Genomic DNA, 72,089 nt, shown 5'->3' with positions numbered 1-72,089 from the left:
GAAGCAATGGGGATTATCTGGAGCAAGTACGGAGTACCGAGTACAGTACTACAAAAGTGCTGTTCGTTGTTTTCGTAGTTCATTTTAGCGTAACGTCCAGGTTGTTGTCGAACCAGCTGTTAGATTTTGGGTAATTATTGTTAAGTTGCTGCTTCTTAATTAAAATTTATCAAAGTCATGTACTAGACTAGATCGATTTGTGAGAACATCCCAAAAGCTTCATTCATTTTAGAATGACTAAGAAGGATCCATTCTTACCTTTTCTTTTCATGTTTTAAACTTGTTTAAACCTTGGTCAAACCTAGGATTTGACCAAGATTTAAATGGGCATAAAAATTCAGAAAAAATCAAAAAATGAAAAACCAAAGCACATATATAGCCTTCTTATGTCATATAGTAAGCACTGGAGTTGATAAAAACTCTATCTTATGAAGTCAAACATATGAAGAGAACTGGTTTTGGGTTTCAAACATGGAAATTTCACAAACCTCCCAAAAGCTTCATTCTACAGTGACTAAGAAGGATCCAGGCTTACCTTTTTCATTTTCAATTTCTTAACTTGTTTAAATCTTGGTCAAACCTAGGATTTGACCAAGATTCAAATGGGTATAACAATTCAAAAAAAATGGAAAAAAACCAAAGAACATAGTCTTTTGATGTCATATAGTAAGCATTCAAGTTGATAAACAAGGTCTAGACATATTCAAACCAAACAAATCATGCATCTACCCCCTAACCCTAAACTCTGCCTTATGAAGTCAAGCATGAAGAGAAGTGATTTTGGTTTCAAACATGGAAATTTCAAAAACCTCCCAAAAGCTTCATTTTAGAGTGACTAAGAAGGATCCATGCTTACCTTTTCATTGCCATGTTTTAAACTTGTTTTAACCTTGGTCAAACCTAGGATTTGACCAAGATTCAAATGGGAGTAAAAATTCAGAAAAATTCAAAAAAAATGAAAAACCAAAGCACATATATAGCCTTCTTATGTCATATAGTAAGCATTCAAGTTGATAAACAAGGTCTAGACATATTCAAAGCAGAAATATCATGTATCATATCTACCCCTAACCCTAAACTCTGTCTTATGAAGTCAAACATATGAAGAGAACTGGGGTTTTGGGTTTCAAACATAAAATTTTCAAGTACCTTCATTTTAGAGTGAGTAAGGAACGATTCATGCTTACCGTTTCATTTTCATGTTTTAAACTTGTTTAAACCTAGGATTTGACCAAGATTTAAATAGGCATAAAAAAATCGAAAGAAATCAAAAAATAAAAAACCAAAGCACATATATATAGCCTTCTTATATCATATAGTAAAAAATTCAAGTTGATAAACAAGGTCTAGACATATTCAAACAAGAAAAATCATGTATCTACACCTAACCATAAACTCTGTCTTAAGTGGTTTTGGGTTTCAAACATGGAAATTTCACAAACCTCCCAAAAGCTTCATTTTACAGTGACTAAGGAGGATCCATGCTTACCTTTTGGATTAAACGTTTGAAACCAAAAACCACTTCTCTTCATGCATGCTTGACTTCATAAGACAGAGTTTAGCTAGGGTTATTGTGTAGATAAATGATATCATAGTTTTAATATGACAAGACCTTTTTTATCAACTTAATTGATTGCTTACTATATGACATAAGAAGACTACGTGCCTTGGTTTTCATTTTTTTTTGTTTTTTTTGAATTTTATGCTCATATATTTGAATCTTGGTCAAATCTTAGGTTTGACCAAGATTTAAACAAGTTTAAAACATGAAAATGAAAAGGGAAGCATGTATCCTTCTTAGTCACTCTAAAATGAAGCTTTTGGGATGTTCTTGAAATTTCCATGTTTGAAACCCAAAACGACTTCTCTTCATGCTAGACTTCATAAGATCAACACGGGGTAGATACATGATTTGTCTGGTTTGGATATACCTAGACCTCGTTTAACTTGAATGCATACGATATGACATAAGAAGACTACGTGCTTTTGTTTTTCATTATTCTGATTTTTTTGAATTTTGTGCCCACCCATTTGTATCTTGGTCAAATCCTAGGATTGATAATGATTTAAACAAGATTAAAATATGAAAATGCAAAGGTAAGCATGGATCCTTCTTAGTCACTCTAAAATGAAGCTTTTGGGAGCAAAACCACTTCTCTTCATATGCTTGACTTCATAAGACGGAGTTCAGGGGTTAGGGGGTATAGATACATGATTTGTCTAGTTTGAATATGTCTAGACCTTGTTTATCAACTTTAATGCATACTATATCACATAAGAAAACTATTTGCTTTGGTTTTCTTTTTTCTGACTTTTTTTTTCAATTTTGATGCCCATTTGAATCTTGTCAAATCCTAGGTTTGACCAAGATAATTTAAACAAGCTTAAAACATGAATATGAAAAGGGGAGCATGTATCCTTCTTAGTCACTCTAAAATGTAGTTTTTGGGAGGTTTTTGAAATTTCCATGTTTGAAACCCAAAACCACTTCTCTTCACATGCTTGACTTCATAAGACAGAGTTTAGGGGTTAGGGGTATAGATACATGATTTGTCTGGTTTAATATGTCTAGACCTTGTTTATCAACTTTAATGCTTACTATATGACATAAGAAGACTATGTGATTTGATTTTTCATTTTTCTGTTTTTTATTTTTCTGCCCATTTGAATCTTGGTCAAATCCTAGGTTTGACCAAGATTTAGACAAGTTTAACACGTAAATGAGTTAACTTGGATTTCCTACCCTTGAATCCATAGGAAACTTTGTTCTAATGCACTATTATAATCAATCGAGTTTTTACACCAACAGGTCTGTCACTTACGTGTGGTGCCCACGCTTGAGGTCCCACACTTCAGTGAGCACAAGTCACGTGCAATAGGTACGCAAACTCCCAGCCATCTTCTTTGTCAAGAGAAGACGCATCAGGATGCGTATTGGAAGTCTGTGGGTCCTTCTGGATCCTTCCGTTGTCCCTCTCACAAAAAAACAAATCTCTCTCATTCTCGGCCTCGCTCGACTCGCTCGCTCGCACCTCCTGCTCACTGACAAACCCTGCACAAAAGTCAACATCATCACCCGAAAAAGGGGAGACACCATAATGCTCTCCCTTCTTCTCTCCTTCCGAGTGATCCCTCTTCCTCCGAGTTTCACTCGACGGGCAAACACCCATGTCTGCTGCATAGTGGAGTAATAAAAAGGTAGTACTCGTAGAAAAATCGATATACGAATCTGTAATTAAATAGGTTAAACTAGGGTTTTGCCCAGTTCTACAGATCAAGGGTTCAAAAAAATCCAACTACGGGGTTCGAACAACACGATTCTAATCCAAGAATTTTTTCGACCTAGGTCACCCAAATGGCCTCAAACTATAGGGTTAGCATCTAGTGCAGTATGTGTGAAAATGTATGCACTATGTGTGCTATAACTTGTATGTCTTTCATATTTGAACCAAATTTGAATAAGTTTGAAATATTTGAAAAGGGGCTTTTGGTTTAAACGTTTGAAACCAAAAACCACTTCTCTTCATGCATGCTTGACTTCATAAGATAGAGTTTAGCTAGGGTTAGGGGGTAGATGCATGATTTTCCTGGTTTGAATATGTCTAGACCTTGTTTATCAACTTAATTGAATGCTTACTATATGACATAAGAATACTATGTGACTTGTTTTTTATTTTTTGATTTTTTTAAAATTTTATGCTCATTTGAATCTTGGTCAAATCCTAGGTTTGAACATGGTTTAAACAAGTTTAAATCATGAATATGAAAAATTAAGCATCTATATATCCTTCTTACTCACTCCAAAATGTAGCTCTTGGGAGGGTTTTTCGAAATTTCCATGTTTGAAACCAAAACCACTTCTCTTCATGCATGCTTGACTTCATAAGACAGAGTTTAGGGTTAGGGGTAGATATATACATGATTTTCTGGTTTGAATATGTCTAGGCCTTGTTTATCAACTTGAATGCTTACTATATATATATGACATAAGAATGTTATGTCCTTTGTTTTTTCATTCTTTTGATTTTTTATGAATTTCCATGCCCATTTGAATCTTTTGGTCAAATCCTAGAGGTTTGACCAAGATTGAAACAAGTTTAAAACATGAAAATGAAAAGGGAAGCTTGTATATCCTTCTTAGTCACTCTAAAATGAAGTTTTTGGGAGGTTTTTGAAATTTCCATGTTTGAAACCCAAAACCACTTCTCTTCATGCTAGACTTCATAAGACAATTTAATTAGGGGTTAGGGGGTAGATACATGATTTGTCTGGTTTGAATATGTCCAAACCTTGCTTGTTTATCAACTTTAATGCGTACTATATGACATAAGAATGCTTACCATATGTTTGAATTTTAAAAGCATATAGTCTTCTTATGTCATATAGTAAGCATTCAAAAGTTTTTCTTTGAGAGAGTAGCATGCATGCATTAAAAAGTTGATAAATAAGATTTGTACATATTCAAACCAGACAAATCACGTATCTACACCCCTAACCCTAAACTCTGTCTTATGAAGTCAAGCATGAAGAGAAGTGCTTTTGGGTTTCAAACATGGAAATTTCACAAACCTCCCAAAAGCTTCATTTTACAGTGACTAATTAAGAAGGATCCAGGCTTACCTTTTCATTTTCATTTTTTAAACTGCTTGTTTAAATCTTGATCAAACCTAGGATTTGACCAAGATTCAAATGGGCATAAAAAATCAGGAAAAAATGAAAAAATGAAAAAACAAAGCACATATATAGCCTTCTTATGTCATATATATAGTAAGAGCATTCAATTAAGTTGATAATTTTAAACAAGGTCTATACATATTCAAACCAGAAAAAAGCATGTATCTACCCATGCATATATATATAACCCTATACTTTTGTCTTATGAAGACGTCAAGGATGAAGAGAAGTGGATTTAGGTTTCAAACATGGAAATTTCAAAAACCTCCCAAAACATGTATATATCTACCCCTAAACCCTAATCTTTGTCTTATGAAGCCAAGCATATGAAGAGAAGTGATTTTGGGTTTCAAACATGGAAACTTCAAAAACCTCCCAAAAGCTTCATTTTAGAGAGACTAAGAATGATCCATGCTTGCCTTTTCATTGCCATGTTTTAAACTTGTTTTAACCTTGGTCAAACCTAGGATTTGACCAAGATTCAAATGGAAGTAAAAATTCAGAAAAATTCAAAAAAAAATTGAAAAACCAAAGCACATATATAGCCTTCTTATGTCATATAGTAAGCATTCAAGTTGATAAACAAGGTCTAGACATATTCAAAGCAGAAATATCATGTATCATATCTACCCCTAACCCTAAACTCTGTCTTATGAAGTCAAACATATGAAGAGAACTGGGGTTTTGGGTTTCAAACATAAAATTTTCAAGTACCTTCATTTTAGAGTGAGTAAGGAAGGATTCATGCTTACCGTTTCATTTTCATGTTTTAAACTTGTTTAAACCTAGGATTTGACCAAGATTTAAATAGGCATAAAAAATTCGAAAGAAATCAAAAAATGAAAAACCAAAGCACATATATATAGCCTTCTTATATCATATAGTAAAAAATTCAAGTTGATAAACAACGTCTAGACATATTCAAACAAGAAAAATCATGTATCTGCACCTAACCATAAACTCTGTCTTAAGTGATGGTTTTGGGTTTCAAACATGGAAATTTCACAAACCTCCCAAAAGCTTCATTTTACAGTGACTAAGGAGGATCCATGCTTACCTTTTGGATTAAACGTTTGAAACCAAAAACCACTTCTCTTCATGCATGCTTGTCTTCATAAGACAGAGTTTAGCTAGGGTTAGGGGGTAGATACATGATTTCCTGGTTTGAATATGTCTAGACCTTGTTTATCAACTTAATTGATTGCTTACTATATGACATAAGAAGACTACGTGCCTTGGTTTTCATTTTTTTTTGTTTTTTTTGAATTTTATGCTCATATATTTGAATCTTGGTCAAATCTTAGGTTTGACCAAGATTTAAACAAGTTTAAAACATGAAAATGAAAAGGGAAGCATGTATCCTTCTTAGTCACTCTAAAATGAAGCTTTTGGGATGTTCTTGAAATTTCCATGTTTGAAACCCAAAACGACTTCTCTTCATGCTAGACTTCATAAGATCAATAGGTGGTAGATACATGATTTGTCTGGTTTGGATATACCTAGACCTCGTTTAACTTGAATGCATACGATATGACATAAGAAGACTACGTGCTTTTGTTTTTCATTATTCTGATTTTTTTGAATTTTGTGCCCACCCATTTGTATCTTGGTCAAATCCTAGGCTTGATAATGATTTAAACAAGATTAAAATATGAAAATGCAAAGGTACGCATGGATCCTTCTTAGTCACTCTAAAATGAAGCTGTTGGGAGCAAAACCACTTCTCTTCATATGCTTGACTTCATAAGATGGAGTTTAGGGGTTAGGGTGTATAGATACATGATTTGTCTAGTTTGAATATGTCTAGACCTTGTTTATCAACTTAATTGGCTTACTATATGACATAAGAAAACTATTTGCTTTGGTTTTTCTTTTTCCTGATTTTTTTCAATTTTGATGCCCATTTGAATCTTGTCAAATCCTAGGTTTGACCGAGATAATTTAAACAAGCTTAAAACATGAATATGAAAAGGGAAGCATGTGTCCTTCTTTGTCACTCTAAAATGAAGTTTTTGGGAGGTTTTTCAAATTTCCATGTTTGAAACCGAAAACCACTTCTCTTCATATGCTTGACTTCATAAGACAGAGTTCAGGGGTTAGGGGGTATAGATACATGATTTGTCTAGTTTGAATATGTCTAGACCTTGTTTATCAACTTTAATGCATACTATATCACATAAGAAAACTATTTGCTTTGGTTTTCTTTTTTCTGACTTTTTTTCAATTTTGATGCCCATTTGAATCTTGTCAAATCCTAGGTTTGACCAAGATAATTTAAACAAGCTTAAAACATGAATATGAAAAGGGGAGCATGTATCCTTCTTAGTCACTCTAAAATGTAGTTTTTGGGAGGTTTTTGAAATTTCCATGTTTGAAACCCAAAACCACTTCTCTTCACATGCTTGACTTCATAAGACAGAGTTTAGGGATTAGGGGTATAGATACATGATTTGTCTGGTTTAATATGTCTAGACCTTGTTTATCAACTTTAATGCTTACTATATGACATAAGAAGACTATGTGATTTGATTTTTCATTTTTCTGTTTTTTATTTTTCTGCCCATTTGAATCTTGGTCAAATCCTAGGTTTGACCAAGATTTAGAAAAGTTTAACACGTAAATGAGTTAACTTGGATTTCCTACCCTTGAATCCATAGGAAACTTTGTTCTAATGCACTATTATAATCAACCGAGTTTTTACACCAACACGTAAGTCACTTACGTGTGGTGCCCACGCTTGAGGTCCCACACTTCAGTGAGCACAAGTCACGTGCAATAGGTACGCAAACTCCCAGCCATCTTCTTTGTCAAGAGAAGACGCATCAGGATGCGTATTGGAAGTCTGTGGGTCCTTCTGGATCCTTCCATTGTCCCTCTCACAAAAAAAACAAATCTCTCTCATTCTCGGCCTCGCTCGACTCGCTCGCACCTCCTGCTCACTGACAAACCCTGCACAAAAGTCAACATCATCACCCGAAAAAGGGGAGACACCATAATGCTCTCCCTTCTTCTCTCCTTCCGAGTGATCCCTCTTCCTCCGAGTTTCACTCGACGGGCAAACACCCATGTGCTGCATAGTGGAGTAATAAAAAGGTAGTACTCGTAGAAAAATCGATATACGAATCTGTAATTAAATAGGTTAAACTAGGGTTTTGCCCAGTTCTACGAGATCGTGGGTTCAAAAAATCCAACTACGGGGTTCGAACAACACGATTCTAATCCAAGAATTTTTTCGACCTAGGTCACCCAAATGGCCTCAAACTATAGGGTTAGCATCTAGTGCAGTATGTGTGAAAATGTATGCACTATGTGTGCTATAACTTGTATGTCTTTCATATTTGAACCAAATTTGAATAAGTTTGAAATATTTGAAAAGGGGCTTTTGGCTTAAACGTTTGAAACCAAAAACCACTTCTCTTCATGCATGCTTGACTTCATAAGACAGAGTTTAGCTAGGGTTAGGGGGTAGATGCATGATTTTCCTGGTTTGAATATGTCTAGACCTTGTTTATCAACTTAATTGAATGCTTACTATATGACATAAGAATACTATGTGCCTTGTTTTTTTATTTTTTGATTTTTTTAAAATTTTATGCCCATTTGAATCTTGGTCAAATCCTAGGTTTGAACATGGTTTAAACAAGTTTAAATCATGAATATGAAAAATTAAGCATCTATATATCCTTCTTACTCACTCCAAAATGTAGCTCTTGGGAGGGTTTTTCGAAATTTCCATGTTTGAAACCAAAACCACTTCTCTTCATGCATGCTTGACTTCATAAGACAGAGTTTAGGGTTAGGGGTAGATATATACATGATTTTCTGGTTTGAATATGTCTAGGCCTTGTTTATCAACTTGAATGCTTACTATATATATATGACATAAGAATGTTATGTCCTTTGTTTTTTCATTCTTTTGATTTTTTATGAATTTCCATGCCCATTTGAATCTTTTGGTCAAATCCTAGAGGTTTGACCAAGATTGAAACAAGTTTAAAACATGAAAATGAAAAGGGAAGCTTGTATATCCTTCTTAGTCACTCTAAAATGAAGTTTTTGGGAGGTTTTTGAAATTTCCATGTTTGAAACCCAAAACCACTTCTCTTCATGCTAGACTTCATAAGACAATTTAATTAGGGGTTAGGGGTAGATACATGATTTGTCTGGTTTGAATATGTCCAAACCTTGCTTGTTTATCAACTTTAATGCTTACTATATGACATAAGAATGCTTACCATATGTTTGAATTTTAAAAGCATATAGTCTTCTTATGTCATATAGTAAGCATTCAAAAGTTTTTCTTTGAGAGAGTAGCATGCATTCAAAAGTTGATAAATAAGATTTGTACATATTCAAACCAGACAAATCATGTATCTACACCCCTAACCCTAAACTCTGTCTTATGAAGTCAAGCATGAAGAGAAGTGCTTTTGGGTTTCAAACATGGAAATTTCACAAACCTCCCAAAAGCTTCATTTTACAGTGACTAATTAAGAAGGATCCAGGCTTACCTTTTCATTTTCATTTTTTAAACTGCTTGTTTAAATCTTGATCAAACCTAGGATTTGACCAAGGTTCAAATGGGCATAAAAAATCAGGAAAAAATGAAAAAATGAAAAAACAAAGCACATATATAGCCTTCTTATGTCATATATATAGTAAGCATTCAATTAAGTTGATAATTTTAAACAAGGTCTATACATATTTAAACCAGAAAAAAGCATGTATCTACCCATGCATATATATATAACCCTATACTTTTGTCTTATGAAGATGTCAAGGATGAAGAGAAGTGGATTTGGGTTTCAAACATGGAAATTTCAAAAACCTCCCAAAACATGTATATATCTACCCCTAAACCCTAATCTTTGTCTTGTGAAGCCAAGCATATGAAGAGAAGTGATTTTGGGTTTCAAACATGGAAACTTCAAAAACCTCCCAAAAGCTTCATTTTAGAGAGACTAAGAATGATCCATGCTTACCTTTTCATTGCCATGTTTTAAACTTGTTTTAACCTTGGTCAAACCTAGGATTTGACCAAGATTCAAATGGGAGTAAAAATTCAGAAAAATTAAAAAAAAATGAAAAACCAAAGCACATATATAGCCTTCTTATGTCATATAGTAAGCATTCAAGTTGATAAACAAGGTCTAGACATATTCAAAGCAGAAATATCATGTATCATATCTACCCCTAACCCTAAACTCTGTCTTATGAAGTCAAACATATGAAGAGAACTGGGGTTTTGGGTTTCAAACATAAAATTTTCAAGTACCTTCATTTTAGAGTGAGTAAGGAAGGATTCATGCTTACCGTTTCATTTTCATGTTTTAAACTTGTTTAAACCTAGGATTTGACCAAGATTTAAATAGGCATAAAAATTCGAAAGAAATCAAAAAATGAAAAACCAAAGCACATATATATAGCCTTCTTATATCATATAGTAAAAATTCAAGTTGATAAACAAGGTCTAGACATATTCAAACAAGAAAAATCATGTATCTACACCTAACCATAAACTCTGTCTTAAGTGGTTTTGGGTTTCAACCATGGAAATTTCATAAACCTCCCAAAAGCTTCATTTTACAGTGACTAAGGAGGATCCATGCTTACCTTTTGGCTTAAACATTTGAAACCAAAAACCACTTCTCTTCATGCATGCTTGACTTCATAAGACAGAGTTTAGCTAGGGTACGTTAGGGGGTGTAGATACATGATTTTCCTGGTTTGAATATGTCTAGACCTTGTTTATCAACTTAATTGATTGCTTACTATATGACATAAGAAGACTACGTGCCTTGGTTTTCATTTTTTTGTTTTTTTTTGAATTTTATGCTCATATATTTGAATCTTGGTCAAATCCTAGGTTTGACCAAGATTTAAACAAGTTTAAAACATGAAAATGAAAAGGGAAGCATGTATCCTTCTTAGTCACTCTAGAATGAAGCTTTTGGGATGTTCTTGAAATTTCCATGTTTGAAACCCAAAACGACTTCTCCTTCATGCTAGACTTCATAAGATCAACACGGGGTAGATACATGATTTGTCTGGTTTGGATATACCTAGACCTCGTTTAACTTGAATGCATATGATATGACATAAGAAGACTACGTGCTTTTGTTTTTCATTATTCTGATTTTTTTGAATTTTGTGCCCACCCATTTGTATCTTGGTCAAATCCTAGGCTTGATAATGATTTAAACAAGATTAAAATATGAAAATGCAAAGGTAAGCATGGATCCTTCTTAGTCACTCTAAAATGAATCTTTTGGGAGCAAAACCACTTCTCTTCATATGTTTGACTTCATAAGACGGAGTTTAGGGGTTAGGGTGCATAGATACATGATTTGTCTAGTTTGAATATGTCTAGACCTTGTTTATCAACTTAATTGGCTTACTATATGAAATAAGAAAACTATTTGCTTTGGTTTTTCTTTTTCCTGATTTTTTTCAATTTTGATGCCCATTTGAATCTTGTCAAATCCTAGGTTTGACCGAGATAATTTAAACAAGCTTAAAACATGAATATGAAAAGGGAAGCATGTATCCTTCTTTGTCACTCTAAAATGAAGTTTTTGGGAGGTTTTTCAAATTTCCATGTTTGAAACCCAAAACCACTTCTCTTCATATGCTTGACTTCATAAGACAGAGTTCAGGGGTTAGGGGGTATAGATACATGATTTGTCTAGTTTGAATATGTCTAGTCCTTGTTTATCAACTTTAATGCATACTATATCACATAAGAAAACTATTTGCTTTGGTTTTCTTTTTTCTGACTTTTTTTTTCAATTTTGATGCCCATTTGAATCTTGTCAAATCCTAGGTTTGACCAAGATAATTTAAACAAGCTTAAAACATGAATATGAAAAGGGGAGCATGTATCCTTCTTAGTCACTCTAAAATGTAGTTTTTGGGAGGTTTTTGAAATTTCCATGTTTGAAACCCAAAACCACTTCTCTTCACATGCTTGACTTCATAAGACAGAGTTTAGGGGTTAGGGGTATAGATACATGATTTGTCTGGTTTAATATGTCTAGACCTTGTTTATCAACTTTAATGCTTACTATATGACATAAGAAGACTATGTGATTTGATTTTTCATTTTTCTGTTTTTTATTTTTCTGCCCATTTGAATCTTGGTCAAATCCTAGGTTTGACCAAGATTTAGACAACTTTAACACGTAAATGAGTTAACTTGGATTTCCTACCCTTGAATCCATAGGAAACTTTGTTCTAATGCACTATTATAATCAATCGAGTTTTTACACCAACAGGTCTGTCACTTACGTGTGGTGCCCACGCTTGAGGTCCCACACTTCAGTGAGCACAAGTCACGTGCAATAGGTACGCAAACTCCCAGCCATCTTCTTTGTCAAGAGAAGACGCATCAGGATGCGTATTGGAAGTCTGTGGGTCCTTCTGGATCCTTCCGTTGTCCCTCTCACAAAAAAAACAAATCTCTCTCATTCTCGGCCTCGCTCGACTCGCTCGCTCGCTCGCTCGCTCGCACCTCCTGCTCACTGACAAACCCTGCACAAAAGTCAACATCATCACCCGAAAAAGGGGAGACACCATAATGCTCTCCCTTCTTCTCTCCTTCCGAGTGATCCCTCTTCCTCCGAGTTTCACTCGACGGGCAAACACCCATGTGCTGCATAGTGGAGTAATAAAAAGGTAGTACTCGTAGAAAAATCGATATACGAATCTGTAATTAAATAGGTTAAACTAGGGTTTTGCCCAGTTCTACAGATCAAGGGTTCAAAAAAATCCAACTACGGGGTTCGAACAACACGATTCTAATCCAAGAATTTTTTTGACCTAGGTCACCCAAATGGCCTCAAACTATAGGGTTAGCATCTAGTGCAGTATGTGTGAAAATGTATGCACTATGTGTGCTATAACTTGTATGTCTTTCATATTTGAACCAAATTTGAATAAGTTTGAAATATTTGAAAAGGGGCTTTTGGCTTAAACGTTTGAAACCAAAAACCACTTCTCTTCATGCATGCTTGACTTCATAAGATAGAGTTTAGCTAGGGTTAGGGGGTAGATGCATGATTTTCCTGGTTTGAATATGTCTAGACCTTGTTTATCAACTTAATTGAATGCTTACTATATGACATAAGAATACTATGTGCCTTGTTTTTTTATTTTTTGATTTTTTTAAAATTTTATGCCCATTTGAATCTTGGTCAAATCCTAGGTTTGAACATGGTTTAAACAAGTTTAAATCATGAATATGAAAAATTAAGCATCTATATATCCTTCTTAGTCACTCCAAAATGTAGCTCGATCTTGGGAGGGTTTTCGAAATTTCCATGTTTGAAACCAAAAACCACTTCCCTTCATGCATGCTTGACTTCATAAGACAGAATTTAGGGTTAGGGGTGGATATATACATTATTTTCTGGTTTGAATATGTCTAAACCTTGTTTATCAACTTGAATGCTTACTATATATATATGACATAATAATGTTATGTCCTTTGGTTTTTCATTCTTTTGATTTTTTATGAATTTCCATGCCCATTTGAATCTTTTGGTCAAATCCTAGAGGTTTGACCAAGATTTGAACAAGTTTAAAACATGAAAATGAAAAGGGAAGCTTGTATATCCTTCTTAGTCACTCTAAAATGAAGTTTTTGGGAGGTTTTTGAAATTTCCATGTTTGAAACCCAAAACCACTTCTCTTCATGCTAGACTTCATAAGACAATTTAATTAGGGGTTAGGGGGTAGATACATGATTTGTCTGGTTTGAATATGTCCAAACCTTGCTTGTTTATCAACTTGAATGCTTACTATATGACATAAGAATGCTTACCATATGTTTGAATTTTAAAAGCATATAGTCTTCTTATGTCATATAGTAAGCATTCAAAAGTTTTTCTTTGAGAGAGTAGCATGCATTCAAAAGTTGATAAATAAGATTTGGACATATTCAAACCAGACAAATCATGTATCTACACCCCCTAACCCGAAACTCTGTCTTATGAAGTCAAGCATGAAGAGAAGTGCTTTTGGGTTTCAAACATGGAAATTTCACAAACCTCCCAAAAGCTTCATTTTACAGTGACTAAGAAGGATCCAGGCATAGCTTTTCATTTTCATGTTTTAAACTTGTTTAAATCTTGGTCAAACCTAGGATTTGACCAAGATTTAAATGGGCATAAAAAATCAGAAAAAAACAGAAAAAATGAAAAACCAAAGAACATAGCCTTCTTATGTCATATAGTAAGCATTCAAGTTGATAAACAAGGTCTAGACATATTCAAACCAGAAAAAGCATGTATCTACCCCTAACCATAAACTCTGTCTTACGAAGTCAAGCATGAAGAGAAGTGGTTTTGGGTTTCAAACATGGAAATTTCAAAAACCTCGCGAAAGCTTCATTTTAGAGTGACTAAGAAGGATCCATGCTTACCTATTCATTTTCATGTTTTAAACTTGTTTAAACCTTGATAAAACCCAGAATTTTACCTATTTAATCATAGATTCATAGGTCGATTTTTTACTTTTTTATTATTACTATGCAGCACATGTGTGTTTGCCCGTCCAGTGAAACTCGGAGGAAGAGGGATCACACGGAAGGAGAAGAAGGGATAGCAGTCACGGGGCCCCTCTTATTATTTATGGTGTATATCTTTTTTCTGGTGATGTTGACTGTTGTGCAGCGTTTGTCAGTGCGCAGGAGGTGCGAGGCTGCGAGCGAGCGAGTCGAGCGAGGCCGAGAATGAGAGAGATGTTTTTTCTTTTTCTTTTCCGTGAGAGGGACAACAGAAGGATCCAGAGACGACTTCCACTACGCATCCTGGTGCGCGTCTTCTCTTGACAAAGAAGATGGCTGGGAGTTTGCGTACCTACTATAGTACTACTACACAAGAAACATATACATGTCAAACTTTTCAATCATGACCCACATGCATTTTATGTATATATTCACAACTTTTAATGCATGCATGAAAACTCAGCAAAATATGTGCATTTTGGGTTGTCGCACATAAATGTGATTTTACTTGTCTGCCACCAATCCAATTTTCATGTTAGGGGGAAACATGACACACGATGGACATTTCCAATGTTTCACGAATTAATTATCTCAATTTGCATCCATATATATATGCGCCTGGTTACTGAAAGATCGAACCAAAGGTGAACTTGAAACATTTTCATTTTCATGTTTTAAACTTGTTTAAATCTTGGTCAACCCTTGGATTTGACCAAGATTCATAAAAAATTCAAAAACATAGTCTTCTTATGTCATACAGTCAACATTCAAGTTGATAAAACAAGATCTAAACATATTAAAAGAAGAATCATGTATCTACCCCCTAACCCTAAACTCTGTCTTTTGAAGTCAAACATGAAGATACGTGGTTTTGGGTTTACAAGATGGAAATTTCAAAAACCTCCGAAAAGCTTAATTTTGGAGTGACTAAGAAGGATACATGCTTACTTTTTCATTTTCATGTATTAAACTTGTTTAAATCTTGGTCAAACCTAGCTAGCTAGGATTTGACCAAGATTCAAGTGCGCATAAAAAATTCGAAAAAACCCCCAAAAATGAAAAACCATAACACATAGTCTTCTTGCGTCACATATATTGTAAGCATTCAAGTGTTGATAAACAATATCTAGACATATCAAACAAGAAAGATCATGTATCTATACCCCTAACCCTAAATTTGTCTTATGTAGTCAAGCATGAAGAGAAGTGGTTTGGGTTTTCAAACATGGAAATTTCGAAAACCGCCCAAAAGCTTCATTTCGGACTGACTAAGAAGGATCCATGCTTACCTTTTCATTTTCATGTTTTAAACTTGTTTAAATTCTTGTTCAAACCTAGGATTTGACCAAGATTCAAATGGGCATAAAAACAATCGAAAAAATCAAAAATGAAAAACCAAAGCACATAGTCTTCTTATGTCACATAGTAAGCCATTCAACTTGATAACAAGGTCTAGACCTATTTAAACCAGAAAAATCATGTATCTACCCCTAACCCTAAACTCATCTGTCTTATGAAGTCAAGCATGAAGAGAAGTGGTTTTGGGTTTCAAACATAGACATTTCAAAAGCCTCCGAAAAGCTTAATTTTGGAGTGACTAAGAAGGATACATGCTTACTTTTTCATTTTCATGTATTAAACTTGTTTAAAGCTTGGTCAAACCTAGCTAGCTAGGATTTGACCAAGATTCAAAATCTTTGCATAAAAAATTCGAAAAAACCCCCAAAAATGAAAAACCATAACACATAGTCTTCTTGCGTCACATATATTGTAAGCATTCAAGTGTTGATAAACAATATCTAGACATATCAAACAAGAAAAATCATGTATCTATACCCCTAACCCTAAATTTGTCTTATGAAGTCAAGCATGAAGAGAAGTGGTTTGGGTTTTCAAACATGGAAATTTCGAAAACCGCCCAAAAGCTTCATTTCGGACTGACTAAGAAGGATCCATGCTTACCTTTTCATTTTCATGTTTTAAACTTGTTTAAATTCTTGTTCAAACCTAGGATTTGACCAAGATTCAAATGGGCATAAAAACAATCGAAAAAATCAAAAATGAAAAACCAAAGCACATAGTCTTCTTATGTCACATAGTAAGCCATTCAACTTGATAACAAGGTCTAGACCTATTTAAACCAGAAAAATTATGTATCTACCCCTAACCCTAAACTCATCTGTCTTATGAAGTCAAGCATGAAGAGAAGTGGTTTTGGGTTTCAAACATAGACATTTCAAAAGCCTCCCAAAAGCTTCATTTTGGAGTGACTAAGAAGGATCCATGCTTAATTTTTCATTTTAATGTTTTAAACTTGTTTAAATCTTGGTTAAACCTATGATTTGACCAAAATTTGATTCGGCATAAAAATTCAAAACAAATCAAATAAATGAAAAACCAATGCACATAGTACATCTTCTTATGTCATATACTAAGCATTCAAGTTGATAAGCCAGGTCTAGACATATTCAAACTAGAAAAATCATGTATCTACCGCTAACCCTAAACTCGATTTGTCTTATGAAGTCAATCATGAAGAGGTGTTTTGGGTTTCAGACATGGAAATTTCAAAAACCTTCCAAAAGCTTCATTTTGAAGTTACTAATTAAGAAGGATCACTACAAGAAAAGTTTGGCAACTTTTCTTGTAGTGGATCCAGGCTTAATTTTTCATTTTCATGTTTTAAATTTTGGTCAAACCTAGGATTTGACCAAGATACAAATGGGCATAAAAATTCAGGGTAGCATCATACCCCCTCCTTCCCGCGTAGAAAAAGTGTTAGGCGAGTAGTAGAATGGCATGACCAACAAGTTTCAAGTAAATTTTTTAATATGACCAAAATATACCAATTGATAGATGTGTTAACTTGGCTTCATGGGTGTGTGACCTAAGATTGAGCCATGGTACATTTTGCCAACAAAGTAGCAATTGAGTTGGCTTTCTACCTTAGTAGGCGTGCATTGGAAGGATGCATTATGCCGGCAAAGTTTTCAAACGTTCAAACTTTTCCGGTTTCTCATACAGGATTTGGCTCCTTGAGAAGCATTGATGTGATCATATAAGGTTATGCAAAACTTCGCCTTTCCCGTACTTACCCGAGCACTCGACACCCCTCGTCCCATGGCGACTCCTCCAGCCATAGCCCCGTGCACCCAGGCTCCACGACTCGGCCTCGGAGGGTGTGCGCTAAAAGCTCGCAAATGTCCGTGTGCCATTGGTGTGCGATGAAGCAGGCGGCTCGTGTCTTGCTGTGGCTAGACTCCTGGCGCCCTTTGATCTAGGAGAGGGAGAGGAGGGAGGGGGTCCCATGAAGCGGCGGTGGCCCGGGTATCGGCGGCAGCCCAGCGGCAGCGGCAAAGTGGGGTGGTCGGAGCATAGGCATGCGCCGGGGCGAACCTCGCCGGGTGAGGATGCTTCCATTGTGAAGAAGCACTTGCCATCCAGGGCTTCGGGTTCGCCAACAAACTCAGCGCCTCGGTCCATGGCGTTGCCGTCGTGGGGACGTCGGGGCGGCGGCGACGTCTGCAGCCCCAGCCTTTAGTGGGGACCAAAGTGCGACCGACCACATCACGGCGTCGGCAGCATTGGGGATGCGGATGGGCATCCAATGCCACACACAGATTTGGGAGGTTCTGGCCGGGCCGAGTTCCAAACTTCCATCATCGGAGCCGAGGGCTTGGTACTTCAAATTCCGAATCAGGCAATCCTTCGACCCCAATCAGCTTCTGCCTGTGGTCCAAATCCGAGATATCTTGGCGGCAGCTATGCTGGTTAAGCTTAGCCGGACAGCGGCAATCGACGATCTGCAAAACCTAGATGCCTTCCGAGGATTTGCAGCAGCCGTCAATGCACTCGTGGAGGCATCGCATGCGGGGTAGCGGCGAATGCGGGTATGTTGTTTTACTCCCTTTGTATGCTTTTGTCATAAAAATCAATTTGCTAATTCTCATTCGATTGAAAATTAGACCCATTCACCATCAACTCTCAAACAGTGGACACTAGTAATATGTAGAACTAGAAATTACACAAGATTTCTGTACTCCTAGTACTATTACTTCGACGCTACATGTTGTTTACACGAGGAAATTGCACAAACTACCCCTTATTGCTGCCTTCCTTGCGTAAAACACTTTTTTAAACTGTAATTTTTTTCCGCACAAACCACCAACTATCGTGTTCTGTTGCAGGGAGGTTCAAATTTAGGATTGAGCTGTTTAAGAGCAAATCAGATGATCGGGGACCACCAACTACTATAGTTTTAATTGCAAATAGAATCGATTTTGCAAAATTATGAAACGCACATAACGTTTGAATTAGTACAATTTTTTTGAAGGTTTGATATTTTCATCATTTTTGTGTGAATCTTACACAAAGTAACACAACTTTCAGACGGAATACAAAATATTTTCAAACTTCCTAGATTTGATAGCTCAAATATTTTTAATTACTAGTTTTTCAGTATTTTAAAAAGTCGAAACACTATATTTTGGCTGAATGTTAGAAAATATATTTCATGATTATCCCATATTAGTTAAGAAGTACATAAACTAGTAGTAGTAATAAAGAACAGAGGGAGTTTATGGAGATACATCCATTAAGGGCATGTTAGTGTGTGTTGGTGTATTACTTATGCCTTCTTTGGTTAATACACTTCTCAAGTGATCCCCGCAAACCCTCTATTCTTGCCTAGAATACAAAAACTCCCCATCAAAGTATTAGTGCATTTTTTGGATGAGTATCCGAGTGGATTGGGTGAACACCAAGGATTTGCATAGGAAATTGGTACAATTGAATCCTTGGCTGTTTGATTTGTAGGATTGTTTCGATAGGAATTTTTCCTAAGGATTTCTTTGCACAGATTCCATAGAAAATTAAACATCTACTCATGCCTCTTTTTAAGAATGCTTTACTTTTCCTATGGTGGAATCAAACAAAGTTTGGATTCTATGAATTCCTATAGGATTGGAGTGGACATGACATTGCAATCCTACATTTCCCTATTCCTACATCTTTCGGTAGGCATTTGCCTAGAATAAATAACCATGTGTATTACGGACTAGTACATGGCTTAAGAGACAATATTTTTACCATTTTTTTTGCGAGAAGACAATATTATTACCATAGTTACTAAGTACATTTTATTGGATGATGAAGTGATAGCCCTCATCAATGCATTGTGAATTATTAGGGCATGGGTCGCACGTGATTTACGAGTACACCGCACGATCGAGAGCCGCCGTCCCTCTTTGCTTTCTACCGATGCGGCGGAGCTCCTCCCCACACCCACGAATAACTGAAAGCCACAACTGCTGGGGAAAAGTCTTGCGCCGAGAAAATCTACAACCGTGGTTGAGTACATGTGTTTCTTAAGATACGAGTGCTCCAATGCATTTTTTCTTTCCTTTTACTAATTTACCTTGAAAATCCCGCACGTCCACTTATTTGTGGACGGAGGGAGTATCACGCCAAGAGGAAGTAGGACAATAGTGGGCGCTTATAGCCCGCCTACGTGGTACTTTTGCCAGCTGTTGGCTCTTCTATTGTTCTTGCTCTAAAGAAACCCCGATTGTGAAAGGCCAAGGCGTACTTCTTTTGGTCACGCAAAATTCAAAATATTGCCATGGACATTGAATTGACATGACAACACATAGCTTGGGATGTCCAAATTTGCACGTTAGACCAGTGACTTGTTCTTCACCTTTTCAGAGGGAACAGTGACTTTTTATTATGGGTCTATACACTTTCCAAGAAACAGGAGGAGATGCTGTAGAGTGTAGAGGAGCGAAGTCAAGCGCCCCGCCCACACCTGCCCTATTTCGGTTCACCTCCATCGTCTACCTCCGCCCCCGCCCGCACCAATCGACCACCTTCCATAGCACACGCCAGTGCCACCGCCATGCAGCTTTAGAATCAATTCCACCGCCCAATTTGAGAGCCTCCGTTCTTCATCTTCCCCGCCACCTGCCGCCATCGAACCCAAATTAAACTCCAATCAGTTGAACCCAAACCTCATAGACCCACCCCCTGCCCTGCGATGGCGGCATCGAACAAGGAAAATGATGACTCTGAACTGTTTCAGAAGGTCTTTTCCGAAGGTCCCCTTGAAGAACTCGTAACAAGATGCGACGTCATCACCGCCGCGAGCCTCGTCGGTTCGTCCAAACTATTTTTCGACTCTGCAAATGATAGTGCAACTCTATCTTTTTCTCTCCCGTTTGGCCTGCCATGTGTTCTTCATTCTCACCCGACGAAGGTAGCACGGGATTGCAAGCTGACGCCACTGGACAGGTTCTCCTCCGACGCTGTGATGCCAGACGGTACGGGTAAGCAGTGGGTAGGTGCCAATGGAGATTGGGTTGCCATGGTTGACACTGGCTTTCCTGCTTGCAAATGGAAACTTGTCAACGTCTACACTCGCTGTGAAATTCCTCTCCCTGTGCCGTTTGAAACCACCCACATTCCAAATATATACCACCACAACCTTCGTGCTATTATATTTCACAAGATATATATTTGCCAAGTTCCCACAGCTGCTGGGGGGTACAAAAATTTCTCTCTTGTTGCTGTTTTTGACATCAGAGTTGCCCTCCTTTGCGGCGAAGATTCTGGATGGACAGTTCTTACAGATCCCAAGTCCCACATCTTTTACAATTACAGCGATGCAATTCTCCACAATGGGCTTGTGTTTGCCACAACTCATACTGGCACTATTCATGCATGGAATCCTCAGCAAGCTGGTAATTTTCCTCCGGACGTAGTGTATGATGAGCTTCATTATTGATGGCTGTAAAGATAATTTTAATGCACAAACTTATTAATTTTCGAACCTGACTGATCTGACTTGGAGGCTTGGGGCATATTTGCTTCTGATGAAATTTCATTGGTATTTAGACTTTTTATTCGAGATGATTACCATAGAAAAATTTGAGGATTGTATAATTAGGAGTTTTATTCTCAGATTGAATTATGTTGGATTTTGACCTCTACTTGAACTTCTTGAAATGAATCCTTTGGTTTCCCATGTGATGTACTCAAATACACCAATATGCTGTATTATTGAATGGAAATGCCATTATATCATCCCATCTGAATCCTAATGCGTTTTCCCAATTCTTACGTTTTCAGATTTGTGCAAACCAAACATACCCTTCTTAACAGTAATTTCATTTTCAAGCAGGTCCTCCGCTGATCGTAGAGCCACCACCCATTGTGTTTGAATGGCGGTGTGCACTTGATGATGCTCTTGGACATGATCACGAGGTTGATTATGGCATGTGGTGGTTAGCAAGATCTATAGATGGTTCTAGACTTCTTCTGATCCATACACTGGGCATTGCTGATGAAAGGGAATATTCCTGTAAAGTTTGCCATACTGCTTCTGATCGTCGTGTTCATCATGGTCGCACTGTTGGCAACTATGCTTCTGGGTTTGGTTGCCTGGTGTTCACGAAGGACACTAGTAAGTTAAATGAAGGTATTCCATGGGAAAAGATTGATGACCTTGGAGAATATTCTCTTTTCCTTGGAGTGAAATATCCGATTATGCTGCCATTAGGCGGTGCAGATGTTGTCCCAGGATGTCTGACGAGAAGAAATTGTGTGTACTCCTTGCCGAATGAAGCATGGCTTCGCAATTCGCAGCTGCCTGAAATATGCCGATTCAGTCTGAATCGTGAAGATTGCGCCGTTGGTTTCCAAACCAACGCCTTGGAGAAAACATGCAAAACAAAAAAAGATAGGTACCTGGTAAAGACACCGCTTTGGTTCATCCCAAACTTCGCCAACGCCCCGGATTGGAACAAGTGTGATGTTTAATTCTGAAACAGGGCCTGCAGCCATTGTAGCTACTGATAGTATGTAATTTCATAGCTAATGAACGAGGCAATTGTGGTCTACTAATTACAACTATTTTGTAAAGAGGTGGTCTATAAGTATACCCCTCTCTTCATTGATGCATTTGTGGTCTACATGATGGTACTCTTAAATATATTGGTGTGGCTCCTCAACACATAATGTGGGGGTATTATTGTGTTAAAGTTGAAGGCTTGATCAACTATAGGTTCACTTCTCTAGTTACATTACTAGGTACTCCGGTTGGCTATGTTGTGATGAACACATTGTGTTCTGTTGTTCGGTGAAGACAAAAGTAGAACTATGGTATGCTTATGTTTAAGAGCAAGCGAGGGTTTAGCTTGAGATGTTAAAATTCAGATTTGACCTATTTTTTGATATGGAAATTTGAAATATATATGGTACTGTATATGATTATGTATAACAACAAGCGACGAAAGGGCTGATGCTCCTATTCCTTGTCGGCGGGAGGACTATGTGTGCGGCGACTTGAGCCAAATTAGAAGGCCATAGCTATGTTGATTGGTCCTTGAAGTTGGAGGGGCTAGGATTTCGGATGAGCGGAGTGGGGGAAGTTGTTGCTCATGGAACAAAAGTCCTTAAAATAGTAATGTTAGTATATAGGAGTACAAGGTATATACTTGTACTATTTTAGTACTATAATAAGTATATCGGGTTCATCAAAAAGAATTATCTCGTGTTCACAACCACGTGGGGTCAAGGTGAGGGAAAGTTGGTCAATACCTCTTACCGCTATATCCCCGCCCCAAGTTCTAATGCGCAAGTGCTGTTATTTTTTTAAAGGGAAATAGTGGTTCCTCTCCCCCGGAAACATGCCCCGCATCTCCACCTCCTAGTATCGTAGTACTACTACTGCATCTTCTCCAAAAAAAAACCCTCTTCTGTCTCTTTCTCCCATTCACCCCTCTCTCCCTTGCATTAGATTACCGACTCCAATGAAGCAGAAGCGTAAGGTTGAGGAGATTCCTGATTGCTACCACCAGTCCATGGGGTGGGGCAACCTCCACTACCCACTGGTGGAGAACATAGCCGAGCGGGCGGATATCCTCAGCACTGGTCGCCTCGCTCGAGGCATGATCGGCATGCGGCATGCCATCCGCGGAGCGCATAAGGTTCCGTTCGGTTTACCGAGCCTGCTCCACTGCGACCCCGAGACATGGCCAGACGACCGCGATAATACTGTAAGAGTATTTATTTATTTACTCATCTCGTTTCAGCTTGTGTTTTTTCAATCAACTTTTCTTATTGCCAAACATCATGCATGAATTTAGACTCAACATCATCACCTGATTTGGGAGTACTGTAAGGTTTGCTGCCTTCACTATGCACATGTACTCTTCGGAATTGCTTTATTTATCCATTACATCTGTGCTTCAGTTCTGCACAATCCGCTCTTCATTATGTCGAATACCTTGCATGCATAGACAATTTTGAAACAAATCCTATTTGCAGGGCATTCACGCGTTGCTGATGCCATTAGACAAGCCGACAGTTCCAGCATTTATCCATACCAAGGAGGAACTGGATGGACATGGACCCATGCACTGGGTGGGTTGCAACGGCGACTGGGTGGCATTTGTCCAGCAGGACGGGCACTTGATGATCCGCAACATATACATATCAGATACTATTATACCTCTTCCATCTCTGCAAGATGCAGGAATTTCTTTGGGCCCTACTAGTGAATGGTGGCATGGCAGCCCACCATTCCTGTTCAAATACAAAATAGATAAAAGTTTGGAACTGCTCAAAGTACGGATCGTCAAGAGGCCGTACAAAGATGATCTAGCAGGGCCATGGCATTACGAGGTAATCGTTGTATTTGACGAATTGATCGCTATCCTACAAGCGCCCCTAGAAAAGGAGTGGAATATCCTGAGAAACCCTGAATTCTTTGATAGAAACAGCTATGTCGATGCCATGGGCATTCCTGGATATGGTACAAGTTCACACCTACATCGTGTATACGCAGTTACATATCCGTATGGTTTGGGAACCATATACCTGTGGTGAGTCTTTTTTTTATGTCTTAACTAGTAAATGGCATGCTGCACATGTTGGACCAATTACGATTCGCAATACTGATGTATAAAGGTTGCGTTCTAAATGTTGTTCAAACTTTCAATACAACTAATAATTTGGTTATACCATCAAAATAAGTGTGAGCATACAGTTTATAAATATGAACAAAAATTTGGAACCTTTCTTAATCACTATCAAGTGGGACGTGTGATATCGGTGTGAGACTGCTCTGATTTTTCTTCACAATGGAAACATGACGGTTCTAGAAACAGTGGACACTGGTGTGGTATTTTTTTCACGCGAATACCTCTAATCCCAACCGTTAGATTTTGGACACCAACAGTTGGAATTGCTGCTACATGTCTTGTTAAAAACTGGTGCCTTATAGTAGTAGAAAATAGAAGATAGAAGAGAAGAGATAATTTTTAGTGTAGTTCCTACTTGCTGCATTGTGGTTGATCTTTGTGCATTGCAGGGACACATGCAGCCCCGCGTCTCATTGACGCCCCTGTCATTGAAGATGAAGAAGCAGAAGTGGCTGCAATTTTTGCTCAAATCGAGGGAGATGCTGTCATGGAAGATGATGAAGCAAATGTGGCTCAAGGCGATGGAGGTGCCGATGAAGATAATGATGCTGATGAAGAAGAATTAGAAGAAGAAGAATTAGAAGAAGACGAATTCGATGATGAAGAATTAGATGATGAAGAATTAGATGATGATGGTGATAATCATAATTATGAAGATGAAGATGTATTTCTTGGATTTTCTGACCAGCGCACTTGGTTCCTGGCACCAATGAGAGCGAGAGTCCATTACGGTGAATCTGATCTCGCGTGGATTCAGGTTAAAGGTTATCGGCCCATCCTCGGTCCTTCAATATTACATATGGGTAACAAGCTGAGGTCTTATCCTTTGGTACGGTGCTACGTTTTCTTGAGATCTGCCCATACCTTGGACCCTGTAGAAGAGGCAAGGTGGGAAAGATTGAACAATTTGAAGGGGCGTTCTTTATTTCTTGGACTCAATCACCCAATTTTCATGCTACCCCCGCCAATCGACGCAGAGGCTGCAGAACCAGATTTCCAATTGTTCAAACCTGACTGTGTCTTTGCTACCCACAATCGCGCCCGTGATACATGGATACGTCCAAGGCCAAATTGGTGCAGAATGCACGTCAATGGAGGTCCTGCCATTGGCTCAAGATTGCAGTACAAAAAAGAGAAGATTGAACATAGAGCCGAAGCACCCATGTGGTTCGTCCCAACACTTCCACCTATTTTTCCTTGAGAAATAAGAGACAGATGGTGACCTTATTTTATAGAGAAAACATAGTGTTCGTGAACTTAACCTCATGAACATTCGCTGTTCGGTTTTTGCTGAAATCAAAATTTTGCAGAGATGAAGTCTTTGTTTGAATCCCGTGCTGAACATATTTTTCACAAATTAGCTACCCGTATTGTGATGAATACATGCTGGTTTGTTGTTTGGTGCGATGCAGACATGAAGATCTTTGTCCTGAATACCACAATGGACATCTTTTTTCTTCAAAAATTAGCTAAGCTCACGCTATTAGGCGCAAATGCCTATTAAGAGATTTGGTGCTCTTGGGCACCGGTGCTCCTGCTATTTTAGAAAAAATAAAAAATATATTTATTTGTTCAAAAAATTAGAAAAAAAATCATGGAGTAGCTAATGAATTGTCCCATAAACGTGCAAAATTTCAGTTTCAAATACAAAAAATTCTGGGCTACACAAAAGTAACAAACGTGTGGATCTGGGTATGCATATTTCAAATCTCCAAATTTCAACAGATTTTGTCTTTTTTGTGTAGTCTACAATATAAAGAATGTCATATTAAAATTTTACACGCTTGTAGGTTACTTTATTTATTATGTCTACATTGATTTTCAGATTTTTTGAAACAAATATGTATGATATTTGATTTTTTTAAAACAATGAGGAACCTTTGGTGCCCATTAGCCAAAGACACTTTTCGCAAATGCCTTCAATAAAGGAACGGATGGTGACCTTATTTTATAGAGAAACCATAGTGTTTGTGAACTTAAAGTCATGAACACACACTGTTCGGTTTTTGGTGAAATCAAAATTTAGCAGAGATGAAGATCTTTGTTTGAATCCCGTGATGAACACATTTTTCCTAAATTAGCTACCAGTATTGTGATGAATACATGCCGGTCTATTTTTTGGTGGAGTAGCAGACATGCAGGGGATCGAAAGAAACGGCAAAGTAGCCAGAAATCAGGGGTCAAATATAAATTCGAGAAAGGAAACATTTATTCAACAGTCAGGCTGACATGTGGGACGTATCTTGCAGCCGCGGCCTCAACATTTATCATTCAGAGAGGATGACATGTGGGACCCACGAACCAGCATCGTTCTCGACGTTTCTCAAAGGGGGCAGGAGATCGAAAGAAAAAAGCAAGTAGCTCGAAATCAGGTGTCCAAAAAATCCAAGAAAGGAAAGGTTTATCGCACAAAGAGGCTGACATATTGTACCCAGTTTGCAGCAGCGTCATCAACGTTTCAAAGGCGGTGGAGTTCGAAAGAAAAAGGCAAATAGCCAGAAATTAGGGGTCAAAAATAAATCCAGCAAAGGAAACTTTTATCGTACAAAGAGGCTGACATGTGGGACCCAGCCAGCAGCGTCCTCAACGTTTCTAAGGTGGCAGGCAATGGAAAAAAGGCAAATAGCCAGAAATTAGGGGTCAAAAATAAATGCAACAATAGAAACTCTTATTGTTCATAGAGGCTGACATGTTGGACCCATGAGCCAGCAGGGCCCTCAACGTTTCAAAGGCGTCACGGGATCAAAAGAAAAGAACCAAGTAGTCATTAATTAGGTGTCAAAAATAAATCAAAGAAAGTAAATGTTTTACTTTTCATAGAGGCTGCCATATGGGACCCATGAGCCAGCAGCGTCCTCAACGTTTCTAAGGCGGCTGGGGATCGAAAAAAAAAGCGAAGTAGCCATTAATTAGGGGTCAACAATAAATCCATGAAAAGAAATGTTTATTGTTCTTAGAGGCTGACATGTGGGAGCTATGCGCCAGCAGCGTCCTCATCGTTTCAAAGGCGGTCGGGGATCCAAAGAAAAAGGCAAATAGCCAGAAATCAGGGGTAAAAAAAATCCAAGAAAAGAAATATTATTGTTCATAGAGGCTGGCATGTGGGACCCATGAGCCAGCAGCGTCCACAATTTCAAAGGCGGCACAGGATCGAAAGAAAAAGGCAAGTGACCAAAAATCAGGGGGTAAAAAATCCAAGAAAAAAACTTTATTGTACATAGAGGATGACATGCGGGTCCCATGAGCCAACAACTTACTCGACGTTTCAGAGGGCCGAGGCGGAATGAGATCGAAAGAAAAAGGAAAGTGACCAAATATCAGGAGCAAAAAATAATCCATGAAAAGAAACTTTCATTGTACATAGAGGATGACATAGGGTCCCATGTTGTAGCAGCGGTCTGAACAGTTCAAAGACGGCATGAGATCGAAAGAAAAAGGCAAGTGACCAAATATCAGGAGCCAAAAATAATCCAAGAAAAGAAACTTTTATTGTACCTTTGAGAGTCGGCATGAGATTGAAAGAAAAAGGCAAGTGACCAAATATCAGGAGCCAAAAACCTAGAAAAGAAACTTTTATTGTACATAGAGTATGACATGCGGGTCCCATGACGCTGCAGCATCCTCAACGTTTCCAAGGCGGCAGGGGATCAAATGAAAAGGAAATAGCCAAAAAGCAGAGGGTGAAAAAAATCGAAGAAAAGAAACTTTTATTGTTCATAGTGGATGACATGTGGGACCCATGAGGCAGCAGCATCCTCAACGTTTCCAAGTAGCAGGGGATCGAAAGAAAAAGGAAATAGCCAAAAATCAGAGCGTGAAAAATAATCCAAGAAAAGAAACTTTTATTTTACATAGAGGATGACATGTGGGTCCCATTTTGCAGCAGCGGTCTCAACGTTTCAAATGCGGCTTGAGATCAAAAGAAATCGAAAGTAGCCCGAAATTAGGGGGAATAAAACTCCAAGAAAAGAAAGTTTTTTGCACATAGAGGATGACATACGGGTCCCAAGGCGGCAGGGGAACAAAAGAAAAAGGAAATAGCCAAAAATCAGAGGGGTGAAAAAAAATCCAAGAAAAAAGAAACTTTTAGAGTTCATAGTTCATAGAGGATGACATGCGGGTCCCATGAGGCAGCAGCGTCCTCAACGTTTCCAAGGCGGCACACAGGACCAAAAGAAAAAGGATGTACCCCTGCTGGGCCTTTTGATCAAAAAATAATCCAAGATAAGGAACATATAAATTGGGGCTGCCTGGCCATCTGGGCCTTCTAACCTCTTTGGACGTCTTTTGACTCGTACAATTTCAGCCCACTCCAAAACAAGAAAGTCCTATGCTTCGCAAAAACAAAACAAAAACAAGGAGATTCATATTAGTTCGTTTATGTAAAAATAAAGATTTAATTTATCCGTTTTCAATAGCTCAGAGCGAAATACACTTTTTATTGTCTGAAAAATAATCAAGATATCACATGTTTCTTGTACGGGGAGGCTGACATCGGGACCCATGAGCCAGCAGCATCGTCAAAGTTTTAAAGGCGGCAGGGGATCGAAAGAAAAAATAAATCAAAAATCATTTGGTAAAAAAATCGAAGAAAAGAAACATTTATCGTTCTGAGAGGATGACATGCGGGACCCATGTGGCAGCAGCATCCTCAACGTTTCCAAGGGAGCACGGGATCCAAAAAAAAGGCAAAATAGCCAGAAATTAGGGGTCAAAATAACTCCAAGAAAAGAAAGGTTTATCGTCCATAGAGGCTGACATGTGGGACCCATTAGCGAGCAGCGTCGTCAACGTTCAAAGGCGGCGGGGATCAAAAGAAAAACGAACTAGCCAGAAAATAGGGGTAAAAAATAACTCCAACAATGGAAACTTTTATTGTTCATAGAGGATGACATGCGGGACCCATGAGCCAGCAGCTTCCTCAACGTTTCAAAGGCGGCATGGGATCGAAAGAAAAAGGCAAGTGACCAAATATCAGGAGCCAAAAAAAATCCAAGAAAAGAAAGTTTTATAGTACATAGAGGATGACATGCGGGTCCCATTTTGCAGAAATGTATCACCGTTTGAGAGGCGGCGGGGGATCGAAAGAAAAAGGCATGTGACCAAATATGAGGTGCCAAAAATAATCAAAGAAAAGAAAGTTTTCAACGTTTCAAAGGCGGCAGGGGATCAAAAGAAAAAGGAAGTAGCCAGAAATTAGGGGTCAAAAATAACTCCAAGAAAGGAAACTTTTATTGTTCATAGAGGATGACATGCGGGACCCAAGCGCCGCAGCCTTCCTCAACGTTTCAAAGGCGGCATGAGATCGAAAGAAAAAGGCGGGTGACCAAATATCGGGACCCAAAAATAATCCAAGAAAAGAAATTTACTGTACATAGAGGATGACATGTGGGACCCATTTTGCACGGGACCAAAAGAAAAATGAAGTAGCCGAGAAATCGGGGTGAAAAAATCCAAGAAAAGAAAGATTTCAATTGGGCTGCATACGGACATCTGGGCCTTTGAACTATCCTGCTGGGCCTTTTGACTCGTACAATTTCAGCCCACTCCAAAACAGGAAAGTTCGGTTTTTCTCAAAAAAAACAGGAAAGTCCTATGCTTTGCAAAAACAAAAAACAAGGACACTCAACATATAAGTTTGTTTATGTAAAAATGAAGATTTAATTTATCCGTTTGCAATAGCTCAGAGCGAAATACACTGTTTATTGTCTGGAAAATAATCAAGATATCACATGTTTCTTGTACGGGGAGGCTGACATCGGGGACCCATGAGCCAACAGCTTACTCAACGTTTCAAAGGCGGCAAAGCGATCGAAAATAAAATAAAAAACTAAAAATCAGTTGGTAAAAAAATCCAAGAAAATAAAACATTTATCGTTACGAGAGGATGACATGCGGGACCCATGAAGCAGCAGCATCCTAACGTTTCCAAGGCGCCAGAGCAACAAAAGAAAAAAAACCTAATAGACCCAAATAAATTAGGGGTCAAAAAAAAATCCACCAAAGGAAACTATTATTGTTCATAGAGGATGACATGTGGGACCGACACATAACAGCGTCCTCATCGTTTCAAAGGGGCAGGGATCAAAAGAACAAGGCAAATAGCCAGAAATTAGGGGTCAAAAATAACTCCAAGAAAGGAAACGTTTATTGTTCGTAGAGGATGACATGGGGGACCCATGAGCCAGCAGCTTACTCAACGTTTCAAAGGCGGCATGAGATCGAAAGAAAAAAACGCAAGTGACCAAATATGAGGTGCCAAAAATAATCCAAGATTTATTGTACATAGAGGATGACATGCGGGTCCCATTTTGCAGCAGCGGTCTCAATGTTTGAAATGCGGCTTGAGATCAAAAGAAAAAGAAAGTAGCTAGAAATTAGGGGGTCAAAAAAAAATCGAAGAAAAGAAAGTTGATGGACATAGAGGTTGACATGCGGGTCCCATGTGCCAGCAGCTTACTCAACGTTTCAAAGGGGCCAGGGGATCAAAAGTAAAAGGCAAATAGCCAAAAATCAGAGGGTGAAAAAAATCCAAGAAAACAAACTTTTATAGAACATAGAGGTTGACATGCGGGTCCCATGAGCCGGGTTCCTCAACGTTTCAAACGTGGCATGATATCGAAAGAAAAAGGCAAGTGACGAAATATCAGGAGCCAAAAATAATTCAAGAAAAGAAACTTGATTGTACATAGAGGATGACATGCGGGTCCCATGTGTAAGCAGCTTACTCAACGTTTCCAAGGCGCCAGGGCATCAAAAGAAAAAAGGAAATAGACAAAAATCAGAGAGTGAAAAAAAACCATAGAAAATAAACTTTTATAGCACATAGAGGATGACATGCGGGTCCCATGAGCACAGGTTCCTCAAAGTTTCAAACGTGGCATGAGATCGAAAGAAAAAAACGCAAGTGACCAAATATCAGGAGCCAAAAATAATCCAAGAAAAGAAAGTTTTATAGTACATAGAGGATGACATGCGGGTCCCATTTAGCACCAGGTTCCTCAACATTTCAAACGTGGCATGAGATCGAAAGAAAAAGGCAAGTGACCAAATATCAGGAGCCAAAAATAATTCAAGAAAAGAAACTTGATTGTACATAGAGGATGACATGCGGGTCCCAATTAGCAGCAGCGGTATCACCGTTTGAGAGGCTGCACGGGATCGAAAGAAAAAGGCAAGTGACCAAATATCAGGAGCCAAAAATAATCCAAGAAAAGAAATTTTATTGTACGTAGAGGATGACATGCGGGTCCCATTTTGCAGCAGCGGTCTCAATGTTTCCAAGGCGAGAACCAAAAGAAAAATGAAGTAGCCAGAAATCAGGGGGTGAAAAAAATCCAAGAAGAAAGATTTCAATTGGGCTGCATCTGGACATCTGGGCTTTCGAACTATCCTGCTTGGCCTTTTGACTCGTACAATTTCAGCCCACTCCAAAACAGGAAAGTTCAGAATTTTCTAAAAAAACAGGAAAGTCATATGCTTCACAAAGACAAAAAAACAAGGAGATTCAACATATAAGTTTGTTTATGTAAAAATAAATATTTAATTATCCGTTTGAAATAGTTCAGAGCGCAATACATTGTTTATTGTCTGCAAAATAATCAAGATATCATATGTTTCTTGTACGGGGAGGCTGACATCGGGGACCCATGAGCCAACAGCGTCATCAACGTTTTAAAGGCGGCAGGGGATGGAAAGAAAAAATAAACCAAAAATCTGTTGGTAAAAAATCCAAGAAAAGAAACATTTTCGTTCTGAGAGGATGACATGCGGGACCCATGAGGCAGCAGCATCCTCAGCGTTTATTGTTCATAGAGGTTGACATGTGGGACCCGTGAGCCAGTGGCGTCCTCAACGTTTTAAAGGCTGCAGGTGATTGAAAGAAAAAATAAGTCAAAAATCGTTTGGTCAACAAAATCCAAGAAAAATAAACATTTACCGTTCTGAGAGGATGACATGCGGGACCCATGAGGCAGCAGCATCCTCAACGATTCCAAGGCGGCAGGGGAAATATCCAGAAATTAATTAGGGGTTCAAAATAAATCCATCAAAGGAAACATTTATTGTTCATAGAGGATGACATGTGGGACTGACACAACAGCGTCCTCATCGTTTCGGAGGGGCAGGAGATCAAAAGAAAAAGGCAAATAGCCAGAAATTAGGGGTAAAAAATAACTCCAAGAAAGGAAACTTTTATTGTTCGTAGAGGATGACATGCGGGACCCATGAGCCAGCAGCTTACTCAACGTTTCAAAGGCGGCATGAGATCGAAAGAAAAAGGCAAGTGACAAAATATCAGGAGCAAAAGATAATCCAAGAAAAGAAACTTTATTGTACATAGAGGATGACATGTGGGTCCCATTTTGCAGCAGCGGTCTCAATGTTTGTAATGCGGCTTGAGATCAAAAGAAAAAGAAAGTAGCTAGTAATTAGGGGGTGAAAAAAAATCCAAGAAAAGAAAGTTGATGGACATAGAGGATGACATGCGGGTCCCTTGAGCCAACAGCTTACTCAATGTTTCAAAGGGGCAGGGGATTAAAAGAAAAAGGCAAGCCAAAAATCAGAGGGTGAAAAAATCCAACAAAGGAAACTTTTATAGCACATAGAGGATGATATGCGGGTCCCATGAGCCAGCAGGTTCCTCAACGTTTCAAACGTGGCATGAGATCGAAAGAAAAAGGCAAGTGCCCAAATATGAGGTGCCAAAAAAACTCCAAGAAAAGAAAGTTGATTGCTCATAGAGGATGACATGCGGGTCCCATTTAGCTGCAGCGGTCTCACTGTTTGAGCGGTGGCAGGGGATCGAAAGAAAAAGGCAAGTGAACGAATATGAGGTGCCAAAAATAATCCAAGAAAAGAAAGTTTTATAGTACATAGAGGATGACATGCGGGTCCCATTTAGCAGCAGCGGTATCACCGTTTGAGAGGCGGCAGGGGATCAAAAGAAAAAAGAAATTGCCAAAAATCAGAGGGTGAAAAAAACCAAGAAAATGAACTTTTATAGTACATAGAGGATGACATGCGGGTCCCATGTTCCAGCAGCTTACTCAACGTTTCAGACGAGGCAGGGGATCGAAAGAAAAAGGCAAGTGACCAAATATGAGGTGCCAAAAAAAACTCCAAGAAAAGAAAGTTGATTGCTCATAGAGGATGACATGCGGGTCCCATTTAGCTGCAGCGGTCTCACTGTTTGAGAGGCGACAGGGGATCGAAAGAAAAAGGCAAGTGACCAAATATCAGGAGCCAAAAATAATTCAAGAAAAGAAAGTTTTATAGTCCATAGAGGATGACATGCGGGTCCCATTTAGCAGCAGCGGTATCACCGTTTGAGAGGCGGCAGGGGATCGAAAGAAAAAGGCAAGTGACCAAATATGAGGTGCCAAAAAAAATCCAAGAAAAGAAAGTTTTATAGTACATAGAGGATGACATGCGGGTCCCATTTAGCAGCAGCGGTATCACCGTTTGAGAGGCGGCAGGGGATCGAAAGAAAAAGGCAAGTGACCAAATATGAGGTGCCAAAAAAATCCAAGAAAAGAAAGTTTTATAGTACATAGAGGATGACATGCGGGTCCCATTTAGCAGCAGCGGTATCACCGTTTGAGAGGCGGCAGGGGATCAAAAAAAAAAGGCAAGTGACCAAATATGAGGTGCCAAAAAAAACTCCAAGAAAAGAAAGTTGATTGCACATAGAGTATGACATGCGGGTCCCATTTAGCAGCAGCGGTCTCAACGTTTCCAAGGCGGCAAGGGATCAAAAGAAAAAGGAAGTAGCCAGAAATCAGGGGGTCAAAAAAATCCAAGAATAGAAAGAATTTTGGTTCATAGAGGATGACATGCGGGACCCATGATCCTGCATCGTAAACGGCTCGATCGGAGAACGTTGAACGAGATGGCGCGATCGAGAAAAAAAACAATGCCAGAGAGGCTGCCATCTGGGCCCTACATCCCTCGGCGGTGCGGATTTGCGTTGACTCGGCTGGCGAACCCGAGATTTCGAGATGCACCACGTCCCGGGCCACCATACGCGACGTTTTGGCCGCTTTCGTCGGGCTAGGTGGCCTCAAAAACGAGAAAAAAAAAGTTTTGACATGCACCACGGAGGGACCCAAAATCGTCGGCCATGGTACACGAGCAACCACGGCGCGAATTCAACTTCGTCGGCCATGGCAACTTTTCTTGTAGTGTTGCATGATACGTCTCAAACGTATCTATAATTTCTTATGTTCCATGCTACTTTTATGATGATACTCACATGTTTTATACACATTATATGTCATTATTATGCATTTTCCGGCACTAACCTATTAACGAGATGCCGAAGAGCCGATTCTTTGTTTTCTGCTGTTTTTGGTTTCAGAAATCCTAGTAAGGAAATATTCTCGGAATTGGACGAAATCAACGCCCAGGGTCCTATTTTTCCACGAAGCTTCCAGAAGACCGGGGGAGAGACGAAGTGGGGCCACGAGGCGCCGCCACACCAGGGCGGCGCGGCCCAGGCCCTGGCCGCGCCACCCTATGGTGTGGGGCCCCCGTGAGGCCCCCTGACCTACCCTTCCGCCTACCTAAGCCTTCGTCGAAGATAGTTCCAGTACCGAGAGCCACGATACGGAAAACCTTCAGAGACGCCGCCGCCGCCAATCCCATCTCGGGGGATTCAGGAGATCGCCTCCGGCACCCTGCCGGAGAGGGGAATCATCTCCCGGAGGACTCTACACCGCCATGTCACCTCCGGATTGATGTGTGAGTAGTTCACCCCTGGACTATGGGTCCATAGCAGTAGCTAGATGGTCGTCTTCTCCTCATTGTGCTATCATTGTTGGATCTTATGAGCTGCCTAACATGATCAAGATCATCTATCTGTAATGCTACATGTTGCGTTTGTTGGGATCTGATGAATAATGAATACTATGCTATGTTGATTATCAATCTATTATCTATGTGTTGTTTATGATCTTGCATGCTCTCTGTTGCTAGTAGAGGCTCTGGTCAAGTCATTGCTTGTAACTCCAAGAGGGAGTACTTATGCTCGATAGTGGGTTCATGCCTCCATTAAATCTGGGGGAGTGACAGCAACCTCTAAGGTTGTGGATGTGCTGTTGCCACTAGCGATAAAACATCAATTCTATATCTAAGGATGTATTTGTTGATTACATTACGCACCATACTTAATGCAATTGTCTGTTGTTTGCAACTTAATACTGGAGGGGGTTCGGATGATAACCTGAAGGTGGACTTTTTAGGCATAGATGCATGCTAGATAGCGGTCTATGTACTTTGTCGTAATGCCCAATTAAATCTCACACTACTCATCATAACATGTATGTGCATTGTTATGCTCTCTTTATTTGTCAATTGCCCAACTGTAATTTGTTCACCCAACATGCTATTTATCTTATGGGAGAGACACCACTAGTGAACTGTGGACCCCGGTCCATTCTTTTACATCAAATACAATCTACTGCAATACTCGCTTTACTGTTTTCTGCAAACAATCATCTTCCACACTATACATCTAATCCTTTGTTACAGCAAGCCGGTGAGATTGACAACCTCACTGTCACGTTGGGGGCAAAGTAATTTGGTTGTGTTGTGCAGGTTCCACATTGGCGCCAGAATCCCTGGTGTTGCGCCGCACTACACTCCGCCACCATCAACCTTCAACGTGCTTCTTGGCTCCTACTGGTTCGATAACCTTGGTTTCTTACTGAGGGAAAACTTGCTGCTGTACGCATCACACCTTCCTCTTGGGGTTCCTAACGGACGCGTGTTGTACGCGTATCAAGCTCTTTTTCTGGCGCCGTTGCCGGGGAGATCAAGACACGCTGCAAGGGGAGTCTCCACCTCCAATCTCTTTACTTTGTTTTTGTCTTGCTTTACTTTTTTGTTTGCTGCACTAAAACAAAACACAAAAAAATTAGTTGCTAGTTTTACTTTATTTACTATCTTGTTTGCCATATTAAAAACACAAAAAAATTAGTTACTTGCATTTACTTTATCTAGTTTGCTTTATTTACTACTGCTAAAATGAGTAATCCTGAAGTTGAAGTTCGTTCGTTTAAACAACAAGGGGGAGAATGTTTAAAAGATGCTTGGTATAGAATTAGTGATGCTCATAATAGGTGCACTAAGAAACACTCCACTATTATCCTACTCAGGAATTTCTATGTTGGTATCTCTAGCTGGAATAGGTATGTTCTTGATTGTCTCGCGGGAGGTAATTTCCTAGGCACCCCTGCTTTAGAAGCTAGTTGCATTATTGAGAGTCTATTTGGAAAACCACCTGTTAATGAAGTTAAAATTGAAATCTCTCTTGAAGATGTCATGAAAAAGATGGGGACCATAGAGCAAAATCTTCCGAGCATTGAGACTAAATTGGAAATACTATTTAATAGCACTGATAAACTTGATGAATCTCTAGGAGGAATTAATGAGAGAATTTCCGTCTTAGAAACTTGTGCTACTCATGGTAATCAAACCCATAGGATTAGTAAACTTGAAGAAGCCATGGGAATTTTGGGTTCAACTTTTTCTTCTCTTAATTATAGGGAGAAAGCTTATGTAGGTAAGGAGCAAAAGTTCATGTATGTCTCTAAGGTGCCTAAGCCAAAAAAATATTATAGGCCTAAAATTGACAAAGCTCTTAATACCACTATAGATAATGGAGCATCCAATGCTTCATCTCTTGATAACACTTGATACACACTTTCTGCGCCTAGCTGAAAGGCGTTAAAGAAAAGCGCTTATGGGAGACAACCCATCATTTTACTACAGTACTTTGTTTTATATTTGAGTCTTGGAAGTTGTTACTACTGTAGCAACCTCTCCTTATCTTAGTTTTATTGCATTGTTGTGCCAAGTAAAGTCTCTAATCGAAGGTTCATACTAGATTTGGATTACTGCGCAGAAACAGATTTTCTTTCTGTCACGAATTTGGGTTGAATTCTCTGTAGGTAACTCAGAAAATTATGCCAATTTATGTGCGTGATCCTCAGATATGTACGCAACTTTCATTAGTTTTGAGTTTTCTCATTTGAGCAAGTCTGGTGCCTCTAAAAAATACGTCTTTACGTACTGTTCTGTTTTGATAGATTCTGCCTTTTATTTCGCATTGCCTGTTTTGCTATGTTTGATGGATTTCTTTGTTCCATTAACTTTCAGTAGCTTTGTGCAATGTCCAGAAGTGTTAAGAATGATTATGTCACCTTTGAACATGTGAATTTTTGATTAGGCACTAACCCTCTAATGAGTTTGTTTTGAGTTTGGTGTGGAGGAAGTTTTCAAGGATCAAGAGAGGAGGATGATACAATATGATCAAGGAGAGTGAAAGCTCTAAGCTTGGGGATGCCCCGGTGGTTCACCCCTGCATATTTCAAGAAGACTCAAGCGTCTAAGCTTGGGGATGCCCAAGGCATCCCCTTCTTCATCGACAACATTATCAGGTTCCTCTAGTGAGACTATATTTTTATTCCATCACATCTTATGTGCTTTACTTGGAGCGTCTTTATGTTCTTGTTTTTGTTTTGTTTGAATAAAGTTGGATCCTAGCATTCATTGTGTGGGAGAGAGACACGCTCCGCTGTTGCATATGGACACATATGTCCTTAGGCTTTACTCATAATATTCGTGGCGAAGGTTGAACTGCTTCGTTAAATTGTATATGGTTGGAAACGGAAAATGTTACATGTGGTAATTGGTATAATATCTTGAATAATGTGATACTTGGCAATTGTTGTGCTCATGTTTAAGCTCTTGCATCATATACTTTGCACAAATTAATGAAGAAATACATAGAGCTTGCTAAAATTTGGTTTGCATCATTGGTCTCTCCAAGGTCTAGATATTTTTCTAGTAAGGGTCGAACAACAAGGAAGACGGTATAGAGTCTTATAATGCTTACAATATGTTTTTTATGTGAGTTTTGCTGTACCGGTTCATACTTGTGTTTGCTTTAAACAACCTTGCTAGCCTAAACCTTGTATCGAGAGGGAATACTTCTCATGCATCCAAAATACTTAAGCCAAACACTATGCCACTTGTGTCCACCATACCTACCTACTACATGGTATTTCTCCGCCATTCCAAAGTAAATTGCTTGAGTGCTACCTTTAAAATTTCTATTCTTTATCTTTGCAACACATAGCTCATGGGACAAATAGCCTAAAAACTATTGTGGTATTGAATATGTACTTATGCATCTTATCTCTTATAAGTTGCTTGTTCAGCGATAACCATGTTCCTGGGGACGCCATCAACTATTTCTTTGTTGAATATCATTTGAGTTGCTATGCATGTTCGTCTTGTCTGAAGTAAGGGCGATTTACCATGAGTTGAATGGTTTGAGTATGCATATTGTTAGAGAAGAACATTGGGCCGCTAACTAAAGCCATGATTCATGGTGGAAGTTTCAGTTTTGGACAAATATCCTCAACCTCATATGTGAATATTATTTGTTGCTTTAATGCTTATGCATTAAAGAGGAGTCCATTATCTGTTGTCTATGTTGTCCCGGTATGGATGTCTAAGTTGAGAATAATCAAAAGCGAGAAATCCAATGCGAGCTTTCTCCTTAGACCTTTGTACAGGCGGCATAGAGGTACCCCATTGTGACACTTGGTTAAAACATATGTAGTGCGATGATAATCCAGGTAATCCGAGCTAATTAGGACAAGGTGCGGGCACTATTGGTATACTATGCATGAGGCTTGCAACTTGTAGGATATAATTTACATGATACATATGCTTTATTCTACCGTTGACAAAATTGTTTCTTGTTTTCAAAATAAAAGCTCTAGCACAAATATAGCAATCAATGCTTCCCTCTGCGAAGGGCCTTTCTTCTACTTTTATTGTTGAGTCAGTTTACCCATTTCCTTCTATCTCAAGAAGCAAACACTTTTGTTAACTGTGCATTGATTCTTACATACTTGCATATTGCACTTGTTATATTACTTTATGTTGACAATATCCATGAGATATACATGTTACAAGTTGAAAGCAACCGCTGAAACTTAATCTTCCTTTGTGTTGCTTCAATGCCTTTACTTTGAATCTATTGCTTTATGAGTTAACTCTTATGCAAGACTTATTGATGCTTGTCTTGAAAGTACTATTCATGAAAAGTCTTTGCTATATGATTCAGTTGTTTACTCATTACATTTACCATTGCTTCGAATCGTTGCATTCATTACATGTACTTACAATAGTATTATCAAGATTATGATAGCATGTCACTTAAGAAATTATCTTTGTTATCGTTTACCTACTCGGGATGAGTAGGAACTAATCTTGGGGATGCTTGATACGTCTCAAACGTATCTATAATTTCTTATGTTCCATGCTACTTTTATGATGACACTCACATGTTTTATACACATTATATGTCATTATTATGCATTTTCCGGCACTAACTTATTAACGAGATCTTTGAAGAGCCGATTCTTTGTTTCTGCTGTTTTTGGTTTCAGAAATCCTAGTAAGGAAATATTCTCAGAATTGGACGAAATCAACGCCCAGGGTCCTATTTTTCCACGAAGCTTCCTTAAGACCGGGGGAGAGACGAAGTGGGGCCACAAGGCGCCGCCACACCAGGGCGGCGCGGCCCAGGCCCTGGCCGCGCCACCCTATGGTGTGGGGCCCCCGTGAGGCCCCCTGACCTACCCTTCCACCTACTTAAGCCTTCGTCGAAGATAGTTCCAGTACCGAGAGCCACGATACGGAAAACCTTCCAGAGACGCCGCCGCCGCCAATCCCATCTCGGGGGATTTAGGAGATCGCGTCCGGCACCCTGCCGGAGAGGGGAATCATCTCCCGGAGGACTCTACACCGCCATGGTCACCTCTGAATTGATGTGTGAGTAGTTCACCCCTGGACTATGGGTCCATAGCAGTAGCTAGATGGTCGTCTTCTCCTCATTGTGCTATCATTGTTGGATCTTGTGAGCTGCCTAACATGATCAAGATCATCTATCTGTAATGCTACATGTTGCGTTTGTTGGGATCTGATGAATAATGAATACTATGCTATGTTGATTATCAATCTATTATCTATGTGTTGTTTATGATCTTGCATGCTCTCCGTTGCTAGTAGAGGCTCTAGCCAAGTCATTGCTTGTAACTCCAAGAGGGAGTACTTATGCTCGATAGTGGGTTCATGCCTCCATTAAATCTGGGGGAGTGACAGCAACCTCTAAGGTTGTGGATGTGTTGCTGCCACTAGCGATAAAACATCAATTCTATATCTAAGGATGTATTTGTTGATTACATTACGCACCATACTTAATGCAATTGTCTGTTGTTTGCAACTTAATACTGGAGGCGGTTCGGATGATAACCTGAAGGTGGACTTTTTAGGCATAGATGCATGCTGGATAGCGGTCTATGTACTTTGTCGTAATGCCCAATTAAATCTCACACTACTCATCATAACATGTATGTGCATTGTTATGATCTCTTTATTTGTCAATTGCCCAACTGTAATTTGTTCACCCAACATGCTATTTATCTTATGGGAGAGACACCACTAGTGAACTGTGGACCCCGGTCCATTCTTTTACATCGAATACAATCTACTGCAATACTCGCTTTACTATTTTCTACAAACAATCATCTTCCACACTATACATCTAATCCTTTGTTACAGTAAGCCGGTTAGATTGACAACCTCACTGTCACGTTGGGGCAAAGTAATTTGTTTGTGTTGTGCAGGTTCCACGTTGTCGCCGGAATCCCTGGTGTTGCGCCGCACTACACTCCGCCGCCATCAACCTTCAACGTGCTTCTTGGCTCCTACTGGTTCGATAACCTTGGTTTCTTACTGAGGGAAAACTTGCTGCTGTACGCATCACACCTTCCTCTTGGGGTTCCCAACGGACGCGTGCTGTACGCGTATCATTGCACATGCTCACAACACCCGCAAGCCCAACCTCGCTTTGAAGATGAGGAGCATGAAGCTAGTGGAAGTGATGAGGATCCCATTGAGTGGAGTCCAGATGATCTCAAGACCAACTATCATGAACACATGGCTCTCGCCGCGAAGAGCTTTTGGGATGGGAACAAGACTAGAAGCTCAAGACCAAGAAGATACTCACCTCGTGGCTCTCCAAGAAATTTCTCCAAGAGCCCAAGGGAGGGGCAAATGGGGAGAACATGCTACAATTGCAGCAACAAAAGTCATTTTGTTGCGGATTGTGTCTATAAGAGAAGGGAAGACAATGGTGGAAGGCTCGTCCACAAGGACAAGTTCAAATACCTCTCCAAAGGATTCTCCAAGTTCTCCTCCAATCCCGGTGACTCCAAGGTCTCCTTCACCAAGAAGCCTAGAGCTTTCATTATCCGTGAGGAGTATTCCTCTGATGAAGGTGAAGAGCGTGAAGACAAGAGCTCGAAAAAGGAAGAAGAGGGAGTGGCTGCCATCGCCATTTCCACTCCCTCCATCTCCCTCTTCAAGTCTCCTAATGAGAACCTTGTCTCCAACAACTCCCATTGCCTCATGGCAAAGGTATCGTCGGAGGTAGAATCTCCTTCCAAATCTACATCTTCTTCTAATGCCATATCTATTGATGATGCCACTAGTCTTACCATTAAGCGTGAGATTGTGGGTTTGGATGCTTTTCTCACTAACATGCAAGGGGATACCAAGACCCATGTTGAGGCCCTCATGGCTCAACTTGGTGCGGCTCAAGATCTTATAGAGGAGAAGGAGAGGCTTGAGAGGGAGGCGGCAAATGAGATTTCCTCTCTCACTCAAGCTCATGAGGAGGAGCAAAACTTGCGCATGCCTCTTGAAGCAACCCTTGAAGACTCCAACAATGCTATCATCCCCCAACTCACCAAGGACCGAGATCATGCTCTTGGCTTGGTGGGTGAGCTCAAGAAGAAGAAGCTTTTTCTTGAGGATGACCACGAATTGTTGCTCGAGGAAGTTTCAACCCTCACCAAGGACTTCAAATCCTTGGAGAGTAAGTTTGTGCTTCTCTCCGAGATGTGTGATCATCCTCAAGAGGAAGCTCGCAAGGAGAAAGAAGATGAAGGCCCTAACTCTTGTTGTGACGAGCTTGTTGATCAAGTTGCTTCTTTGAAGAGGCATAATGCATTGCTCTTGGAGGTCAATTCCCTTCAAGAAGAAGCCTTGGATGAGTATTATCGATTGAGCAAGGAGAAGACATCGTGTTGCAATCATGAAGAAGAGATTGCCGCCCTTGAGAATACCAAGGCCAACCTCTTGGAGTTGAGTGGCATGCAAGAAGAGTCCTTGATGGAGTGCCTCCGCATGAGGAAAGAGAAGGTCACTTGTTGTGATCATGAGGAAGAAATTGCCTCTTTGAAGAGGAGCAAGGCCAAGCTCATCGAGATCAATCCCATGGCAAGACGAAGCACATCGAGATAAGGAATCACTTCATCCGGGATCACAATGCTCGAGGAGATATTGTCCTATACTCACCAAGGAGCAATTGGCAGACATCTTCACAAAGCCCTTAGATGAGAAGTGTTTCGTTGAGTTGAGTCCTGAGCTAAATATCATAGTTCCATCGAACTTCCCTTGACCGTCATGCGCACATACCACTCTTTAGCTAATGTCTTGATGGAAAGCACGCATGAACATATGGGGAGTGCGGTTTAAACTTATTGATCTATCCCTCCCCCCATAATGCATAAAGTAATCCAAAACATACTCTATTTGTCAAATAAGTGACTAATGAGCTTCATGTTGAGTCTTAGTTGTGAGTCATAGATACATCTACACGACCTCACGCTATTATACTCTTAGACGATGGGCTCGGCCACCAACCTCCTCTTTGAGGAGTTTTTGGTTCTCTTTGGTTTTTTTACTTTCTTTGACCTTCTTTTGCTTTCTTTCCCATTTGCTTTTGGTTTTCGTTTCTCCATGTTCTTTGTGGGAGATTCACCCAAGCTTGGCTTTTCATGTTGATTCTTGCAAGCTTGGTTGAGTAGCACCTTAACAGTTTCTCCATCTAATCCTAAGCCAATACCCACCTCTTGAGCCATTTCCGTCTAAAAGCACAATCCTACACTAAAATCTGGGTTTCGTGAGCTTTGGTGATCGGTACTACCTGTGGTCGGACCGGTACTACCACCCCTGTGCACTGTCCTGACGGCTGTCAGGATTTTGCTCGGGAGCGGTACTACCGCCCGAGATACCGGTTAAGTACCAAAAAGCGGTACTACCGCTCTTGCGACCGGTACTACCGCTCTTGCGATCGGTACTACCGCTCTTGCGACCGGTACTACCGCTTTCGTATTTGACTTAAGGTATCGGGTGGGGACGGATCTACCCAATCCATCACTTTCCCCCACCCACCTGAAGTCAAAGGCAGCGCCCAAGCTCACGAGACTCGAGGAGACCGGCCCCGATCTCCTCCTCCGGCTATCCCCAGTCAAATCTCCTCCGTGGAGAAGCTTCCCCACCTCCTTCCTCACCATGTCCTCCGGTATGAACTCGAACCTCTCTCTCTAGGGTTTGTTGGATTCCCTAGATGTATAGGTTAGGATTTGTTGGAGTTCTTTGTGGAGAATCATCCTAGAAAGCTTTTCCATGTAGAGGGGTACTAGCTAGCAACACCATGTGAAATTTTGTGCCTCAATGCTATGAATCACGGCCTAGATCTAGTGGTGCTGTGCTCGAACGGTAGTACCGGTCATTCGTGGCCGGTACTACCGGTTCAAGCGGTACCACCGAGCTGGGTTGCGGTACTACCGCTCTGTGCAATTTAACTTTTGTTTCTTGTTAGTGTCCTATTGCGCTACGATTCTGAGGCTTGTGCACTTAACCCCTATCCCCCCTACAACCTATACTATTCACAGGATTATCCAAGCCCCGTGGTGGCGCCTAGCTAGGTCAACTACTTTCAGATTCATCTCCAACACAAGCCAATGAGCAAGGACAAGATGGCCAATCTCTACCTCCCCGAGAGAGTACTTTGTGGAAGTGCCTATGACCTCATTACAACCTACGACATCATAAACCGGATCTACCGCAACACCATCAACCCCAAGCACACCAACCACGATGAAGTGCATGGTTTTCTTGTGAACCTCATTGTGCGTACTTAAGAGAACAAGGGCCGAGGCAAGCAATTGGACGTCATGGACTACATATGGCATGAGATGCAAGATTGTGCCTTCCTCCGCAATTCCTCGATATGCACCATACATCATGAGGCTCATTTGCCTCAAGTGGGAGGAAGCCAATCGTGGAGACCTCCTTGAACAATGCTACCCAATCACTATCCACAAAGAGCGCTGCCCCGTCGTCAAGAATCATTCTCTTCCAAGGTATGGCAAGAATGCTCCCAAGGACAAGGAGGAGGAGGAGGAGGAGGCCGATAGTGACGACTCCGACTTTGTGCCCAACTCTGTCAAGACCAAAGGCCTCTTTGCCAAGCTCACCGCTCGTCTCAAGAAGTCCTTTTGCTTCAATGAGGACCTCCAAGACAAGATGTACCAAGCCCACGTCGACAACAAGAAGATCCTTCAACGCCAAAAGGCGATGATGGATCAAATGGGTCTCCCCATCTCCGATGCCTCCGAGAACAACATCACCCCTCCTGGAGAATAGAAGTCCAAGCACACATGGTCAAGCTCCGAGGACTCCATCCCCGAGCACATCGTGCTCCCCTCTCCACCACCTCATGGAAAGGGCCACGTTGAAGATGAAGACGAAGAGGAGGAGGAGGAGGAGGACGAGCACATGTATGGTGAGGATGAAGACGAGGAGGACAAGGAGGAGGAAGACGAGGACGAGGATGACGAGTGATCCCCTTGGGGCACTAGCATGCTTCCTCTCCCTTTTTGGTGCTCCGATGCCAAAGGGGGAGAAGTTGCTCTATTAGGGGGATGCCAAGGGCTTGGTGCTTCATTTTGGACTTTTCGGTCTTGGCATCGCTTTTTTATCCCTAGTTATTTGAGAAACTTTTTCGTATGGTTGCTAGTTTGCTACTCTATTTCGTGGATCTCCCTGTTTGTAATAAGACCTATTCGTGGTAGCCTATATTGGTATTCGGTATTCATCTATTGTGGCTACACCATTTCTATGGAGGCATTATTATTGGAAGTTTGGGTTTTCTCAAGGCAAAGGTATGACACATTCACCCAAAGCTCCTTGTATTGTCATATGTTGCCTCCATAGTGTGCATATGCTATATAAACATGTTAAATATCCTTGTTGCATATGCGATTGGTTTGTAGAATCTAGGGGGAGTTATATCTCTAGGATGTGTGTATTTGTATTCAAATGCATATTCTAACTATGCACACATCTAGGGGGAGCTCCGTCTAGTTTTTGAAAATCTAGAACCTTATCATAATATATTATGCTATGTTGCAAATTCTTGTGTTGTCATCAAACACCAAAAAGGGGGAGATTGAAAGAGCAAGGTCTATACCTCGTGTTTTTGTGTGTTTGATAACAACACTTGAATGAATTTAACCGTGTGCATAGATTGTCTTTGATAGATTTGCAGGTGCACGGTGCCCTCGCTGAACGCATCATGATTGGAAGACTCAAGCGTAGCTTACAGGTTTTCTAGTTTTGTGTGTGTGTGTCGTGAGATGACGTGGTTGGAGAGGGAAAGAGGAATTGCAGAATCTGCCTGACCGGTACTACCGGTACCAGTAGCGGTAGTACCGCTACCCTACTGGTACCGGCCTGAGATACCGCTCTGGGATTGCACACAGAAATGCCCACAAAACAAAGTATGGTACCTTGACGGTACCTCTAGCGGAAGTACCGCTCTCAAGCGGTAGTTCCGACACGGTACCTCTTTGGTAGCGTAACTTTGAGTTACGGAACTTCCGCCCTGGTACCGCCAAGGCACCGGGTTGAGTCTGGGGCTAGCAGAGGCCATGAAGGTACCTCAGCGGTACCGGCAGCGGTACTACCGCTTCGAGCCCACGTGGCAGATCTGTGGGTAGAATTCGAACCCAGAGCGGTACTACCGCTTGCCCAAGCGGTAGTACCGGTTGTGCGGGATTTGCACATAACGGTTGGATTTGGGGGAGCCTATAAAAGGGCCCCTTCTTCTCCAGCTCGATTTATCTATTCTCTCTCTCTCTCCTCCATTGTTTCTGAGCTCAAACCTTGAGGATCTCCCCACCTACCCAACCAATCTTGCCCAAACTTTGAGGAGTGGTGGAGGAGGCCCTGATCTATAGTTCTACCAAGAGAGATTTCACCAATATCATCTAGTCTTTAGTGGATCTTGGAGTTAGGGTTCCTATGGTGGGATCTTGGAGGAAGTGCTCCTATGGAGGCTAGCTTGGAGTTGTGCTAGCCCCATAGGGTGTTGGGAGCCTCCGGTGTTGTGGAGCTCGCCCCAACCTTGTGAAGGAACCGCCGCCTCGACCGGCTACTTAGTGGAGAAGGGGAAGCTCTGATACGCGTACAGCACGCGTCCGTTGGGAACCCCAAGAGGAAGGTGTGATGCGTACAGCGGCAAGTTTTCCCTCAGTAAGAAACCAAGGTTTATCGAACCAGTAGGAGCCAAGAAGCACGTTGAAGGTTGATGGCGGCGAGATGTAGTGCGGCGCAACACCAGGGATTCCGGCGCCAACGTGGAACCTGCACAACACAACCAAAGTACTTTGCCCCAACGAAATAGTGAGGTTGTCAATCTCACCGGCTTGCTGTAACAAAGGATTAGATGTATAGTGTGGATGATGATTGTTTGCAGAGAACAGTAGAACAAGTATTGCAGTAGATTGTATTCGATTAAAAGAATGGACCGGGGTCCACAGTTCACTAGAGGTGTCTCTCCCATAAGATAAATAGCATGTTGGGTGAATAAATTACAGTTGGGCAATTGACAAATAGAGAGGGCATGACAATGCACATACATGATATGATGAGTATAGTGAGATTTAATTGGGCATTACGACAAAGTACATAGACCGCTATCCAGCATGCATTTATGCCTAAAAAGTCCACCTTCAGGTTATCATCCGAACCCCTTCCAGTATTAAGTTGCAAACAACAGACAATTGCATTAAGTATGGTGCGTAATGTAATCAATAACTACATCCTCGGACATAGCATCAATGTTTTATCCCTAGTGGCAACAGCACATCCACAACCTTAGAACTTTCTGTCACTGTCCCAGATTTAATGGAGGCATGAACCCACTATCGAGCATAAATACTCCCTCTTGGAGTTAAGAGTAAAAACTTGGCCAGAGCCTCTACTAATAACGGAGAGCATGCAAGATCATAAACAACACATAGGTAATAGATTGATAATCAACATAACATAGTATTCTCTATCCATCAGATACCAACAAACACAACATATAGCATTACAGATAGATGATCTTGATCATGTTAGGCAGCTCACAAGATCCGACAATGAAGCACATAAGGAGAAGACGACCATCTAGCTACTGCTATGGACCCATAGTCCAGGGGTGAACTACTCACTCATCACTCCGAAGGCGACCATGGCGGTGAAGAGTCCTCCGGGAGATGATTCCCCTCTCCGGCAGGGTGCCGGAGGCGATCTCCTGAATCCCCCGAGATGGGATTGGCGGCGGCGCCGCCTCAGTAAGGTTTTCCGTATCGTGGCTCTCGGTACTGGGGGTTTCACGACGAAGGCTATTTGTAGGCGGAAGGGTAGGTAAAGGGGCGTCACGAGGGGCCCAGACACTAGGCCGGTGCGGCCAGGGCTTGGGTCGCGCCGCCCTAGTGTTTGGCCACCTCGTGGCCCCACTTCGTTAGTCCTCCGGTCTTCTGGAAGCTTCGTGTGAAAATAGGACCCTGGGCGTTGATTTCGTCCAATTCCGAGAATATTTCCTTACTAGGATTTCTGAAACCAAAAACAGCAGAAAACAGCAACTGGCTCTTCGGCATCTCGTTAATAGGTTAGTGCCGGAAAATGCATAAATATGACATAAAGTATGCATAAAACATGTAGATATCATCAATAATGTGGCATGGAACATAAGAAATTATCGATACGTCGGAGACGTATCAGCATCCCCAAGCTTAGTTCCTGCTCGTCCCGAGCAGGTAAACGATAACAAAGATAATTTCTGGAGTGACATGCCATCATAACCTTGATCATACTATTGTAAGCATATGTAATGAATGTAGCGATCAAAACAATGGTAAATGACATGAGTAAACAAATGAATCATAAAGCAAAGACTTTTCATGAATAGTACTTCAAGACAAGCATCAATAAGTCTTGCATAAGAGTTAACTCATAAAGCAATAATTCAAAGTAAAGGTATTGAAGCAACACAAAGGAAGATGAAGTTTCAGCGGTTGCTTTCAACTTGTAACATGTATATCTCATGGATATTGTCAACATAGAGTAATATAACAAGTGCAATATGCAAGTATGTAGGAATCAATGCACAGTTCACACAAGTGTTTGCTTCTTGAGGTGGAGAGAGATAGGTGAACTGACTCAACATAAAAGTAAAAGAAAGGTCCTTCAAAGAGGAAAGCATCGATTGCTATATTTGTGCTAGAGCTTTGGTTTTGAAAACAAGAACAATTTTGTCAACGGTAGTAATAAAGCATATGTGTTATGTAAATTATATCCTACAAGTTGCAAGCCTCATGCATAGTATACTAATAGTGCCCGCACCTTGTCCTAATTAGCTCGGATTACCGGGATTATCATCGCAATACACATGTTTTAACCAAGTGTCACAAAGGGGTACCTCTATGCCGCCTGTACAAAGGTCTAAGGAGAAAGCTCGCATTGGATTTCTCGCTTTTGATTATTCTCAACTTAGACATCCATACCGGGACAACATAGACAATAGATAATGGACTCCTCTTTAATTTATAAGCATTCAACAACAATTAATTTTCTCATATGAGATTGAGGATATTTGACCAAAACTGAAACTTCCACCATGGATCATGGCTTTAGTTAGCGGCCCAATGTTCTTCTCTAACATTATGCATGCTCTAACCATTTTAGTGTTAAATCTCCCTTACTTCAGACAAGACGAACATGCATAACAACTCACATGATATTCAACAAAGAGTAGTTGATGGCGTCCCCAGGAACATGGTTATCGCACAACAAGCAACTTAATAAGAGATAAAGTGCATAAGTACATATTCAATACCACAATAGTTTTTAAGCTATTTGTCCCATGAGCTATATATTGTAAAGGTGAAGAATGGAAATTTTAAAGGTAGCACTCAAGCAATTTACTTTGGAATGGCGGAGAAATACCATGTAGTAGGTAGGTATGGTGGACACAAATGGCATAGTGGTTGGCTCAAGTATTTTGGATGCATGAGAAGTATTCCCTCTCGATACAAGGTTGAGGCTAGCAAGGTTATTTTGAAACAAACACAAGGATGAAGCGGTGCAGCAAAACTCACATAAAAGACATATTGTAAACATTATAAGACTTTACACCGTCTTCCTTGTTGTTCAAACTCAATACTAGAAATTATCTAGACCTTAGAGAGACCAATTATGCAAACCAAATTTTAGCATGCTCTATGTATTTCTTCATTAATAGGTGCAAAGTATATGATGCAAGAGCTTAAACATGAGCACAACAATTTCCAAGTATCACATTATCCAAGACATTTTAGCAATTACTACATGTATCATTTTCCAATTCCAACCATATAACAATTTAACGAAGAAGAAACTTTCGCCATGAATACTATGAGTAAAGCCTAAGGACATATGTGTCCATATGCAACAGCGGAGTGTGTCTCTCTCCCACACAATGAATTCTAGGATCCATTTTATTCAAACAAAACAAAAACAAAAACAAACCGACGCTCCAAGCAAAGTACATAAGATGTGATGGAATAAAAATATAGTTTCACTAGAGGAACCTGATAATGTTGTCGATGAAGAAGGGGATGCCTTGGGCATCCCCAAGCTTAGACGCTTGAGTATTCTTGATATATGCAGGGGTGAACCACCGGGGCATCCCCAAGCTTAGAGCTTTCACTCTCCTTGATCATATTGTATCATTCTCCTCTCTTGATCCTTGAAAACTTCCTCCACACCAAACTCAAAACAACTCATTAGAGGGTTAGTGCACAATCAAAATTTACATGTTCTGAGGTGACACAATCATTCTTTACACTTCTGGACATTGCACAAAGCTACTGAAAGTCAATGGAATCGAAAAATCCATCAAGCATGGCAAAACAGGCAATGCGAAATAAAAGGCAGAATCTGTCAAAACAGAACAGTTCGTAAAGACGTATTCTATTGAGGCACCATACTTGCTCAAATGAAAATGCTCAAATTGAATTAAAGTTGCGTACATATCTGAGGATCACTCACGTAAATTGGCATAATTTTCTGAGTTACCTACAGAGAATTAGGCCCAGATTCGTGACAGCAAAGAAATCTGTTTCTGCGCAGTAATCCAAATCTAGTATGAACCTTACTATCAACGACTTTACTTGGCACAAAAATGCACAAAACTAAGATAAGGAGTGGTTGCTACAGTAGTAACAACTTCCAAGACTCAAATATAAAATAAAAGTACTGTAGTAAAAACATGGGTTGTCTCCCATAAGCGCTTTTCTTTAACGCCTTTCAGCTAGGCGCAGAAAGTGTGTATCAAGTATTATCAAGAGATGGAGCATCTACAGCGGGGTGTGGAGTTTTCTCAACTATGCATTGTATCTTATCTATGTAAGTTTTAGAGGCTCCCTTTTCATTACCCTTAGGCTTGCTACTCTCATCAAACAAATTTTCAGGAACAATCCAATCAAAATTCTTTTCTAGTGCTTCATGCATTCCTAGGAGTTTAATAGGTATCGGTACTTTAATCCCCCCACCATTATTAACATTATTAGTGTACTTTATTCTATCCATATCCATCTTTTCAAGGATACTGGCAAAGTTGGTATAAGAGCCAAGCATATTATATTTAGTAAAAACTTTTCTAGCTTCTCTTGCTATGCCTCGAAATTCTTTGAGAAGGGTTTCTAAAACAAAATCTTTCTTTTCTCCTTCTTCCATATCTCCTAGTGTAAGAAACATATGTTGTATTATAGGATTGAGATTAACAAATTTAGCTTCTATCATGTGTACTAAAGAAGCAGCAGCAATTTCGTAAGTAGGAGCAAGTTCTACCAAGTGTCTATCTTCAAAATCTTCAACCATACTAACATGAGTGAAAAATTCTTCTATATTATCTCTCCCAATAATAGACCCTTGTCCTACCGGTATATCTTTCAAAGTGAACTTAGGAGGAAACATGATGAAATAAGTAAAGTAAATGCAAGTAAAAAAAAATTTGTGTTTTTTTTTAATATAGCAGACAAGATAGTAAATAAAGTAAAACTAGCAACTAATTTTTGTGTGTTTTGATTTATTGCAGCAAACAAAGTAGTAAATAAAAGTAAAGCAAGACAAAAACAAAGTAAAGAGATTGCGATGTGGAGACTCCCCTTGCAGCGTGTCTTGATCTCCCCGGCAACGGCGCCAGAAAAAGAGCTTGATACGCGTACAACACGCGTCCGTTGGGAACCCCAAGAGGAAGGTGTGATGCGTACAGCGACAAGTTTTTCCTCAGTAAGAAACCAAGGTTTATCGAACCAGTAGGAGCCAAGAAGCACGTTGAAGGTTGATGGCGGCGAGATGTAGTGCGGCGCAACACCAGGGATTCCGGCGCCAACGTGGAACCTGCACAACACAACCAAAGTACTTTGCCCCAACGAAACAGTGAGGTTGTCAATCTCACCGGCTTGCTGTAACAAATGATTAGATGTATAGTGTGGATGATGATTGTTTGCAGAGAACAGTAGAACAAGTATTGCAGTAGATTGTATTCGATTAAAAGAATGGACCGGGGTCCACAGTTCACTAGAGGTGTCTCTCCCATAAGATAAATAGCATGTTGGGTGAACAAATTACAGTTGGGCAATTGACAAATAGAGAGGGCATGACAATGCACATACATGATATGATGAGTATAGTGAGATTTAATTGGGCATTACGACAAAGTACATAGACCGCTATCCAGCATGCATCTATGCCTAAAAAGTCCACCTTCAGGTTATCATCCGAACCCCTTCCAGTATTAAGTTGCAAACAACAGACAATTGCATTAAGTATGGTGCGTAATGTAATCAATAACTACATCCTCGGACATAGCATCAATGTTTTATCCCTAGTGGCAACAGCACATCCACAACCTTAGAACTTTCTGCCACTGTCCCAGATTTAATGGATGCATGAACCCACTATCGAGCGTAAATACTCCCTCTTGGAGTTAAGAGTAAAAACTTGGCCAGAGCCTCTACTAATAACGGAGAGCATGCAAGATCATAAACAACACATAGGTAATAGATTGATAATCAACATAACATAGTATTCTCTATCCATCGGATCCCAACAAACACAACATATAGCATTACAGATAGATGATCTTGATCATGTTAGGCAGCTCACAAGATCCGACAATGAAGCACATAAGGAGAAGACGACCATCTAGCTGCTGCTATGGACCCATAGTCCAGGGGTGAACTACTCACTCATCACTCCGAAGGCGACCATGGCGGTGAAGAGTCCTCCGGGAGATGATTCCCCTCTCCGGCAGGGTGCCGGAGGCGATCTCCTGAATCCCCCGAGATGGGATTGGCGGCGTCGGCGCCTCAGTAAGGTTTTCCGTATCGTGGCTCTCGGTACTGGGGGTTTCACGACGAAGGCTATTTGTAGGCGGAAGGCAGGTAAAGGGGCGTCACGAGGGGCCCAGCCACTAGGCCGGCGCGGCCAGGGCTTGGGCCGCGCCGCCCTAGTGTTTGGCCACCTCGTGGCCCCACTTCGTTAGTCCACCGGTCTTCTGGAAGCTTCGTGTGAAAATAGGACCCTGGGCGTTGATTTCGTCCAATTCCGAGAATATTTCCTTACTAGGATTTCTGAAACCAAAAACAGCAGAAAACAGCAACTGGCTCTTCGGCATCTCGTTAATAGGTTAGTGCCGGAAAATGCATAAATATGACATAAAGTATGCATAAAACATGTACATATCATCAATAATGTGGCATGGAACATAAGAAATTATCGATACGTCGGAGACGTATCAAGCTCCTTCGTGGGGCTTTCTCGAGGAAAACGGTGAGGCCTTCGTGGCTGTCTAGCCTTTGTGGTTAGCACCTCCTCAACGCAGACGTACTCCCTTTTGTGGGAGGAACTGCGGGAAACAAACCTCACGTTGTCTCCGCGTCCCCGATTGTTTTGCTCCCTCTCTTTACTACCTTGTTCGGTTCCTTTGCTTGTTGCACTAGCCTAGGATCATACTAGGAACACCTCTATCACCAAAGTTATCACCTTTACTTCCGCATCACATAAAAAATGAAAAAGGCATAAAAATTGTATAGCGACCATTCATCACCCTCTTGTTCCCTACGATCCATTCAATGACCTTTGCTAAAAAAATGGTCATGCAGAGTGCTAGAATTACCGGAACGGAAGTGATCAACATTCCGGCAACTCAATAGCAACTCAATCCCTGGAACAGAAATGCAAACATATATATAACAACTTCATTTTCATTTCACCGGAGCTCAGCCATCAAGAGCTCAACCATCACCATAATCAACATTTTCATTTCACCGGAGCTCAACCATCAAGAGCTCAACCATCACCATAACCATAAACATCACCAGTAGCATTACAGTAGCATTACACTAGCAGACCAAGTAGCATAGCACTAGCCAGAGAATAACCAGAGAATGAACACGTAGCATTAGAGTAGCATAGCACTAACCAGAGAATTGCATTTCATTTTCATTTATAGTAAACCAGAGAATGAACCAGTAGCACTAAGCAAGTAGCATAGCAGTAGCAATAGCACTTGACCATTAACAGAGAACATGAAAATTTGAACATTATTTTCTTAACTAGAGAGTTTTCTTTTCTTTTATTTTTAAAATTTGAACAAATAAATTTGCATTTCATCTAAACTAGTAGCATTTCATCATTTAAATTGAAACCCTAAATACTAGGTAGTAGCATTTCATTCAAATTTAATATATGGGCAGTAGCATAAACAAACTTCATTTTAGTATATAAATTCTAGTGGAATAAACTAAAATTTTGGTAATGCCAACTTAAATTATTTTAGCATTGATTTTCAACCAAACTTAATTTTATATCTTTTATATATGGGAAGTAGCATAAACAAACTTCATTTTATATATTTTAGCATTGATTTTCAACCAAAATGAACCATTTTAGCAAAACCAGAGAACCAATTTTATTTCTAAATGAAATTGAAACCTAGCTACTGCATTTTAAGAGGGGTTGAAATCCTATGAACCCTAAATGAAATGGAGGGGGAGGGTTGAAATCCTATGAACCAGAGAACCAATTTTATTTCTAAATGAAATGAAATTGAAACCTAACTACCACCGCGGGCACACAGGTGTTCTCCGATGGTGCGCAGGTGCTCCTCCTGGTGCGCATGAGCTTCTCCCCGACAGCACCAGTGGCCTCCTGCGGGTGGTGGTTGGGAAAGGCGGGGCGGCGCAGGTGCTCTCCGATGGCGGTTGAGGGCTCATGCGGCGGCAGTGGGCGGGCTCTTGTGCGGCTAGCTCCAGGTCCTGCTCCGGCTTCTCCTAGCTCAGGCGTCTGCGGCGGCGCTGTCGAGCGGCCCGGGATGGTGGCGGGTGGCACGGTCGAGGACGAAGGCGGCGGCGCTGTTAGGTCTAGGGCAAGGGGGGAATTGGTGGGAGTTGGGCGCAGGGAGAAAGAAGAGAGAAGAAAAACGCCCAAGTCACAGGTATAGCTACACTAGGGTTACGGCCTGCGCACCAGTGCCCTGGTGCGCCGGGGATAAGTTACCCCCGGCGTGCACTGCTGCGCCGGTAGTAACCTTAGTGCAGCTATACCTGGGACTTGCCCCCAAATCCTATACTACCACCCTTGGCCATTACCTTTTTTTTTCTTTTCTCTTTCTTTTATTTATTATTATTTTTCTGGATTTTCCATTATATTTCTTTTCTTCTCGTTTCAAGATAATAACCAAGCAATATGAGTTATACATTACAAAAAATATGAGTTATACATACATAAAATATTGACCAACACAATATTAGTTATACATAAAATATTGGCCAACACAATATGAGTTATGTATTACACAAAATACGAGTTATACATTGCAAATAAAGTTTTAGATCATCGAGAAGAGTGTTTCACTTTCTTCTTGATTTTCTTGCTCGTCGTTGAATAATTTAGCCACGTGTCATGACTTCTTCTTTCGAAGGGTCGACCTGACCTCGGTAGCGTGGTCCTGCTTCTTCTTGTGGTGTACGTTGTCTCTTCGTCCTCAGATTCTTCCATCATTGGGTCTTCGACCTGTCTTTCGAAGTCTTCCTAGTTGGTGACTCCATTCATTCTGACGATGGTCCTCTTGCCTCTACTCACGATAACCCGGCTAGGCCTGGATGTGTCGGTTATGAAGAAGCATTGGTCCACGTGTTTAGCCAATACCCATGGATCATTTTGCGCGGTGGTGTTCGTAGACTTTGATTTGTTGGCTTCGGGTAGAAACATGGTGGTGAAATATCGGTCTTCTTTTGTAACACTTTCTCCCCAGCGCAGCTAAGCTCCCAGATTTTCTTGATCCTTCCATAGTATCTAGTCTTTACGTCACCCGTATAGGATTCCATCGGTACACCCGAGTTCTGGTAAACGATGTCCTTTTCTTTTTCTTCCGTGTAGAATGTGTACCCGTTGATATCGCACTCTTGGTAAGTCATGATGTTGGGCGCAGGGCCATGTGACAAGGCCAATACTAGTTTATCGTCGTCGCAATCCATTGGTGGGGGGATTAGCATCAATGTGGTCTTTGAACCAGCGCGTGAAAGAGGAGTTGTGCTCTCTGAATATTTCTGCTTCCATCATCGGCTTGCCACTGTTCTCTCTATCATGGTTTTGTGCTCTTTCAACCAAGGATCGATCAAGTCAATGTGCAGTAGCGCTACTAAGTTGGCCCTGTCAAAGTCGGAAGTCCGACCAGACAAGTGCACGTGTAGTTCCTTCCTTCCATTTTTGTGGCCTACTCCCTCGAACCTGCGGAGGTGCTTGTTTTGAGGCAAACCAAAAGGGTCCTCGATGTCTAGATAATTCATGCAAAAAGATATGCACTCTTCGGTGAGCTTGACCTGGACGATGATTCCATCCGGATGCGACCTGTTATGAACGTGTCCTTTAAAGATCCCATTCGTTCTTTCAAACGGCATCATGTTGTGTAGGAAAGCCGGCCCTAGATTGGTGATATCATCCATGATATGGACCAACAGATGGACCATCATGTCAAAAATGCAGGCGGGAAGTACATCTCAAGCTCACATAGGATCACCACGATCTCTTCCTGGAGCCTTGCGAGTTTCTTCACGCTTATCGACTTCCGAGTTATGACGTCGAAGAAGTTACAGAGCCCAGTTAGCGTTGCACAGACATGGTCATCCATTATACCTCGGATTGCAACCAGAAGAATCTGCGTCATCATCACGTGACAGTTATGAGACCTCACGTCGCTGAAGTTTCGTTTCTTGGGGTCCATGTATCTGCTTATTAGCCCTGAGTAATCGAAGGGCACTCTGACTCCTAGAAGGCAATTGAAAAATTGATCGACCTCAGCCGAACTAAAAGTGAAGCAGGAGGGGGTAGTAATAGTCTTGCTGCTTAATACTTTTGCGCTTCTGACCATCGCCCGTCTCCTCCTCTGACTGTCCGTCTTGGGTCAGCGGGATCTAAAGCTCTTCCCTGATGCCCAAAACTTTCAGGCCATGTCTTGCTTTCGGCCCATCTTTGGTCCGGTCCGGCATGTTGAGAAGAGTGCCAAGCAAGCTCTCGCACACGTTATTTGTGATATGCATGACATCAAGGCAGTGAGGTGTATCGAGAATTTTCTAGTACGGCAAGTCCCAAAACACGGACCTCCTTTTCCATACACCAATGAGCGACGCCGTTGCCTTTTTCTTCTTCTCTCCGGGCTTTTGACGAATCTTTCCCGGCGTAGGGCACTCCTTCCAACCTTTCAGTAATGTATCGATCTCTTTGCCACTCCTCTTACGTGGAGGTCCTCGGGGTTCATCCTTACCATCGAACAAATTTCCACGCTTTCTCCACGGGCCAGTCTTGCGTAGCCACCTTCGATGCCACATGTAAACAGTTTTCGAAGAGCCGAGATCCTTACCAAGCTGCAAAAACACCGTCTCTTCCATGCACTTGACACATGCCTTGTGTCCATGGCACACCTAGCACGCAATATAACAGTATCCGAGGTAGGCCTGCACCGTCGTGATTAACGTGGCTCTCAAAGGGAAATATTCTTCCGCGACGGCGTCCCATGTATCTACCCCTTCCTCCGCCCACAACGTTTCAAGCTCCTCCTTTAATAGTTCGAGATACATGTTGATATTGTTTCCTGGCTGTGTTGGCCCTTGAATTAGTATACTCATCTGTATGTACTTCCTCTTCATGCACAGCCAGGGCGGGAGGTTGTAGATCCATACAAACACGGGCCATGTGCTATGTGTGCTGCTCTGGTTTCCAAACGGATTGAATATGTTTGTGCTCGCACCCAACCTGGTCTTTCTGGGATCTGCCCTGAAACTTCCGAATTCAATGTCTAATCTTTCCACTGGCTTGCATCCGAAGGGTGTGTCAGCACTGGGTGTTCAATCCTCTCTACATCATTCAGCACTGCCTCCTTTCTTTCAGCATGCCAGCGCATGAGCTTTGCTTCCTTGCGGTCCGCGTAGAACCGTTACAGCCGGGGGGCAAGCGGGATGTACCACACAACTTTCCGAGGAGCTTTCTTCTTCCCTTTCTTGTACCGTTCAGCGTCACATAACGGACATTTAAATTTGGTCTTGTCCATGTGCTCCCTGCGATAAATGATACAGTCGTTGGTCCAGGCGTGATATTTTTTGTGGGGCAAGTCGAGAGGGCATGTGATTCTCTTGGCCTCGGCTAGACTACCAGGACACGTGTTCCCAGCAGGAAGGAGATCTTTCAAGTATTCTAGAATGTCGTCGATGCTTGTGTCCGTCCATCCGTGTTTCGCCTTCATCTCCAACACATTGAGCGCTACTCTCAAGCGGGACTCCTCCTACCCGCGATGAGAGTCATACAACGGAGTATTCGAGTCTTTCTCCAGTTGCTCAAGCTTTGATTTACGCTTGGCGCCTTTCGTCTTTTCGAGAAGCAGATCTTGAAGATGAGGGTCTCGCACGACTGAAGCTAGCGTGTGGTAACCCGGCATACCACTGAATGGTGTAGTATGCAAGTCTGACATAACACCAATGAAACACCGTTCCACTAGTATTACATCGCTCAGAGTGGTACAACAGAAACATATGCGGGTCCAAGGCATGTCTATAGAAATACAACATTGACTCTTGATACGTCTCAAACGTATCTATAATTTCTTATGTTCCATGCTACTTTTATGATGATACTCACATGTTTTATACACATTATATGTCATTGTTATGCATTTTCCGGCACTAACCTATTAACGAGATGCCGAAGAGCTAGTTGCTGTTTTCTGCTGTTTTTGGTTTCAGAAATCCTAGTAAGGAAATATTCTCGGAATTGGACGAAATCAACGCCCAGGGTCCTATTTTTCCACGAAGCTTCCAGAAGACCGGGGGAGAGACGAAGTGGGGCCACGGGGCGCCGCCACACTAGGGCGGCGCGGCCTGGACCCTGGCCGCGCGGCCCTATGGTGTGGGGCCCCCGTGAGGCCCCTTGACCTACCTCTTCGCCTACTTAAGCCTTCGTCGAAGATAGTTCCAGTACCGAGAGCCACGATACGGAAAACCTTCCAGAGACGCCGCCGCCGCCAATCCCATCTCGGGGGATTCAGGAGATCGCCTCCGGCACCCTGCCGGAGAGGGGAATCATCTCCCGGAGGACTCTACACTGCCATGGTCGCCTCCGGATTGATGTGTGAGTAGTTCACCCCGTGACTATGGGTCCATAGCAGTAGCTAGATGGTCGTCTTCTCCTCATTGTGCTATCATTGTTGGATCTTGTGAGCTGCCTAACATGATCAAGATCATCTATCTGTAATGCTACATGTTGCGTTTGTTGGGATCTGATGAATAATGAATACTATGCTATGTTGATTATCAATCTATTATCTATGTGTTGTTTATGATCTTGCATGCTCTCCGTTGCTAGTAGAGGCTCTGGCCAAGTCATTGCTTGTAACTCCAAGAGGGAGTACTTATGCTCGATAGTGGGTTCATGCCTCCATTAAATCTGGGGGAGTGACAACAACCTCTAAGGTTGTGGATGTGCTGTTGCCACTAGGGATAAAACATCAATTCTATATCTAAGGATGTATTTGTTGATTACATTACGCACCATACTTAATGCAATTGTTTGTTGTTTGCAACTTAATACTGGAAGGGGTTCAGATGATAACCTGAAGGTGGACTTTTTAGGCATAGATGCATGCTGGATAGCGGTCTATGTACTTTGTCGTAAGGCCCAATTAAATCTCACACTACTCATCATAACATGTATGTGCATTGTTATGCTCTCTTTATTTGTCAATTGCCCAACTGTAATTTGTTCACCCAACATGCTATTTATCTTATGGGAGAGACACATCTAGTGAACTGTGGACCTCAGTCCATTCTTTTACATCGAATACAATCTATTGCAATACTCGTTTTACTATTTTCTGCAAACATCATCTTCCACACTATACATCTAATCCTTTGTTACAGCAAGCCAGTGAGATTAACAACCTCACTGTCACGTTGGGGCAAAGTAATTTGGTTGTGTTGTGCAGGTTCCACATTGGCGCCGGAATCCCTGGTGTTGCGCCGCACTACACTCCGCCGCCATCAACCTTCAACGTGCTTCTTGGCTCCTACTGGTTCGATAAACCTTGGTTTCTTACTGAGGGAAAACTTGCTTCTATACGCATCACACCTTCCTCTTGGGGTTCCCAACGGACGTGTGCATACACGCTATCAAGCATATTTTCTGGTGCCGTTGTCGGGGACCTGAAGAAAAGTTACACCACAGAGATCTTTGACTCCCACGTCAACTTTGCGCCAGCAGCATATTTTCTGGCGCCGTTGCCGGGGAGATCAAGACACGCTGCAAGGGGAGTCTCCACCTCCAATCTCTTTACTTTGTTTGTCGTCGTGGCGAACGAGCAGATGCCATGGGATGGCTTAAGTTGGGGCTGAATGGACGCTAGAGGATTCGGGTGAGGGTTTGCGGTTGGATTGGACGAACTTCCGGATGCCTTCCTCAAGAACACGACCAAGGGGAGTGAAACAAGAAGAAGAACACAAGGAAAAACACCGCACCAGATCTTTCTCTTTATTGCTCTCAGCAGGATACAAGTTTTTGGAACAGCATGTCTGCTCTATTCAGCTAACAGTTCCCACTTCTTCAGCTACCCGCACAATGGGGTGCCCCCTCTCCTTATATAGGGGAGAGGTGGCTTACAGGGCAAGAAACCCTAATGGCATCTTTGACTAGACAAACTACTTTTACAAAGCTACTTTAATCATATATGGCGGCGCCGGCTTCTTTAATCAGGGAGGCTGATGTCCTCCGGTTGCTTTTTGCGTCACCCCCACCTTTGGCGTCAGGGCTTCGTTTAAAGTTACTTTGCTTAGCTCATCTTTGTCCTCTTGCTCCAGAGAGAATCTTTGACCAGCCTTGCCGGCATGCTCTTCTTACCGGTAGCCCGGTGTCTTCTTTCATCCGGTTCCGGTATACCCCTCTTGGGGATACCGGCCTAGCTTCTCGTAGCAAAACATTTAACTTTGTCCTCCGGCTTAAATATCAAACCGGTATCTTGATGGTCCAAATCATCCGGTTTGGCATGCCTTTGGCATATCGGGGGTCATCCCCCCAACATTAGTCCCCGAAGCTGGTATAGTCTGGTGGATTCTATCCGACAGACCATGCCAGGTTCCCATATCTTAAGGTACCGGTTTGACCTTTCCGGTGGACAGTTTGGATCCGGCATCTTTGCCCGGACTCACGTTTTCTCTCTTTGCAAGGCACCTTCCGGTATCTTACTCTCCGGTATCTTAGCCATTAACTGCATCCTCGGTGAAGTCGAGAATTTCTCAGGCCCCGCGCCTGTCAGTGACATGCGCACTGTGACTGACATGCCAGTGTCAGGGGTCACTTCCCTTCGGCTCCCGCGCCCTCATTAAATGTGGCGCACCAGATCCTGGCTGCCGTTCCGGATCCGTGCGGCGAGCCTGTGGCCTTTTATTTTCTGCCCGTGTATCTACGTGCCACGTGGCGGCCCACGAGGCGAACCGCCGCGGCCCGGCAGTTGCCAGGCCACTAAGCCTTCCTCCTATAAATGGGGGAGTTGCTTCTTCTTCCTCTTTTCTTCGCACTTCTCCAGTTCTTCGCGCACAGAGAGTTTTCGCCTTCTCGCGCCCTTCGCCGCTTTCGCCCTTCGCTCGAGCTCCGCCGCCCGGCGAACTCCACCGGTGCTCCGCCAAACTTCGCCAAGCCTTGCTATGCGGAGAGCCGCTGCAGCGCATTAGTTGCGGCCTCAGCCCTCGTGCTCCGACGAGCTCTTCTCTGCCTCACCGTCGCCGGAGCTCTCCAGCGACTTCGTGCTCTCCGCTCCGCCGGCGAACTTCTCCTTCTGCGCCTCCGCCGCCTCAGGTTAGGCTAGATTGGCTTTTACCCCTTTCTTCCTTACTTTCTAGATCTCGGGTCGATAGCGTACTTATTTTTCCTTTTCTTTTGCTTTTTCTCTTACTCGTAGATCTTCGCGCGAGGGTAGATTTGAGGAAAACTGTTTTCCGGTTGAATTCATATGTCTAGCGAGCAATATCTCTCCGAGTCCTCCTCCAGTAGCGAGCGAACCGCATCCTCCGACGGACTGAGTGCAGAATTAGCCGAGATGGAAATAGATACCGGCAGGGACCGAGAGGCCGGCAGTTCTAGCCAGGCTTCCGGACACGATCTATCCAACATCACACGCGGAGCCTGGAAAGGCTCCGATGTCACCCAACACGAGATTGACTGGCTTTACCGGTCTCGAAGGATACCGGAAGGAGTCTCCTGCCGGCTTCCTGGCGACGAAATCGAACCGGTACCCAATCCCGGTGAGTACGTCATTTTTTCTTGCTCACTTTGAGCGCGGCTTCGGCCTTCCCGCCTCTCCTTTCTTCCGGAGTTTCCTTGATTTCTACAAACTCCAACCTCACCATCTTCCTGGCAACGCCATTTTCTATCTTTCTTGTTATGCCACCTTCATGGAGGCTTACATTGGCATCCGCCCTACTCGCGAGACATTCACTCGCTTCTTTGCTCTTCGGATTAACTCCGTTCAGGGCAAAGATATTCCTAAGCCCACACCCCCCGTACAATGCGGGTCTTGTATCATCGGCTCCCGTCAAGGGAGCCCCTTTTTTAAACTTACCGGTCTCGAGTCATGACGGGCATGGCAAGAGACCTTCTTCTATGTGAAGAATGACGGCGCCGCGAATCTCATCGATTTGCCGGCTTTCGATCCGGCGCCACCCAGGAGAACCAACCGGAGCTATTTCCCCGGATCCAATCTTTCCGAAACAAACCGGGTGGTACGCTTCATGGAGAAGCTAAGGAAGGAAACCAACATCTGCTCCGACGATATCGTCCGCACCTTCATCTCGCGCCGGGTGCTTCCTCTCAAGCGCCGGCAGCACAAGATGAGCGAGATGTATGGCCCTGGTGATCCCACCAAGATTACCGGCCTTCCTCTGAGCAAAAAGGACGTGGTCCGCAAGGCTAGGCAGATCTGCAAGACTGCCATGCCATTTGATTGGGAGTGGGGCCTCCGGCCTCTTAGCTCCACCAACCCTCCGACTCAGGAAGTAAGAGTTTGTGTTATCTTGGTTCTTGTACCGGTAATTTTTGCGTTGTGCTTAACTTGTTTTTCATTTGTTCTCAGGCCAAGGACCGCTTTCCGGGCATCGAATCGGACCGACGAGGCATTGTCCAGAAACGTCCCTTGGACCGGGTTGATCCTGACCCTTACATCCTTTGGGGTGACCTCAAGATGGGCCGAACTCATACTTCGCGTCCCGGTAAATCCTCGTCGGAAGCTCCTGGCTCCGTTGACGAACTCCCTTTGCATGAGGTAGCTTTTACTTCCCGGTGTCTTATGTTTCTTGTTACTTTTCCTCTGTAGACGCCCCCTCAACTGGCGTGCAACCGCAGGTCCATGAGCACGTTGCGCCGCTGCGAGCTGAGGCCGGCGATGAGTTCGTGGAGAACCTTGCTCCGCGGCTCAAGAAGAACAAGGCCCCGGCACCCGATGCCGGCTCGAGCGATAGCCCTCCCAGCAAACGCTTCCGGACGGAAGTTGTCGCAGGGAAGGAGTGTGGCAAGAGGCGCCACAAGGGCAAACAGATGCCGGTCACAGCCGGGTAAGACCTCACTTTTTATTGTCTTTGTTTTACGAACTTTCTCTTCCGGTTGCTTTTTTCAACCTTTTCCTTCCGGTTGCTTTTTTCAACCTTCCTCTTTTTCTTGCTCAGCGCTGCGCTCAAGCTAGGCCCAAGGCCTGAGAGCTCCGAGGGAACCGTAAGGACCTCATCTCCCTCACACCCAAGCTCGGCACCATCTGGTGCCGGCAACACCTCTGCCTCCCCTCTGGGGGGCACAAAAAGTTCGGGGCGCGCGGCCCCTACACCTCCAGATCTCCGCGCAGAGGAGGAGCAAGCCTCCCCTCTCAAAAAACAAGACACCGGCACCGAAGCAGAAGCTTCCGGGCAGGCAGAACCTCTGGTTCCTCCTGCCCCCAAGAAGAAAAAGAAGAGAGCCATGGAGTCTTCCCCCTCCACGGCCATGCCGCCGCCAGAAATCCCCAGCGCCAAGCCAACCGAGGCCGCGCCGATGCCACCGCCAGAGGCCCCCAAGGTCGCCAAGGAGCAGGGCACTGCCTCCGGTAGCTCCTCCGCCAACCCGCAGCAGCTAACGCTGCACGCTGGCCGCGCCGCTGTCGCTGTTGGAGGGAAACCTTCCGGCGTCCTTGGCCGGATAACCAAGCTGACGCGGGGAGGCCGCGACCTGGGGCACCTTCTCCCTTATGCTGAGAAGTGGAACGCTGCGGATATATCCGCGGCTACCCGCGGCCTGGGAAAGGACCGGCTCACGGCGCCGGACCCCTCTGGCCCCCGGTGCACGGAGGAACATTTCGCGCGGCTGCGGCGCGCGGTGCGGGAGCTGGACAACGCGTGGCACGATGCCACCAACAACCTGGTGGTAAGTTTAATCAAACTTTTCCTAATCTTTTAATTTTTCCAATTCATGCCGGTTTCTTTCTTTCCGGATCTTTGTCTATCTTCCCAGTCCCCGAGTTTTGTGTTGAGAGTGCAGCTCTTAGCGCAAAACTGAAGTAGAAACTCAAAAAACCGGCATGCCCAGTCCCCGAGTTTCGGGTTGAGAACGTAATTCTTAGCGCGAAACTTAGGCAAGAGCGTAGAGAAAACCGGCTTCTTCTTCTAACATGTATTCTTCAACAGAGCACTGCCGACACCCGGACGCACCTCTTCGAGGAGCTTCTCTGGGAGCACCGGGATCTTGCCGAAGCACACAGCAAGTGCCAAGGTAAATTTCCGCATTTCCGGCAAATTTTTCCGATAATTTTTTCTTCTTAGCTCTTACAGCTCTTTGTTCAACAGCAATTCCGGAAGCTTCCATCGAAGCCCTCCAGAAGCAGGTCGCTGCGCTCCAAGGTACGGTTGCCTCTTTTCCGGTGAACTTGTCTTTTCCTTACTTCACCAACTTCCACTTTGTTAACATTTTCTTTCCGGCGTCTAGCCGAAAAGGAGCAGCTTATGCGGCAGCACCGCGAGGCTCTGGACGCCCAGGAGACCTACGCCAGCGGGCTAAAGGAGCAGCTGATCCAGCTCGGGCTGAAGCACATCGATGCCATGAAGGCCGCCCAAGCCGCCGCTGAGGCCAAGCTGAATGAGGCCCTGGAGGATGCCAACAACTCCACCGCGGTGCTGCATGCCGAGCTGGAGGAGGGAGCGAAGGCGTGGAAAGCTGCCGAGGATGAAGCCGCGCGCCTGAAGGCAGAGCAACGGGAGTATGACCTTTTGGTCATGCAAACTGATTCACTTGCCCTCCGTAAGTTTCTCTTTTTCTTTGCCGATTTTGCTTATAAGCTTATCTCTTCCGGTAGCATGTACTTATCTTTGTTTTTTTTGTGTGTATTGCAGACCTCTTTCCGAATTCTCAGGCCTATGCTCAAAAGAAGGTAGCGGATCGCCGAGTCGCGCAAGCATACAAGAATCTGGACGCGTCCTGGGATCCCTATGATCATCTTGTTGCCCTGAATGCGCGGGTTTCCCATATGCGCTCAGTGGATCACATCCCTGAGGTGGCGACCCAGCTCTGCAAGGTGCTTTGGCCTGAGGATGAGGTGCCGGCCGACGTGACGCTCGCGAATGAGCGCTTGAAGGCTGCCGGCAGGAGGATCCGGGAATGGCAGTGCTCTGCTGCCCGTGCTGGAGCGGACGCAGCGCTGCGCGTGGCTTGCTCCTGGTATCCGGACCTGGACTTGGACGCACTCGTTGGCGTGCGCGAGGAAGCTCCCACCGACTTGGATCCAGTCCTTACCGCAAAGCGCGAGGATCGGGCCTACCGGATTGCTGAGTATGCCACGATGCGTACCTTCATCCCCCCTCCTCCAGGCGTCAAGGATTATCTTAGCGACGAGGAAGAAGAAGAGGAGGAAGATGAAGATGCCGCAGCTGCTGCCGCGCTTCCGGAAGCTCCAGCACCCGGTGATGCTCTCCTCGAGGCTCCTCCTGCTTAAGTGCCTGCTGTTTGCCTGTCATATCTGACTTAAAACAATATCTGTTAAATTCTGCCCCGGTATGCCGGGGTCCTATGATGTAATATAAAACTTAGCCTTTTGGCTTTTGGTTGTGATGCAACATTTTATGCTGGTATGTTATACCGGTATGTTATTAAGTTGTGTTTGTCCAAGACTTAGCACTTTGCTTATGGTTTGCCTTTTTATTTTGCACTGTGAAGATTCCGGAATTGTTTCGGCATTCAATCGGATGCACACTTGGTTCTTTTGCTTTGGCTCTGCCTACCCTCTGGGTTTTTTGGCGTATGAGTCACAAAGTTCTTTTGCCAAGCAAGCACTTTCTTGAACTTAGAAATAACTCGAAATTTTTCACAAAAAAAGGGTATAACCGGGGTTAGTTAAACTTTCCGGATTGTTTGTTCCCATCTCCTCTCTTCGTCGTTCGCGTGCTTAGTTCCTACCGGTTTATCTTGCTTGCCATGAAGCCGGGTTTCGGACAGCAGCAGAGTCGAAGATTCCGGTAGGTTTAGCACGTTACTAAACCGGAAAGAAAAAATGTTCTGCAACCAACCGGTAACTGAAAAAATAAACACATTACATGCAATTTCGGTATAGGCAGTCCCCGAGATTCAATCGAGGGTGCCGGCATCTTTTATTCATAGCATATAAGGTACAAAAGGGAACTTCTTACAACACAGCCTCATGCATAGAAGGGACGCAAAAGAGCTACGTTCCATGGGCGCTTGGTTTCTTCTCCTGACCTGTCCGCCTTTCCTTTCTTAGCTTCCTGCGCGTCAACCAAGTTATAGGCATCATTGTGTAGAGCCTTGCTCACAATGAAAGGTCCTTCCCATGGGGGAGATAGCTTATGCCGGCCCTCAGTGCGCTGCACTAGGCGCAACACCAGATCTCCTTCCCGGAATGTTCTCGGGTTAACTTTCCGATTATGGTAGCGTCTTAGGTTCTGCTGGTAAATGGCTGTTCTTGCCAAGGCTAGCTCTCTTGCTTCTTCTAGCAAGTCCACATCATTTTCTCTTGCCTCTTTTACCTCTTCTTCGGTATATTGTTGAACTCTTGGCGAGTCATGTAGGATATCGGTTGGAATCACGGCTTCAGCCCCATAGAGAATGAAAAATGGAGTATATCCGGTAGACCGGTTTGGAGTCGTTCTTATGCTCCACAACACTGATGGTAGCTCATCGAGCCAACACCCCGGTGTCTTTTCAAGAGGTTCGATTAGCCTGGGCTTGATACCGGAAAGTACCAAGGCATTTGTTCTTTCCACTTGGCCATTGCCTTGTGGGTGCGCAACAGAGCATAAATCCAACCGGATATTGTTGTCCTCACAAAATCTTTTGAACTCACCTTGAGCAAAGTTTGTGCCATTGTCAGTAATTATGCTATGCGGGTATCCATACCGCAAGATAACATCTTTTAAGAATTTTACGGCTGTATGCCCATCACATTTTGCGATAGGTTTTACTTCTAGCCATTTGGTGAACTTATCCACCATCACTAGGATGTGGGTAAAGCTGCTTCTAGCGGTTTTGAATGGACCAACCATGTCAAGGCACCAAACAGCAAATGGCCAAGTTAATGGTATCGTTTTTAAGCCGGATGCTGGGGTATGAATTTCCTTGGCGTACCTCTGGCACCCATTGCATTTTCGTACTAAATCCTTAGCATCCTCCAAAGCAGTGAGCCAATAGAAGCCATGCCGGAATACCTTTGCAACCAGCGCCCTCGATGAAGCATGGTGCCCACATTCTCCTTGGTGAATCTCTACGAGCATTTCTTTTCCCTCTTCCGGTTCCACACATCTTTGAAGGACACCGGTAACACTTCTATTATATACCTCGCCATTGATAATCGTGTAAGCTTTGGACCTTCTCTGGATCCTTCTTGATTCATTTTCGTCAGACGGCAAGATGCCGTTGATCAGGAATTCCTTAATAGTTTTAACCCAAGATGGTGCCTCTCGAACCAGGAACACCGGTACATCTATCTCCATATTATCCACCAACATTGCTTCTTCCGGTATGGACACAGCAGTCCCCGAGTTTGCCGGAGCAGTCCCCGAGTTTGCTTCATCAATATCCATTGGCACAACATGTGACTCCGGTATGAAAATTGATTCCGATTCCGGGCTTGGTTTGATCGATGGTTCTCTTAAGTGAGCCAAGGCTATTCCGGGTGGAATTTCTTGCCTGGACGATCCCAGCTTGGACAGAGCATCCGCGGCTTCATTTTCTGCGCGCGGCACATGGTGAAACTCACAACCCTCGAAGAAGCCGGAAATCTTTTGCACGTGAAACCGGTATGAGGCCATGTTGGCATCTTTTGCATCCCAATCGCCGGAACATTGCTGCACCACGAGGTCTGAATCACCATAGCAAATGATCCGGTGCGCACCGATTTCTTTTGCGACTTTGAGTCCATGTATTAGAGCCTCATACTCAGCCACATTGTTTGATGCTCTGAAGTGCACTTGCAAAACATACCGGAGATGATCTCCCTTAGGTGAGGTAAGTACCACACCGGCAGCTAGACCCTCCTTGAGCTTGGATCCGTCAAAGTGCATCTTCCAGTATTCTATCTTTTGCTCCGGCGGCTTGTATTGCATTTCCGCCCAACCAACAAGAAAGTCAGCCAAAGCTTGCGACTTTATGGCATCTCTCCTTTCGTACTCCGGTACATACGGTGATATTTGGATTGCCCATTTTGCGATCGTGCCGCTAGCATCTTTGTTACACATGATATCGGAAATGGGAGCCTCGCTCACCACTTTCATGGGGTGTTCTTCAAAGTAGTGCTTAAGCTTTGTGGCGGCCATGAACACGCCATAAGTCATTTTTTGGAAATGAGGGTAGTTTTGTTTCGAGAGGGAGAGCACCTCGCTCTGGTAGTATACCGGTCTTTGCACGGTTTTTCCTTCCTCTTCTCTTTCAACCACAACCACTACGCTCACCACCCGGTTTGTTGCTGCTATGTACAACAACATGGGCTCCCTCTCCAAAGGTGAAGCTAATATAGGCGCAGTGGCCAGCATTGTTTTTAGTTCTTTGAACGCCGCGTCTGCCTGAGGGGTCCAGACGAAAGTGTCGGATTTTTTCATCAAGGCATAAAGGGGCAGAGCTTTTTCTCGCAACCTGCTTATGAACCGGCTCAGCGATGCCAAGCTTCCGGTAAACTTCTGCACGTCTTTGAGATCGTGCGGTACAGTCATTCTTTCGATTGCCCGGATTTTTACCGGATTCACCTCTATTCCCCGGCTTGATACGAGGAAGCCAAGCAACTTGCCGGCTGGGACACCAAAGGTGCATTTTGCCGGATTAAGTTTCATCCGGAACCTTCTTAGTTTTTATCACGACATCGTCTACATAGACTTGCACGTTTTTACCGATTTGATCATACAAACACTTTTGCATACAGCGCTGGTACGTTGCACCAGCATTGCGCAAACCGAAAGGCATTGTGACATAGCAGTAAGCCCCGTGCGGGGTGATAAACGCAGTCTTTATTTGATCTTCCTTTTTCAAGGGGATTTGGTGGAAACCGGAATAGGCATCCAGGAAAGACAACAGTTCACATCCAGCGGTGGAATCAATCACTTGATCGATCCGGGCAACGGGAAAGGATCTTTCGGGCAAGCCTTGTTCAGGTTGGTGTAGTCGATGCACATGCGCCATACCTTTGGAGCTTTTGCTTCAAGGTTCTCTTCTTTCTTCTTCTCGACCATCACCGGATTGGCCAGCCACTCTGTGTGCAGCACTTCCACGATGAAACCGGCAACCAACAACTTTGTTACTTCCTCTCCAATGATCTTTCTTCTGTCTTCAATAAACTGGCGCAGCGGCTGCCTTACCGGCTTAGCATCTTTCCGGACGTTCAGACAGTGCTTAGCCAGCTCCCTCGGAACACCTACCAAGTCATCAGTAGACCAGGCAAAGATATTCCGATTCTCACGGAGGAAGCCGGTGAGCGCGCTTTCCTATGCCTCAGTGAGGCCGGCACTGATACGAACGGTGCGCTCAGGGTAAGCCGGGTCCAGCACAATGTCCTTTGTTTCATTGGTCGGCTTGAATGCCGGTATGCCCAAATTTCCACTCATTGCCGCTAAACTCAACTGTGAAGATTGAGCCAGCGCAACCGCGGTTTGCATTCTTTTCTTTTCCTCTGCAATCACCAGCGATTCGGCCAGATTTGATCCGGCGGAAGCGGTTTCCAGCGAGACTTTGTAATTTCCCACCACAGTTAAGGGTCCACGAGGTGCCGGCATCTTCATCTTGAGATAGGCTATGTGAGTTGATGCCATAAAGGCTGCCAGTGCCGGTCTCCCCAGCAGTGCATGGTAAGGACTATCCAGATCCACCACCTCGAACAGAAGGTTTTCCACCCGGCAATTATCACGTCCACCGAATGAAACATCCACTCGGACTTTTCCCATGGGCGAACAAGACAGCCCCGGAACGATTCCGTGGAAAGTTGTGTGCGTTGGCTGCAGCATATTCTCAGTTATCCCAAGTGTGCGCATGGTGTGCCGGTACATAATGTTTATGCTGCTTCCATTGTCTATCAGCACTTTGCTGAATTTGACTCGAGCGTTTGGCCCATGCTTGATTGGGTCCACAACCAGAGCGTAACCACCCGGATTAGGCATTATTTTCGGGTGATCCTTGAACGACCAGCTTATCTCTTGATCAGACCAAAGCATGTACTTTGGAACTGCTGGCATCACCGCGTTCACTTCCATGGAACGGCGCCGCAGGCTTTGCTTGTCTGTTGGCTCAGTAACGAGCACAAAACAACACATATCTAGGTCATGGTAAACATTCCGGCCCAAAGGTGCCGGTAGAGGTGGTTGGCCATGGGCGTCTCCCACCTGATGAACCTGTTGTGGTGGAGGCCGGTTTTGCTGAGGCTGCACCGGTATAGCATTTGGTCCGGTAAGTGGGGGTGGTGGTGGTAGTTTTCCGGCATCTTTTGCTGTGCCTTGGCCCATCAACCTTCTGGTCCAAGTACAATCTTTTGTCAAGTGGTTTGCCGGCCTTCCAGGATTTGGTGTGTGCCACCGGCATGGCTGGTCCATTGCGGATTCCATGGTGTACCTTTCCTCGTTGTTTTGCCATGGTTTCTTTTCAACCCATTGTTTCTTAGGACCCGCCCATGGCTGCGATCCGGTTTTTTGCCTTTAGCTTCCGCTGGCGCTGGAATTTTCCTGCACCGCGGCTACCTGTTGTGGACCATACCTTCGATGGGAAACTCTTCCCTTCGCTTGTTATGCCGGTTGTCCCGGTATGTCTCTTGGCGTTGCTGAGGCTGGTTTGTTTGCTCCGGCTCAGCTTGTACTGCCGGTTGCATTGGGTCTCCCAATGCGTAGCTATCTGCCACACGTATCATTTCCGCCAAAGTTGTTGGCATGCTCCGCTGCAGCTTTTGCCACAACGGTGAACCTCTTCTGCATCCACTGCTGAACCAAGCAATGGCTTGTGCCTCTATCACCCCTTCATAGGAGTTCCTTGTAGTGTTCCACCGGGCCAGGTAATCCCGGTCTGTTTCATTTGGGCGTTGCACGCACAAAGCGAGCTGCTGCGGCCTGTTTGGCCTCCGGTAGGTGCTGCTGAAATTACTCACAAAAGCTTCCTCAAAGTCCAACCAACCGTTAATGCTTCCGGCTGGCAAATTGTTCAGCCAGATTCTTGCCGGTCCCACCAGGAACGATGGTATGATTCTCACGGCCCAGCGGCGGTTTCCTCCTCCGGCTACGGTTCCTCCGCCACCAGCGACATAGACTGCGGTAACATAATCCGCGAGCCAATCTTCTGGCTTAGTGGTGCCATCGTATGTTTTTGTGTCACGTGGCAACTGGAAGTTGCGAACCGGCGGTCCCTCTTTCATGATCCTTGGACCAAAACATTTCGGACCCGGAGGTCCCTCTTCCTCAATTATTTCAGACAGATACACCCTGTCCAGACGGTGCCTCGCATCCCGTACTGGTAGGTGCCTTTCTCCCACGCGCTCTCCCAACGGGTTCCGGTATGCCATGGGTCTGTCAGCTGTTGAGTCAGCCTCATCATAAGGTTCCGGTACCGCGGCCCTTGCCTGCCGGTACCTTGGGGGAATCTCATCTTCCTCTTCATAC

This window comes from Lolium perenne, chromosome 6, assembly GCF_019359855.2.
Source record: "Lolium perenne isolate Kyuss_39 chromosome 6, Kyuss_2.0, whole genome shotgun sequence".
NCBI lineage: Eukaryota > Viridiplantae > Streptophyta > Magnoliopsida > Poales > Poaceae > Lolium > Lolium perenne.
This window is presented reverse-complemented; position numbering follows the sequence as displayed.